Source organism: Lotus japonicus, chromosome 4 (genome assembly GCF_012489685.1).
Source record: "Lotus japonicus ecotype B-129 chromosome 4, LjGifu_v1.2".
Classification (NCBI taxonomy): Eukaryota; Viridiplantae; Streptophyta; class Magnoliopsida; order Fabales; family Fabaceae; genus Lotus; species Lotus japonicus.
In genome coordinates, this window is record NC_080044.1 from 50923259 (window position 1) to 50995347 (window position 72089).

The 72089-nt window shown below is 37.7% G+C and overlaps 4 protein-coding genes and 1 long non-coding RNA gene across 8 annotated transcripts; 1 reads left to right on the forward strand and 4 right to left on the reverse strand.

The window, feature by feature from the left end:
• Nucleotides 1-14897: 14897 nt before the first annotated feature.
• LOC130714252 (flavonoid 3'-monooxygenase CYP75B137-like) lies at nt 14898-16831 on the reverse strand. Its single transcript, XM_057564144.1, has 2 exons — nt 15793-16831; nt 14898-15616 (listed from the first exon to the last, which is right to left on the reverse strand). Exons 1-2 carry the CDS (start codon nt 16738-16740, stop codon nt 14996-14998), a joined length of 1569 nt encoding a protein of 522 aa, XP_057420127.1. The 5' UTR covers nt 16741-16831; the 3' UTR covers nt 14898-14995.
• Nucleotides 16832-21003: 4172 nt separating this feature from the next.
• On the reverse strand, nt 21004-22374 carry LOC130709916 (uncharacterized). 2 transcript variants are annotated; one of them, XM_057559045.1, is made up of 4 exons: nt 22218-22374; nt 21970-22108; nt 21346-21478; nt 21004-21260 (listed from the first exon to the last, which is right to left on the reverse strand). In XM_057559045.1, exons 1-4 carry the CDS (start codon nt 22238-22240, stop codon nt 21214-21216), a joined length of 342 nt encoding a protein of 113 aa, XP_057415028.1. In that variant the 5' UTR covers nt 22241-22374; the 3' UTR covers nt 21004-21213. The 2 variants fall into 2 exon arrangements, with proteins under 2 accessions (XP_057415028.1, XP_057415027.1); XM_057559044.1 differs by having other exon boundaries at nt 21970-22374.
• A 1585-nt stretch (nt 22375-23959) lies between these two features.
• LOC130714692 (uncharacterized) lies at nt 23960-26110 on the reverse strand. Its single transcript, XM_057564616.1, has 2 exons — nt 25960-26110; nt 23960-24715 (listed from the first exon to the last, which is right to left on the reverse strand). Exon 2 carries the CDS (start codon nt 24700-24702, stop codon nt 24196-24198), a length of 507 nt encoding a protein of 168 aa, XP_057420599.1. The 5' UTR covers nt 24703-24715; nt 25960-26110; the 3' UTR covers nt 23960-24195.
• A 17533-nt stretch (nt 26111-43643) lies between these two features.
• LOC130716188 (uncharacterized) lies at nt 43644-46906 on the forward strand. Of its 3 annotated transcripts, none has more exons than XR_009011886.1 (5): nt 43644-43812; nt 43877-44104; nt 44690-44966; nt 46230-46482; nt 46601-46906. It is a non-coding gene; the product is annotated as an uncharacterized LOC130716188 (long non-coding RNA). The 3 variants fall into 3 exon arrangements; XR_009011885.1 differs by having other exon boundaries at nt 43884-44104; XR_009011884.1 differs by lacking the exon at nt 43877-44104 and having other exon boundaries at nt 46601-46903.
• Nucleotides 46907-62957: 16051 nt separating this feature from the next.
• LOC130714996 (MYB-like transcription factor ODO1) lies at nt 62958-65079 on the reverse strand. Its single transcript, XM_057564983.1, has 2 exons — nt 64678-65079; nt 62958-63890 (listed from the first exon to the last, which is right to left on the reverse strand). The coding sequence occupies exons 1-2, from the start codon at nt 64938-64940 to the stop codon at nt 63335-63337; spliced, it is 819 nt and encodes a 272-aa protein (XP_057420966.1). The 5' UTR covers nt 64941-65079; the 3' UTR covers nt 62958-63334.
• Nucleotides 65080-72089: the final 7010 nt, after the last annotated feature.

A 72089-nucleotide genomic window follows, 5' to 3' on the forward strand; every position in this document is an offset into this window, starting at 1 on the left:
AATCAAAGCAACAAGGCATCATGAGCCAGCAAAGGAATGCTACATGTGCAAGCTAATTAAGCAAAGAAAAGCGATATCTGTCAGATCGTCCATCCATAGAAAGAAGAAGAAGAGATCAAGATACAGGAAAAGTCAAATCAACAAGATCGTCTTCAGAAGGAAAAGTCAATGCATCAAGGCTCATCTACATAAGAAGAATCAAAGCTTCAAGGACACTACATGCAAAAACAGTCCAAGCCATATGGTCGTCTAAAAAGACTGTACTTGAAATTCTGGCAACCGTTGGACAGATATTATACCAAGTTTCTAAGACATTGCATACGTCTTCTTGCACATAAAACATTTAAATTAACAAGTAGAGAAACAAAACAGAAAAGGTAAACACAAGAAGTTGGCAACCTAGTTCAGTGCAACATCACCTACGTCTGGAGCGTTTTCACCCGAGAAAGCAAATCCATTATTAGTGTATAGGTACAATGAGTGTATTATTATTATTATTTTTTTTTTTTTGGAAACGGAAATGATATTATTAATAATAAAGCAACCATGAGCCAAGATCCTCAAGGCTGAGACAAAATACAAGCACACTGCTACACAAAACATGGATAGCTAAACAAACGAAGCTATTGAGCTCTCCCCTGGCAGCTTCCCCGCAAAACGGCTAAGAACAGAAACCTAAGCATTAGCCTCAATAAAATCTTACTAGCAAACGAAGCTATTAAACCATCTTCTGGAAACTTCCCCACAAAACAGCTAAGAACAGAATCCTAAGCATGAGTCTCATTAAAACTTTGCTAAGAAAAACCCAGTGGGAAAAAACCTAGCAAAGAAAAAGAGTACCACATCCCTAGGATAGCCAATTTTGCCCCCCTTACAAATAAACAGAACATTAAGTCGCCAGTACCCTGAAAGCACTTGAAAATACTCCTCACGACACCCAGAAAATATGTTGAAACGCCACCAATAGCAACAACTGCAAATTTCACACAACTCCAGCCCCCAAACATCAGCCATTTCGTGACAGTAAATTTCCGGCAGCAATAAACGTAATTTTCGTAACAGCAACAGCAGCCCAAATTAACAATAATTTCTGCCAACAGCAACAGCAAATTCGTGACAACAGCAACAACAGCAAAAAATGGCAGCAACAACAACAACACCATATCAACAACAATTAAACCAAACGCACCATCAACAGTAAACCTACAGCACCAGCAAACATAACAACATCATGTGTTTGATAGCAACATCTGCAGCAGCACCAACGTTATCCCCACATGCCTGCATAAGAACCAAAAAACAAAACTACACAAACTTGATATTTTTTCCAATGCAGGATAGCCTTCTTTACTACCTCCCACCTTGTCAAACCTCCTAAACCACATACGTTCCAAGTAATTCACAGCACAGGCATCTCAACGGAGATGAGGATGGTTTTGTCGTATCTGAGCTTCTAAACTTCTAAGCATCAAAGCTTCTGAACCTCTTGGCTTCAAACCCAGTTGTTTACCAATCAACCACGTTCGCTGTGCACGTGTCGTGACGCCGTCTTCTCCCGGAACTGGTTCCAAGAAATCAACTGGCATCGGCTGAGTCGTGTTCTTACTACCTTTAGGGCGACCCCGTTGAGAGCTGCTTTTTCGTGAAGAATTTGTATCCCAGTCCAATCCAAAATAAAGCTCCCGAACTCAGCAAGTTCCTCGGGCGTCCTACTCAGTTGTGAAACCTCACCAATTGCTCCAAAGTCTCTTTCCTCAGCTCAACTCGTTCCAAACCTTAAGCAAAGTATCATTGCTTAGTCGCTAAGAAACAATACAACTAATAACACTATCAAAACCCGAAAAGAAGCTGCAACTTTTTGTTATGGGTAGTACAATCAAATCATATATGCCCTCCTCAACTGTATAGTCCATCCCTACACAGTCTCGGAATACCTCTTGTTCGGGTGTGAGATCGGTTCAGTCATGTGCCCCTCCGCCTAGAAGCCTTCCAGGAGCCGCTACTTGTCCGTGCCTCACTGCACCGGCAATCACTCCCCGCCCTCGTCGGCCCCGAGTGTCACAGGCCCACCAACTTCCGCTTGGTTCGTCCCCGAACCGCACCGTACTGGGAGAGGTCGGCTCAGATACCACAATTGTAACGCCCCGAATTTCGGGTGTCACTTTAGTAACCTATTAAAGTAAATATGCAATATTTTCCAAACGAATGTATAAATAAACACGAGTATATTTTTTTTTCTTCTTTTCAAATGTATTTCCAAAACATGTCATGCATACTCCCAACTACAAAACCTAACCAATAGAAACAACTCAACAAAAACTATTCTGCAATGTCATCATGAATCCGACATACTCCCTACGATCTCCACATCGGGGAACCGCAGGAAAGCAATGCATCGAAACCTACCCGAAACCTCAAATATAAATTCCTAAAACCTTTATACAAGCTTAAACCAATAACGGTAAGCTCTCTAACCTAAGGCTCTAGCCTTAAACCCGACTCTACTCGTCGAGTACTCCACTGTCCTGCAAGTCCTCATCTCTACTTGCACCAAGGTTAAGCTCCTTCGAAGATTCTCCATCGCCTAATAGCGTTAAACGCCCAAACAACAAGTAGCAAATAGAAAGGGTTAACTCCATACAACTACCACGTATAAAAGAGAAAAACATGTTATTCAAATTTAAGTGCATATCATGGCACATAAACTGGCAACTTATTTCAAGATAAATGACAACATATATCCAACAACATGAGATCAAATCATATATCAGCAAAAATCAACGATATGAATTTAACTCAGATATCAACAACTTAACAAGGTAACATTTATTCAGACATCAACTTAACAACACATAACAACAAATCAGACATCAATAATCCTCAACAATATAACATTAAATCAAATATCAACAATCCTCAACAATATAACAACAAATCAGATATCAATAATCCTCAACAATATAACATCAAATCATATATCGACAATCCTCAACAATATAACAACAAATCAGATATCAATAATCCTCAACAATATAACATCAAATCATATATCGACAACCCTCAACCAGGGGCGGAGGGACCGGGGTGGCTCACCGGTGCCTCCGCGCCCCCCATCTTTTCGATTTTCAGTAGGACACTAGGCATATTTTTCTTATGGCACCAGTCATTATATTTATATATTATCATGTAATTTTAATTAAATTAGCACTCAGTGGTAGGCGCACCAATGATTTTCCCTGCAGTCCCGAGTTCGAATCTTACTTATGCCATTAAATTTTCATTTTTTTTGGAAAAAAACGCTGTCATAATTTAAAAAAACTACTTATAGGAATCGAACCCCGAACACTTTGGATTCCTCTACTTGTCTTACCACTAAGCTAGGCACGGCTATAGAGTTACATTTGATGATATATCATATTCATACATATAAATAATATATAAAGAAAATATTTTTTCTCACTTTCAGTTTTAACAAACTTATGATTGGTTAGTATCGGTTTCCCGATGGAGAAAAAAAATGATTGGTTAGTATCTATTATAGTCAAACTAATTATATATTTTTCTACTTTTAAAAAATATCAATTTCTAATTGATTTACACATGTAGAGTCGTTTGGATTATTGTTCGATAAAATTATTTTTGATATAATGAAATTTGATTAATTTAAGGATAAAATATTGAATGTGTGTATATAAATTATACGTAAAAGTAATTTCAAAATATATTGTTTAGATAAAAGAAACCAAAATTAATTTTTTATTTGATCTTTGGCCACCCCGATGTTAAAATACTGGCTCCGCCCCTGGTTTGTCCCACGTGATTGTCCCGTCTTTTCGAGACGTTATAAAGTGGCGATGAGGTGGGTTTGTCCCGCGTGATTGTCCCGTCTTTTGAGACGCTAAAGTGGCGATGAGGAGGGTTTGTCCCAAGGGATTGTCTCGTCTGTCGATACGTTATAAAGTGGCGATGAGGTGGGTTGGTCCCACGTGATTGTCCCGTCTTGCGAGACGTTATTGTTTGATTGATATTGTTGAGGACAGGGGCGTAGCCAGGATTTTAACATCGGGGTGGCCAAAGATCAAATAAAAAATTAATTTTGGTTTCTTTTAACTAAACAATATATTTTGAAATTACTTTTACTTATAATTTATATACACACAGTCAATATTTTATCCTTAAATTAATCAAATTTCATTATATCAAAAATAATTTTATCGAACAATAATCCAAACGACTCTACATGTGTAAATCAATTAGAAATTGATATTTTTTAAAAGTAGAAAAATATATAATTAGTTTGACTATAATAGATACTAACCAATCATTTTTTTTCTCCATCGGGAAACCGATACTAACCAATCATAAGTTTGTTAAAACTGAAAGTGAGAAAAAATATTTTGTTTAGATATTATTTATATGTATGAATATGATATATCATCAAATGTAACTCTATAGCCGTGCCTAGCTTAGTGGTAAGACAAGTAGAGGAATCCAAAGTGTTCGGGGTTCGATTCCTATAAGTAGTTTTTTTTAATTATGACAGCGTTTTTTTCCAAAAAAATGAAAATTTAATGGCATAAGTAAGATTCGAACTCGGGACTGCAGGGAAAATCATTGGTGCGCCTACCACTGGGTGCTAATTTAATTAAAATTACATGATAATATATAAATATAATGACTGGTGCCATAAGAAAAATATGCCTAGTGTCCTACTGAAAATCGAAAAGATGGGGGGCGCGGAGGCACTGGTGAGCCACCCCGGTCCCTCCGCCCCTGGGACAAACCCACCTCATCGCCACTTTAGCGTCTCAAAAGACAGGACAATCGCGTGGGACAAATCCACCTCATTGCCACTTTATAACGCCTCGAAAGACGGAACAATCCCGTGGGACAAACCCACCTCATCGCCACATTAACGTCTCAAAAGACAGGACAATCGCGTGGGACAAATCCACCTCATTGCCACTTTATAACGCCTCGAAAGACGGGACAATCCCGTGGGACAAACCCACCTCATCGCCACTTCAACCAAACCAAAACATCTCATCCAACTCAGTAGTCACTCAAACAACAGTCTCAAATCCAACAATCAAATCAAGGTAACCACATGTTATTCATAAACTCAACGAACATAAATCAATTCAATGCATACCAACTCAGTTCAATGACACAAACCAGTAAACGACCGAAGCCTCTCAGAAAACGGAGACACACGTCTCAATAAGTTTACTCGGCCGAAGCCTTCAGAAAACATTTGGCACAAGCCTCAGAAACAGTCAACATAAGCAAGCATACAACATTGAAAGCATAATAATCATAATCCAATGCCAGTCAATATAAACATCTTCATCTCAAACGCATGCAGTGCGATAAAAGCAGGCAGGACTCAAAGACGCTCTAAAACTGAGTTACCCTTACCTTAGCCAATTTCTCCACCCAAGCTCAACATCCCAGTCCAATCCAAAATAAAGCTCCCGAACTCAGAAAGTTCCTCGGGCGTCCTACTCAGTTGTGAAACCTCACCAATTGCTCCAAAGTCTCTTTCCTCAGCTCAACTCGTTCCAAACCTTAAGCAAAGTATCATTGCTTAGTCGCTAAGAAACAATACAACTAATAACACTATCAAAACCCGAAAAGAAGCTGCAACATTTTGTTATGGGTAGTACAATCAAATCATATATGCCCTCCTCAACTGTATAGTCCATCCCTACACAGTCTCGGAATACCTCTTGTTCGGGTGTGAGATCGGTTCAGTCATGTGCCCCTCCGCCTAGAAGCCTGCTAGGAGCCGCTCCTTGTCCGTGCCTCACTGCACCGGCGATCACTCCCCGCCCTCGTCGGCCCCGAGTGTCACAGGCCCACCAACTTCCGCTTGGTTCGTCCCCGAACCGCACCGTACTGGGAGAGGTCGGCTCTGATACCACAATTGTAACGCCCCGAATTTCGGGTGTCACTTTAGTAACCTATTAAAGTAAATATGCAATATTTTCCAAAAGAATGTATAAATAAACACGAGTATATTTTTTTTTCTTCTTTTCAAATGTATTTCCAAAACATGTCATGCATACTCCCAACTACAAAACCTAACCAATAGAAACAACTCAACAAAAACTATTCTGCAATGCCATCATGAATCCGACATACTCCCTACGATCTCCACATCGGGGAACCGCAGGAAAGCAATGCATCGGAACTTACCCAAAACCTCAAATATAAATTCCTAAAACCTTTATACAAGCTTAAACCAATAACGGTAAGCTCTCTAACCCAAGGCTCTAGCCTTAAACCCGACTTTACTCGTCGATTACTCCACTGTCCTGCAAGTCCTCATCTCTACTTGCACCAAGGTTAAGCTCCTTCGAAGATTCTCCATCGCCTAATAGCGTTAAACGCCCAAACAACAAGTAGCAAATAGAAAGGGTTAACTCCATACAACTACCACGTATAAAAGAGAAAAACATGTTATTCAAATTTAAGTGCATATCATGGCACATAAACTAGCAACTTATTTCAAGATAAATGACAACATATATCCAACAACATGAGATCAAATCATATATCAGCAAAAATCAACGATATGAATTTAACTCAGATATCAACAACTTAACAATGTAACATTTATTCAGACATCAACTTAACAGCATATAACAACAAATCAGACATCAATAATCCTCAACAATATAACATCAAATCAGATATCAACAATCCTCAACAATATAACAACAAATCAGATATCAATAATCCTCAACAATATAACATCAAATCATATATCGACAAACCTCAACAATATAACAACAAATCAGATCTCAATAATCCTCAACAATATAACATCAAATCATATATCGACAATCCTCAACAATATCAATCAAACAATAACGTCTCGCAAGACGGGACAATCACGTGGGACCAACCCACCTCATCGCCACTTTAGCGTCTCAAAAGACGGGACAATCACGCGGGACAAACCCACCTCATCGCCACTTTATAACGTCTCGACAGACGGGACAATCCCGTGGGACAAACTCACCTCATCGCCACTTTAGCGTCTCAAAAGACGGGACAATCACGCGGGACAAACCCACCTCATCGCCACTTTATAACGTCTCGAAAAGACGGGACAATCCCGTGGGACAAACCAGGGGCGTAGCCAGGATTTTAACATCGGGGTGGCCAAAGATCAAATAAAAAATTAATTTTGGTTTCTTTTATCTAAACAATATATTTTGAAATTACTTTTACGTATAATTTATATACACACATTCAATATTTTATCCTTAAATTAATCAAATTTCATTATATCAAAAATAATTTTATCGAACAATAATCCAAACGACTCTACATGTGTAAATCAATTAGAAATTGATATTTTTTAAAAGTAGAAAAATATATAATTAGTTTGACTATAATAAATACTAACCAATCATTTTTTTTCTCCATCGGGAAACCGATACTAACTAATCATAAGTTTGTTAAAACTGAAAGTGAGAAAAAATATTTTGTTTAGATATTATTTATATGTATGAATATGATATATCATCAAATGTAACTCTATAGCCGTGCCTAGCTTAGTGGTAAGACAAGTAGAGGAATCCAAAGTGTTCGGGGTTCGATTCCTATAAGTAGTTTTTTTAATTTATGACAGCGTTTTTTTCCAAAAAAATGAAAATTTAATGGCATAAGTAAGATTCGAACTCGGGACTGCAGGGAAAATCATTGGTGTGCCTACCACTGGGTGCTAATTTAATTAAAATTACATGATAATATATAAATATAATGACTGGTGCCATAAGAAAAATATGCCTAGTGTCCTACTGAAAATCGAAAAGATGGGGGGCGCGGAGGCACCGGTGAGCCACCCCGGTCCCTCCGCCCCTGGGACAAACCCACCTCATCGCCACTTTAACGTCTCAAAAGACGGGACAATCGCGTGGGACAAATCCACCTCATTGCCACTTTATAACGCCTCGAAAGACGGAACAATCCCGTGGGACAAACCCACCTCATCGCCACTTTAACGTCTCAAAAGACGGGACAATCGCGTGGGACAAATCCACCTCATTGCCACTTTATAACGCCTCGAAAGACGGGACAATCCCGTGGGACAAACCTACCTCATCGCCACTTCAACCAAACCAAAACATCTCATCCAACTCAGTAGTCACTCAAACAACAGTCTCAAATCCAACAATCAAATCAAGGTAACCACATGTTATTCATAACCTCAACGAACATAAATCAATTCAATGCATACCAACTCAGTTCAATGACAGAAACCTGTAAACGGCCGAAGCCTCTCAGAAAACGGAGACACACGTCTCAATAAGTTTACTCGGCCGAAGCCTTCAGAAAACATTTGGCACAAGCCTCAGAAACAGTCAACATAAGCAAGCATACAACATTGCAAGCATAATAATCATAATCCAATGCCAGTCAATATAAACATCTTCATCTCAAACGCATGCAGTGCGATAAAAGCAGGCAGGACTCAAAGACGCTCTAAAACTGAGTTACCCTTACCTTAGCCAATTTCTCCACCCAAGCTCAACATCCCAGTCCAATCCAAAATAAAGCTCCCGAACTCAGCAAGTTCCTCGGGCGTCCTACTCAGTTGTGAAACCTCACCAATTGCTCCAAAGTCTCTTTCCTCAGCTCAACTCGTTCCAAACCTTAAGCAAAATATCATTGCTTAGTCGCTAAGAAACAATACAACTAATGACACTATCAAAACCCGAAAAGAAGCTGCAACTTGTTGTTATGGGTAGTACAATCAAATCATATATGCCCTCCTCAAATGTATAGTCCATCCCTACACAGTCTCGGAATACCTCTTGTTCGGGTGTGAGATCGGTTCAGTCATGTGCCCCTCCGCCTAGAAGCCTGCCAGTAGCCGCTCCTTGTCCGTGCCTCACTGCACCGACGATCACTCCCCGCCCTCGTCGGCCCCGAGTGTCACAGGTCCCATGGCTGCCAATTAAAATTTGAAGTCAGAATCATATCTTGAGTATTGAAAGAGTAACCAGTAACAACAGAATTTTGGGCAAAATCTTTGGCATAATTTTGTTGCTCTTTACTCAAGATTTGAATATCCTCATCAGTTTTTTCCTGAGTCATTAATGAATTTTTCCATTCCTCAATTTTCCTGAGTCTTTTAACTGTTTCCCCTCTTCCTCTCCTGCTTTCATGTCAGAGTTCAAACGTTGTAACTCCTCTGATGCTGAGAACGTAAGAGGCTCCTCCTCCCCCACACGCGTTTTTTCTGAATTTATCCCCTCCATCAATTGCATCTGGTCTTTTGTTCCTGGATTGATGGTTGTTAATCCTACGTTTAAAGTTTCCAGACTCGGTTGCCAAAAATCCGCCACCGACTCAGCCTGAATCTACGCCACCCCGAGAACATTCACGTGAGAATTCAAATTTTGAAACTCATGTGATGGTACTAGCATGACACGCGTGAAACTTGTAATAACCACCTTCTCTAACAGTTCCTGGTCTTTCATCCCTGAATTGATGGCAGACGTATCTGAAACAAATGATTTCCGGATCACATGCGAAAATTCTGGCTTGCCGTGGTCACTCGCCGGCGACCCAGCCAGCTTCACCACCTCCACGTGACCTTCCTCTGATACACCACCAGTCGCCCCTGCACGAAGACAGCCAAGGCCCTCTATTCTATCATCCTTGTACATTTCATCTTCCTCCTCTGAATCGACGTCAACGGCAGACTCATAATCTTTGTCATGACCAAATTCCGGGGCGGTAAGCACACCAACATTCACGGTGTCAACATCTAAACCACCATCTGCATCGTCTTCATCTGACACATAAATCTTTACCAGCGTTGACGGCATATCCTCGACGCTCCCATAATCATAAATCGCGTCTTCCTTCTCAACCAAAATAATACATGAAGTCCCGCCGACGTCGACAGACATAGTAAAACATTGCAATAACAGATGATTCATACGAACTAAAATTCTGGAAAAATCAACACGATGCCGCGACGAAGTTGCAATATCAGACGACAGATAGGTCCCCAACCTATTTCCCACTGCCGTAAAGAAGGAATCAGTCCACAATCCCAACGGAACTTGCCATAACCGAATCCAAACAAGGTGTGCAGCCCCAAAAGTATGCACTGTACACGGTCTAATATCAGATAGCTTTTGCTCCAAACAATAATGACACTCTATAATCGTGACCTGCATCTCATCGTTATTTTCAAATTCCAAAATCGCTTCATTTGCCCCTAATGGGATGAAGCAAAAATTAAACAAACCGATCTTACTGAATTCCTCCTGCAACTCATCTAACGGCATAGCTACAAGAGTATGTGCTTGAGCATATCTTTGAACCCACTCCTCATCCAAATCCAACGCCATGAAACTCAACTGACTACTTTCAGACTTGTGATTAACCTCCTTTGGCTTATCTGGGATGTCTTTTTTCTTCATATCTGGGATTGTGATTAACCTCCTTTGGCTTATCTGGGACGAATTCGCAATATCAGACGACAGAGAGGTCCCCAACCTATTTCCCACTGCCGTAAAGAAGGAATCAGTCCACAATCCCAACGGAACTTGCCATAACCGAATCCAAACAAGGTGTGCAGCCCCAAAAGTAAGCACTGTACACGGTCTAATATCAGATAGCTTTTGCTCCAAAAAATAATGACACTCTGTAATCGTGACCTGAAACTCATCTAACGGCATAGCTACAAGAGTATGTGCTTGAGCACATCTTTGAACCCACTCCTCATCCAAATCCAACACCATGAAACTCAACTGACTGCTTTCAGACTTGTGATTAACCTCCTTTGGCTTATCTGGGATGTCTTTTTTCTTCATAGCTGCAACCGGTCCATCCGGAGGATGTTGAGCTTTTGGACTACGATTTCTCCCCTTGATTTCATATTGATACCGGTCCGGAGACGGAACCTTGAAACTCCGAGAAGGTTGTTGATACTTTGCTTTTTGTACCATTAGAAAGTTCCCTTCCAAATGCAATCCATTAAACATCTTGATCGCCCTCCAAGCTTCATCATCATGCTGAAAGCGCACAAAACCGAAGCGAAAGCGCCGTTGGAGTTTGTTTTTCTGTTGAATAAAAACATCACACAATCTCCCCGCTTTGCCAAAAATTGAACGAAGTTTTGCCAACGTAATTCAATCACCCAAGCCATCCACAAACATAGAGAAGGATACTTGCTGCTCCTTGGAAACATGCTGCTGATTCGAAACTTGTCGTACACCTCTATTATGGACTGGTTTCCTTTGCTGCCTTTGCATTGAATTCGCAAAAAAAGCTCCTGGCCTTGAGGTGCGTTGAGATCCCCCATAACCAGCAAAGTTTTGATTCCAGTTCTGCGTATCCCAACGCTGCTGTGGGCGCCAGCTTCCTAAGACCTCCGCTGATCGTCGACATGGCAGAAACCACCGTGCCGGAGGCTCCCTTCCAGAGCCTCTCTCTCTAAACTCTCTTATTATTATTATTATTATTATTATTATTATTATTATTATTATTATTATTATTATTATATCTCAATTTACTCTAGGAGTAACTCATTAAAGCCACTCCGAATCTGAACCGTTTATTATTTTAAAATCTAATGGCTTATATTCATCTCTAACTCACCTCACGTGCTCTCAAAATACAGGGTTTGTAGCATCGCAGGAACATCGACAGATTTTTTTGTATTTGGATTTCATTTAATCGATTTGATTATTCCTTTGGCAGATCTCAATTGCGATGTTGACAATTGCAGTTTCGGTGGAAGAGAAGCGAGGTTCGCGTTGTACAATGAGATTAAGGCAAGATGGGTTGTGATAATTTGAGTTGTTGGGTACGATCCTTCAATTTAAGGCGAAATGAGAGAGAGAGCGAGAGAGGGAGAGAGTAGCAATCGTCGATGCCGAAGAGGAAGAGGAGAAAGCAGCAACATTGGTGTGGTTGGGAGCGAGGAACGACGGCGAGGCGGCGATGTATGAAGACGAGAGAATTGTTGTTGTTATTCGTCTTCGCTCGTCAGGTGCGCTTTCTCATTAAAATTTGTATATTCTAACATTCACAACTGAAACCATGATAAAAAAACCCCAATACAAAGAATTCAAATCAATATAATAATTAGATCAAATCCAAATTGTTGAAATTATAATTTTTATTGCTAACTATTAAATTTGAGTATCATTAATTGTGTACTCTAATATTGTTTAGGCAGAGACTATTTGCGCCTCCCTGTTTTGCTAAGTCCGCCATCTCCTTTTTTAAAAATTCCAACAATGCCCTTAGTAAAAAAAACATAAAAAGGTAATATTTAATTTTTACTTCCCACACACCATCTCCTTCTTCCTCCTCACCCTCCTCCTCACTCTCCTCTTAATCCTCCACTCCTCCACTCCTCCACCCCCAAGCTCTTTTGGGTGATCTCAAGTCAAGAATAGAAGCTTACCCATGTAAGTTTTTACCTTTTTCCGAGCTTTTTTTCAGCTTTTTTTAGCTTCCATCGCGATTTCGCGACTTTCTGACGTAACTGGATAGTCCCGCCCTTAAAACTGCGGGAATGAAACAAATTACACGCTCCCGTTAACATACGTGCGGACGTGTTAAATTTATACCCTCCGCTAACTTGTTAGCGGAAGTCAAAAAAACTTAGTCATTTCAATCGTCTTAAGTTCTGGTACTGCTACTATCTAAATAAAAGATTTGACAGGCGTACCGCACTTAAACATGCGGTAGGTATAAAAGATTTGACAGGCGTACCGCACTTAAACATGCGGTAGCCATAAAACCTGTCCGCGGTTTAGAGTGCGGGAAAGTCACGAAACCTCCTCCCATTGCAGAATCAAATCGAGGGACTGAAATTTAACACGAAATACAACCTAAGCCTCGAAAACTTGTAAGAAATAACTTACATTGTTGTTCTTCTTGTGGGTTATGGGTTGTTGTTGTATTTTGTGGGTTACTCCTTCTTGACTTGGTCTCCTTCTTCCTCTTCTACTTCAACTTCTTCTTCTTACTTCTTCTTCTTACTGGTTGTCCTCCTTTCTCTTCCTCTTCTTGACTTGGTTGTGGGTTTGAGAGACTTGATTTTGTGAGGGTTGAAACTTTTGAAATTGGGTGGGAGAGGAAGATGGTATACGGTTGAAAGAGGGGGGAGGGTTTGTAGAGATAAGGTAGTTTTTTTTTAAATTTAAATTACTGAAGGGTATTTTAGTCTTTTCGCGTGTTTGGGGATGGCGGACTTAGCAAAAAAGGGGGCGCAAATAGTCTCTGCCTATTGTTTATTCGAACAAAGTATTTTTTATTATATTTATAATATCATTTCAAAAAAAAATTAATAATTGTTTTAGGCTATTTGTTGAAGTTTCTCATTTGGTTTGATTTTCCTAGTCCTTTGTTTCTAGATTTTGTTTGCCGTAGATGCTTTAGTTTCTTGTCTTAGTCTTTTTTTTTTTTTTTCCTTTGACCACCAGTCTCCACGGGGGAAAGGGGCCCCACGTGACTAATCTGGCTTAAGATACGGTAGTGATATCCCTGACCACAAATGTATTATTTTTTACCTCAGAGGGGATCGAACCCGGGCCAAAAGCCTAGGCAAAATCCATTGAGGAAATGCACATTCACCACTTATGCCACCCTTATGGTTTTCTTGTCTTAGTCTGCTATGCTTTTATATTTTTGACTTCTGGTTGCTTTTCTTGTTCTTAAAGCTCACTTAGAAAAGCATGTTTTCAAGACTACCTTATTATCAATTTGATTCTCTTTTCTAAAAAAATTTATTTATTTATTTACAATATAATCATTTTTATACAATATTTAAAAAATATTTTAAATAAATTCATGCAACACATATACTATATCTACTAATTTTTTTTTTGATAAGCACTATATCTACTAAATGAAGTAATGGAAGCATGAATCACAATTTACAAGATTTTTTTTTGATAGGCCACAATTTACAAGATAAGGAGATAACATAAAGGTCTAAGTGTCCCTCCGATGAAATATCGTGATTTTTTTCATTTTTTTGTACATTATTATTTTTCTGAATTAGATTCTATAACTTTTTTCATTTATTAGATGATGTTAAGGATATATTTACCTGCTATAAATTGTTGTGCTTTTGGTTGGTTTTTCTTTCATCTAATTAAAATATTTTCACAATTTACTCCCCCCCCCCCCCCACACACACATATTAGTTGCGGTGCAATAAGATAACTCAAGTGGTAGGAGCTGGGGAACATATGGATTGGATAGGGGGAGGTCCAATATTCGATTCCTAGCGGGAGCAATTTATATTTCCGATGTATCAAAAAAAAAGTTGTGGCGCTATTATTAAAGTTGTCAATACAGGCCACCACCCTGATAGGTTGGAAAAAAACTAGTTGGGTAAGTTCGAATCGCGTTTAAACAAGTCATAAATTGTTGAACTCGACTCGACCCGTCGCGGGTAGGCAAGTTCGTGAGGTGGCTTGTTTGTTTTAGGACAAAAAGTAAAAATAAAAACTAAAAAATGGAAAAACTAAAGACGTCATCATGAAGAATACGGCGACACATTGAAAGAATGTTCCTTCTTATATTTTCACGAACCCTGAGAGATGATTGTCTTCCTTTTTCGGACGAGATACACGAACATTTTCGCTAGCCTTATTTGAGCAATTCGATCTTGAACATTTTCGCTGGTGAAGCCTCCTCAACGTTAGTGCCGCCATTACCTAGAGCTTAATTGCGATAACCTTCACTAGAAGGACTGTCAAAACTAAATGTAGGTTCTCTTTTGGGTGTTTTCTTGACTAGTGTCATGTATACTTTAGCATGCTATTTTGCAGCATGTTTCTCAATGTATCAACTAAATTGAAATAAATTTTTTTACTTAAAGATCTGATAGAAAATGAATAAAATGTTGGAAAAAAACTTTGATACACAAACTACAAACGATTATAATCTTCAGTGTAGAATACAGATTCCCTTGATTGGTGTATGAATATTACATTCAATTCTATTTATAAAGATCATGATTGGAAAGTCGAGGGGTGGGGATGGCAACCAGAGGTGTTTCCTTTTTTAGAACAATACCAAATTTTTCAGACACATCTAACTTTTCTCCTTCTGGTACTGTCCAATCAAACAAGTGCACTAGTGTTGCTAGAAAGTACAAAACGGACCTCTCTGCCATAGCAATTCCTGCACAAATTCTTCTTCCAGACCCAAAGGGAAAGTAATTAAAGTCATTCCCACTAAAATCCCATTTAGCATCCAAAAACCTTGTAGGATCAAATTCTAGAGGGTTCTCCCAAATGGAAGGGTCCCTATGAATAGCCCACACATTCACAAACACCCTAGAACCCTTTGGGATCGTGTAGCCTCCTGCAGAAGTGGTTTCACTTGGGCAGTGTGGAACTAAAAGTGGAAGCACAGGGTGCAACCGAAGAGTTTCCTTCATCACAGCCAACAAATAGGGAAGCTTATGAATATGAGACTCTTCTACCATGTTATCTCTCCCAACTACACCTTCTAATTCTTCTTGAACTCTCTTCATTACCTCTGGCTTCTGCATCATTTCCGCCATCGCAAACTCAACTGTGTTGGAGGATGTGTCACTTCCACCTACAAGCATGTCCTGTTTATGCTCATCCAACAATTTCCAACAGTGTTAGATACATTCAATCTCTTTCAATTTTTCTTTTCCCATTGGTAAAAGCTTTAAAATAGTGACACCAAAAGTTTCAGAATTTAAAAAGAAATTCACACCAAACAAAATTGGAAAGTGAAATCAATCAATGGAAACAAACGTACCATGAGAAGGGCCTTAACATGGGTGATGGAAAGTGGGGTCTTGGAATCACCCTCTTCCTTCAAATTCAACAAAAACTGCAGAAAATCCTTGCTTTCACTCCTCTTCCCCTCCGACTCCATCTTCACCCGTTCACCGATCATCTTCTCAAATATTCTATCAAAACGCGGCACCACCTTATGCATCTGTTTCTCCACTCCTTGCAAATCAAACCGGGCCAACCCGGGAAAGAAATCCGACAAGTTCGGTTTCCCGAGAAGAGCCGTCATATCCGCCACCGCCTCCCTGAACTCCGCCCCCAAGGTCTCCCTCTCCGCCCCTTCCACCGACCCTCCCCACATCATGTTCGTAATCACGTTCAGCACCGTCAGAAATACCTGCTCCCCCACGTTCACCGGCGACCCGGCCCGGCTCCGCAGGTACCCGACCGTCTTCCGAACCTCGTTGCGGCGGAGATCGTACACGGAGTCCAGCGTGGTGTTGCTGAGCATCTTGAGCACGCAAACTTTCCTCAGCATCCGCCACTCTGGTCCGTACGGGTTCCACACGATGTCGGCGCCGCCGTAGGTTGCCGCTCTCCCGGCGGCGGGGACATCACGGTTGGCGAAGACGGTGTCGTGGTCCTTGAGCACGTGACGCGCCATGGAAGGTGAGGTGACGACGATTCCAAGCTTGCTCCCAAGCCAGAGCTTGAAAATGGGGCCATGGGTACGGGCTAACCCGGCGAAGTAAGTGTGAAGTTCCGGGTCGAGGGAGAGAAGGTTTCCGAAGATGGGGAGGCCCGGTGGGCCTGGTGGCAGTGGTGGGGTCTGGGCTTTGGGTTTGAGGAAGAAGAGCCATGTGTACCAAGTGATGGCTGAAATGGCTAAGGTTGCTATGATCAGGTTTGTGGTGTCACTGTACCAATCCTTCAAGTTCAGGTTTTGAAGGAAAGTTGATAGCTGAATCATGGTGCAATAACTATTGGTGTTTAGATGTCAGAAAGGAAATAGTTGAAGGATAAGTCATAAGATGTGGAAATAAGGTAATATAAAGAATATCTGTCCAATGAAATATCATAAATTATCTCTTATCTAAATTAGTTTTCTTAACATCCATTTATTAAATGACCAAATATATATATTAGTGTTGGTGCTATTATTGTGTTGTCCAATGTCCAGATGGAAACAGTTGAACAACGAAAATTACAAGATGAGAAGAGATGAACAGAGTGACGTGAGAGCAAAGTAATGCAATGGAAAATAGCAAAAACGACAAATACAGGATTTGCAAGAACGGTGGAAGAGACTGGAACATGACAAAGGGAATCTTTCCAAACTCACAAGAAAACCAAGAAGATGAACATAAATTAAATCCTTAAATCCTAAAATAAATAAAAGGCAGTTAAGTATGTGTTTGATTTCTTGGTGGTATGTGTAGAATTTTTTTTAGGAGATGCATGCCAATTTAATGTGGTCCCAAAATTTCAATTGATTAGTCTGATGCTATCAGGTGTTGATATACCTAGGAACCAAAGAAATGAGATAAATTTAAAAACATTTAGTCTACAGTTCAATCCATATATAATGTATGAAAATATATATCCACTAAATGTGCTATTAAAGTATTAAGATGATTAGTCTCATTGCTTGATGCCGGCTATTGGACTACTTGGTAAAACAAGAAACATATCAATTTTTTGGACTAGAAGTGTATATATAAATATAAGCTCATGCTTTTGCAAATAACTAAAAATGTTCTAATTCCAATGGAAAATACCAAGTAAATAATTACTTCAATATCTAAAAGACGTTTGGCCAACCATTTTAATTAGTATTATTCCCGTTTGTTCGTGCGATGCACGAATAATTTTTTACGAATTCCACTGTTAATTAAAATTATTGAGTATTTGATATATGTGAATAATACAATGATGTATTTACTGAGACATACAATTTTAATTAGTCAAACACTTATATACCATTATTATCTTATTTTTATCTTTAAATATTTTATCTTTCTTATATATTTGAATTATATGAGTTTCAAATGTTAATTGTGTTTGTCTCCTCTATCGACTTGTAATTTGGCGCAATCTTTATTGTAAAAGATGAAAAATTGGCTGAAATGTAATAACATATTAGACTATGAGGGAGATATTTGAAACTAAAAGAAAATATTTATACACATATCCAAGAGTAATGATTTATTCATATCTCACTTTCTTTTCTATCTCATTTTTATACATTTCTCTATTTTCTCTTACTATATGTCTAAAGTGGATGTGAATAAGAAGTGTCAACAATACATTATTCCATGAGTTCAAACCACTAAAGGAGTAAAGAGCAATGATAACAGAAAATTTTCTTCACATCCATTATTTCTTTCATAAGTTTTTTCTTCTAAAATATTTAATAAAAATTATGAATCAAAGAAATTCAAGTATAACAAAATTTATTCTTCTATTAGTTTTAATATGAAAATATTTTCATACAAACCCCATACCTAATATGAAAATATTTTTTTAAAAACTCTATACTCCATGAGCGCTTTTTACTCTGTAACTTAAATGTAAATAAGACTTAAATATGTTTTCGATCCTTCTAGAATTAGGGTCTTTTATTTTCTATCAAAGTAGGTTATAAAGAAAGTAGACAGTAATATGGAGAAAGAAAAATATCACATAAATTAAATTGGTATTAGTATTCTTTTAAATGAGGGTGATTTAGAGAAACAGTTATGAATTTATTCTTATAAACTAATAAACTAATTCTATGAACCTTTTATAAAATTAAGTTAATATGATTTATAAAATGGAAGAGATTAATATAATCATTTTAGGATAAACCAAATAGCATTGGAAATGGTATATGTTAAAAACCTTTGATGTTGAGAAGAATGACATCTCATTTATAATTAAAATTGAATTTCAAATGATGGATAGTTAAGCAAGCGGATAGTTAATTTTTTACAACTAAAACATATATTGATAGAGAGAAAAACCATGAAAACACTCCCCTCATGGTAGAGACCAAAATAAACCAAAACATCAGACTCAAACAGTAGATACATAAGAAACCATTTGAGACCCAGCTTAGGATAGGAACATATTGCATATCCGAATCCTTTTCTAAACACATAAATAATTATGGAAAGAGGCCAAAAGGAATGATTCCAATTATAATTAGTCTAGACCACATCTTGCTAAATTAAACTGAAACTCCCAGGTGTTGATGTTGGGAAGGTGACAGTGATATCATGAGTTTAATATTCCACAAAAAATTTGCACTTCCAAGCGATCTTTATTTATACATTACTAAAAATGTTTCACATTTTTAAATAGTTAAGTTAATAGTCTTTTACTCAAGTGACAATAGAAAACCAGAAGATAAACATTATATCAACTTTGAAGAAAAGGAACACCCACCAAAGGTATAATGAGTTGTTTCCTAAATCTAGAACTTTGTTATTCATGGGCTTAAACTTCATATCTATCCTTTACTCTTTTTTTCTTCAATCCAACTTCTACCACCATTGTTATAGACCTATATAGCATTAAGAAATAAAAAGTGGTCATCCAATACATAGGTAACAGATATAAATGTTTCTGTACTTACTAAAATTGTAAGTAAGAATGAAAAAGAAAGAGAAATGAGAATTGTCATGAGAAAAGAAGAGAGAAATATAAAGTGTAAATATTATTGAGGTGTGAAAAATGTTAGATAATTATTTATCAGTTTTATTTTATTGTTTTAGTCTTTGTCATGTGTAAGTGGTCAGTTGTATGATTTAGCACATAGCCTAAACTTTAGGAGAAAGTTAGGATGTTTTATCTGTTTTAACTTTGTAACCTCCCTTTCCCTTTAAAAAAAAAAAAAACTTTGTAACCTCCCAGCCGTTATTAGCCTATTTAAAGGCTATAGTGAATAATACTAACAAAAAAACCATGTCACATAAATGCTAAACATCTCAGTAAAGACTACTTATATATTTTTTTTAAAATAAAAACACTTGAATCTGTTACTAACAATGACAATTGGAATTTGATATTGCATGCCCCCCTTAGATAACTTGATCCACATCTCCATTACAAATGTTCATCTTAACCTTGAATTACATAAAAGTCCTCCTCTAGGATGAGTAGAACGATTGAATGCATCCACCAATGAACATAATAGAAGTCACTAATTAGAAACAAACTTTCTGAGGATTGACATTGACTATAAAAAACTAAAACTACAACGTTCAGTTGCTCCGTGACAGCACTTTAAACTTTTGATGAATTCGCTATTTTCTCTTTATTGTCTTGCACAATAAAACATAAAACCATCAGAGAATTTCTCAGAAACAGATCAGAACTCATCTCTTCAAAATTAGAAATAAAGAGGCTATAGAATAAAAATAAAGGGGCCAAGAGAGAAAAAAACAATATCAAGCTTTAAATTCATGCTATTTTATTGGTAGACCATAACTAAACAATAATATAGAGACTATGTAATAGATGTAAGCAATCAATAGCTGTCCACGACTCAGAAAGAAAGAAGTGATAGGTTAGTATAAAATATAGAAATAGGAGTTATTTTTCCACTAACTTGCAATCTGTTTCAAAAACTACTCTCATAAAACACAACTCTTTTGACATCCCCCTTACCTATAGTAAAGAAAAAGTCTGCTATAGCTAAAACTACTCTCATGACTCAGTTGGTGAAGTAGATGATTGTTCAAATATTGTTGCTGTAGCTAAAACTACTTCACCAAGAGACGGTCATAGAGTGATTGCTCACTCTCCACAAAGGCTTCAAAATCTTCTACCTTCACCAAGGGAACAATCCATTTGAAACAAAGATAAATTCAAGGCTAGCTCATACAATGAAGAGTTAGAAGCCAGAAGATACAGAATAGAAGCATCCCCTACTCCAATCCCCTTTTTCTTTTCTCTTGATAAGTTCATGTGCCCATGTACCAATACTCCTCAAGAACAGAGAAATTGAAGTAGCACAAAATTGTAAGAACCTATGCTTGAAGCTAAAGAGAGTTTCAAAAGAAGATAAGCCCTCTTACACCCCTAGACATTTCTCTATAATGTCTAAAACATTTGTAATTATTTGAAGCAAATAGTAACAGACTTTTGCATCATAAGAAAATTGTATTACTAACATGTAAGTGAATCTGCCAATGCTATACCATGCCAATGTTAAACATTCCCTATATATTTCTATGTCCCAGCTTTGAAATTAAGTAATTTAACTAAAGCCTTTCAAATCATTGAATTGGTTTCCTTCAGGTTATATTCACAATCATTTTCTTCCAAAGATGTTGTGAGTATGAGTTTACATAAATACATGCACCAGTTATAAGAAATCTTCTGGGATAACATATATACATATAGAAGGAAATCAAGGGAGAGAAGGACTGAGAGAGGGCTTTGCAACTTTGAGCTCCCCTCAATCATCCTTAAGCGTCTGCATTGAAAAACAATACCTGCCAAGGACTTGCCATTGAAAAACATATATAGCTTTAGAACAAAACCAAAATTTTAGAAATAATAGTAAATCTTCAAAATACAGAAACCTAACCTGCAAGGACTTGCCATGTATCACAGACTTCCACATTTTTTGAACAGTTCTCTTCCTGCATTGAGTCATACCAATCCACACTAAATCTCCAAAGACCAACATGAAACTCAGTTTCTCTGCAATTCTGTCCCAGCTGTAAAAGACATACAAAGAAAAGGTTAGAACAATTAAACATATGGTTTGAGTTGTACTACTGTGACTTGAACTGCTAAGTTACTAACACACACCAGATAGAAATGCTAAATTACTAACTAACACACACAATGGAAATGGTGCTGGAGTGAGGGTTGTGTGAGAATTTATAGGCAAGGGGATCTGATAAAAAATTCAAAGGAGAATAGGTTGTGCAATCCACCTATAACCCTAGACCTAAAAACCTAATCCCAACTTCAAATCAGAGTGGAAATGACAGATGCATATCAGAATGGAAATAACAGATGCATGAGTAACTAATGAACCCAATCTAACCATAGGTAATGGTTGCAAAGCAAGTACCAAATCCCTCAATCTAATCAAAACTATCAGATAAAAAATTCAAATAAAGGACGAAATCAGGAAGAAACGTAAGAGATGTGCTAAGCTACAGTGAGTTCAAGATCAATGGAGAACTGTTCCGAAGCTTACCCACGAAATGGTTGAAGGGTTGACGTGAAAGCCATCACCGGAGAAGCCATGAGAAGAAGCCGCAGATCGTGGAAAGCAGATCTTCTGGTCAGGGTGACGTCGATCTTGGCTGGAACGCGTGATATATGTGACGTTGGTACTGCCGTAGAAGAGACAAATCAAAGAAAAGTTCTGCACGAATGGAGGCGGAAGAGAAACGGAAGATGATGAATGGTACGATGGAGTGGGTAGAAGGGGAGAGCAAACACGTGATTGCCAGCTTAGGGTTCATGAGAACAGAGATGAATGGAGAACGACGTCGTTCTGGCCCTATCGATCAAGGAAAAAAAAGTAAGTAAAAGCAGGACACGTGTCGATGTGTAATTGGCGGTTATTTAGCTACAGTTGTGGAAGATTAAGAAGTAGTAGATATCAAAGACATGAGAATGACAATTTTTACCTCTAAAAGACTGAAACACAATTCAATTTAACCCTTTTAGAGAGTAAACTACATATTTTCCACTTTTGCGGAACGGGTCCATCTAATGCGCACCTGCAAAAAACTGGTGTAATTTTAGACTACCAAGTTCCGTTAACGGCCGTTAGTTTAGATTTTTATATTAAAAATAATTAAAAAATGGTAATTTAAAGTAAATGCAGTATTGCCCATTTTTATCATATGATTTAATTCTTAAAAGTTAAAAAGGATTCCATTCCCGTTTAATCGTGTTTTTGAATTCAATCTCAGAACCCGTTTCCCATCTGGTTGTTCAATTGCTCAATTCCCCCTTTGATTTCGAGCCCTACGAGCAGTGGAATTTGTCCGTCAAGAACCTGTCATGTTTGGGAGTGGGAGAGATTGAGATTGCGGTGGTAGAGTTGTTCCTTCTCCTTTTCTGGGTGAGTCTCTCATCCTCCATCTTTCAATGAAGATTGTCAACAACCCATCTTATTTGTTTATTCGCAAATGAAATGATAGAGATACACAAATCATTCCTTTGCTTGAATGCACTAACTTTACGCTGAGCTTTTTGTCAACACTGGTTTGGTGGTTTATGAGGAATTGATTGTTGGTGGCTTGTGAAGCTTAGTATAGTATTTCTATTAATTCAATTTTGCTTACAAAAAAAAAAGCATCTCAAGAATAACAATCATATATAAGAAAGGAGAATTCTACACTTGTCCTCACCAGCGACGAAGATCAAGCTTTTATTTCCTAAAAATTATCCAATTTTAAAGCAAAAGTGAAGAAGGGAACATAAGAAAAAAGCACCAAGAGACCAGGCAAAAACAGAGCCCCAAATCAAAGAAAAAACAATGACAGCAAAGAGGGAAAAGGCATAGGCAGAGGAAACATCCAGAGTGTGAGATGAAACACGCATCAATGTCCCTCACGAGTAGAAAACTCGCCATCTCTCCAATCAGCAGTCCACAATCCCCCAAGCTAGTAGCATCATCAGCCATCCACGCACCCCACAGCAGCAACGGGCGTACAAAGAAGCCAAATAAACCATCCAATCACAAATTGACGGATTTTTTATGGGGTGGGTCTTCAATCAAGTAGTTCTGTCGTTCATGATTTTTCTGGATTTGTATTTGTTTATCCTATGGTGGTGGTGTTGGTTGGCTTACAAAGTTAGTGACATGGTGGTGGTGTTGGTCGGCGTCGAGTTGGTTTGCCGCCAAGGTATTGTAGGGCTGCAGTGAGAAACTGCGCGTGGTGATGGTAGGCGTCGGCGTCGAGTTGCACAGGCTTTTCTATCATTTTCTTTTTTTTTTTTACTTTTTTTTTCCATCTAAATTTAGTTGGGGTAAAACTGTTATTTACTTCAAAATGAATTAAATGGGAATTATTAATATGAAAAATAAGAACTAACAGAATGTAACGGCACTGGACAGAAATTGCTAGTATAAAATTACACTAGTTTTTTTCAGGTGTATATTAAAGGCTCCCTTGAGGAACTTATCAATTTTTCCATTTTTTAACGACGAAATTGAACATCTGCCAAAATTGAAAATAATAATTTCCATCTTTTAAAACCTAAAATGACCGATCATATATCTTTCAGGAACCAAAATAACTATGTAGTCAGAGAATGCCACTTACTCTGAATCTAAAAACATAGTTCAATGCCGAGATTTGAGAATGAAACATTAAACAAAACTGGCCGCAACCAACACAAAATATTTGTCAGTATGTAGTTTACTAGTTTATTTGCATATCGTTCAGTCAAATTTCCTTCTAAATTACTTGTCCCGTGAACGGCCAAACTTGCGCAAGCAACCGGCAAAATTGGTAACAAAAGCAGAACACTTCAACGGGTCCTTGATATGTTCCTTGTAACATGATAACGTAGCAAGTCTCTCAGCGATGCAAGGCTCAGGCTTTGGGTTTGGAAGCTTATATTCTCTGTCATGGAGATCCTTTGCCTTTTGGGTTACTTCCTGCAACATGTTCTCCTCCTGCTTCTGCAAACTTTCCAAAACCTTCTCACTTTCCCGAAGCACGGATCGAATGCCGTCTATCTCTGGATCAGCAGGTTGTACAGGCGGTTTTGCAGGTAGAAACAAAGGGGACTGCACTGGCCACCCAGGAGCAGCTGCATTCTCGGGCTTTCCAGTTACATTAGATTGAGGCTTTTCAGTCTCTTTTGCCACCTTACGTCGATTCCTTCTAATTTTCTTCTTTGGCACCGGATCATCAACAAGTTGATTAACAAGTTCATTGCTAATCTGAATTGTGAATTCACCCATAATATGTCAACTCCTGCACAATTTACCAGAATGATATCATCAAAATGATAATGTTACACAAAGATTGATGCAGGGCAGTTAAAAGAATTGTTTTAAATATTACATATCTAGTCATATAAAAAGGTTCACCTTGAAACCAAGTCTATATTGACACAACTCAAAAATTAAACAATGAAGCATATCATAAATAAGAGAAATAGAACAAAATTGGGATATCTAACATAAAGAAAAGCTAGAAATATGCAAAGAAATTATCAAATTCCACATAAAGCCCCTATCAAGATATAAGCTCAATTTTATGTATATTGTAGGTAGGATGATTAATGAAACATTAAGTGGCTAAGGATGGAAGAAAAAAGGATGTGATATCTGTCATGGTGATGTTGCCCCATGATGTCAACCTATTGGCAAAATTCTTAAATGAGCAAAATGTACATTTTGGAATCTGTCTAAAATTAAGGTGTTAGTGCATAAACCCCCTGAATCCCTGATTGATGCCCATAACCCCGTACTCTAACGTACAAATGGGGAAAAAATGTATGTGGGGGAAAAGATTCATCTTTCAACAATAATACTTCTAATGGTTGCCCGAACAGAACAGACTCTACACATCAAACTTAATCCTCACTAGACATGCATGAGCCCTTTATTCCCAACACCTAATTATGTATTATGCAGTCAGACTTCAGAATGACAGCAATGAGTACTAGACTACTAGCTGTCACAGTTACGAAAAAATCCCGGTCGCTTAACGCGCGCTTAAGCTTCATCATCTACCACAAAACACAGTGAACTATCCCACAAGTTTTCAAAAGAAGTTCTCCAAAAGAGAAAAAAATTATCTAAGTAAATCATGATATTGTCAACATTCAGTAGCAAGCTCTAGTGATATACAGTTACATGTGTAACATGAGTTATATCCAATTTTTCAAGGTCTACATAACAGGAGGATAATATTTCACATTAAATCCCATCTACATAGTGGTTTTCTTCCCCAAAACCAAGTGTCAAACACCAAATCTATTCTCTCTCACTGGACTGAAAATTCTTATAGTTAACCAATACAAGATGAAATTGATGTATACAGCCTCAACAACAACATGATTTCTCAGGCTGATACAGAATTAGAGCATGCATAATCAAAAGATGAATGAGTTAAACCTAGAAATTGGTCTCAAAATCCGAATACAATTGAAGTGATTTCAGAATAAAATTCAGGTTTGAACGCAATTGAACATGAATGAAGAACAAGCTTACCGAATCGCACGATACCGACGACGATTTTTGATTTCGCGATGTTATCGCACGGCACAGAGATGGAAACTCGGTACTGAAAGAAGAGACCTTAGAAGTAGAATTCAGAGTAGCTTTTGTTTTTCTTTTTGGTAACCAACATGGCTGGTTTTTTTTTTGGGCCAACATGGCTGAGTTCGAGTTGATATTATGGGCCTTAGACTTCTAACCTATTTGGGCTTCATCTGAGGGTCTTAAATTTCCCACTCCACCCATTAAATTTCTCATCCCAACTAACCCCAAAATATAATTCATTTTTTTGGAACACAAAAAAGTTGAATGTTGAATTTTAGTTCCGAGATTTATTTCTCGGAAGCTTGCGGGATCTATTTCCATAAAACTTCCGGAAATAAAATCCAGAAACACAAAAATAGGCTTATTTACACCGTTGGAAGTCATATTGCGTAACACTTCGGGTTTTAAATTCCTGGAACCTTCCATGATTTAAATCTTGGAACCTTCCGGGAAATAACGGAAAATAAATCCTAGAAGGTTCCTGGATTTAAATTCTGAAATGCTACTCAATATGAGTTATGGATTATAAATCCCAGAATGTATTAAAAGCGGGGGCATTATAGACAATCCCCACTTTAAAGTGGGGGTGGGAAATTGGTTGATCAGGTGAGAAATTTAATGCCCCTTCATCTAATCATCTTGTATGATTTGCTTTGCCAAGTCTTCTCATTTTTTATGGACTGAACACTTGGAAAATAAAGCTCATATTCTATTTTATATTTTCAAACATGTAATATACTATAACTTTAAATCTAACCAGACTAAAAGCTATTTGCAAATACACTGTTTGGAGATCGTGGTATCCTTATTAGATGAGAGGTTCAGGTTTAATTTGGGTTCGGTTCCTCTTAGGTGATAAAGTATCTCATCACACTATTTATTCAGTTGTTTTTATTAACTTTTCAAATTAAGTATTTCCTATAAATAATATGATGATTTAGAGCATATCCAATGTAAGGTTCTTAGTTCTTATTTTTGAGTTAAAAATTAAGAACTGAATTCTTAACCACTAGAGGGATGACGTGAAGTTCTTAGTTCTTAAAAATAAAAACTAGGTTCTTATATAAAGTTTTACTTCTTGAGTTCTTAGGTTCATTTACTGTACACAACTTTTTCCTTGTGCAAAGTTGCACAACCCTAATTTTACCTGTTATTACAGGTTACTCATCAGGTCACTCTTTTTAATTCTAAAAATATATATTTATTTCCTCCCTTCTCCACCACCTTCCTCCCCTCACGACCCATCCCTTCACCGCCACCGGATCTTCTACTCCCTTCCCTCGCCACCGGATTTATTTCATGCTTGAAATCCACTTCTTCCCCTTTCTTTCCCCTTATTTTCACACAAACAGACAGAGAGGATTCAACGCTGAAACAACAACAACCAAAGCTTGGAATCAATCTGAACAGAGCAGATCTGAGAGAGAAAACAACCTGATTTGAGAGAGAAGGTTGCGACTTCGCTGGCGATGGAGGAAAGGGGCGATGACAGGGTGCGGTGGTAACACGATGGCCACGGGGAACTCGGCAGCAGAGATGGTCGTCGGAACCTTGAACAGCGGAAGAGATGGCCACGCGCTGGCTTCGGCAAAGAGGGCTACTGTGGCGGTGAGAAGAAGGATCTTTTGTACTGAGAGGAAACAAAAAGAACTTGAATCAAACAATTCCCCTCCAAAATTCCCCTCATTCAACAATTCAATTCTCAGTTACCTTTTACCACTCTGTCTCGGTGATCCATTCCAATTATTCTCTCTGCAACGCTCCTTTTGGATCTGGTTCAGATTTGGTGGTTTGAAGGAAGGTTTCTGGTGAGTTTGAAGGAAGCAAGGTTTCTGGTGAGTTTGAAGAAAGGAAGGTCTGAAAGAAGGATTCGATGAATCTGGAGAAAATATGGTGGTGGTGCCGGCGGCGGACGGTGGAGGTTGACGGAGGAAGGTGGTGGAGAGGAGGAGACAATAAATAAATAATTTTAAATGAAAAAATATATAAATGACCTGTAAACCTATCATGGTAGGTAAAAGTGAGAGTTGTGTAACCTTACACAAGAATTTTCTTGTGTACACTAAATGAAACCTGAGTTCTTAGCATAGAAAATTAATTTTTTCTCTCTCATTCATTTAATTTAAGTATTGAATTAACATTTAAATTTAAATCAAAATTATATGAAAATAAAAAATATTAATATAATGGTATTGTGGGACTGGATGAATAGTGCTAAGAACTCATGGTTGGAGCAAGATCGGCAAAGAGTTGTTTAAGCACATGTGGCCGTACGGGCCACATGAATAGTACTAAAAACTAAGAACTAACATTGGAGATACTCTTATTTCTCTTTAAAGTGAGTCTCTCGAGGAGCCAAATCCTTTCATCTATATATCTAGGACTTTTTTGTCATTCCCTAACTTCTGGAACAGAATTAGAAAGTGCATCTACGTCATCTCCCTAGAGATATGCCCCATTGTTTGTTTAGTTAGTTTTGGAGAAAGTCTCTAGTGTCATCTCCTCTCTTCTAAATGTTCCTTCGAGGAGGGTTGTCATTTTTTTATTAGGAACTAGCGGAATTACCCGTGCAATGCACGGGTTACTTTACTATATAGTAATATTTAAAATTTGTATAATATTATATTTATGAAATTTTGTATAACTTTATATTATATATATATATATAAAATGTTTGTCAGAATATATATATATATATATATATATAGATAGAGAGAGAGTTGATTATTGAATAAATTTTATATAGGCTTAATTGCATTTTTGCCCCCTTATCTTTCACTGTTGTGCGAAAGCACTCCCCTATGTTTAAAAGGAGCATATTTCCTCCCTTATGTTTTAAAATGTGCAAAAGTGCCCCTTCCGTTAGTTTGCCGTCTGAAACCTAACGGTGCTGCTGATGTGGCTTTCATTAATTGACGTGTCTCTGACACATGCCAAGTAGAATGCCACTTAGTCCATTTTAATCGAAAAAAAAGGGAATCACGTGATCAATACGTGCATCCTTTCCCCTTAATCAGAGTCTCCATCTTCATCTTTTTTCCCCAAATTTGACCTAACTTCATTGCAGAAGAGAGAACAGAGAAATTGGTCGAACGAGAACGAAGGAACACGAAGAAGATCGAAGGAGAACGAAGGCCATGGCAAGAGTGAGCGATTCTCATGAATCTTCGACAAGCACTTGCAGTGATGGCACTGTTCGAAGAACCTACTACTGTAACTGTGGGGTTTTCTCTCCTTTGAGGACTTCGTGGACACTAGATAACATGGGTCGAAGATTCTACGGCTGTAGCCAATACCAGGTAATGGTTGAAACAAACCTTCCATTGAAATGAAATATGGGTACTTTAAATTGCATGATCTAAAATCTAACCTTTGTATCTATGTATCTGGGCAAAATTTCAGGGTAGGAAAAGGAAATGTGGATTCTTCAAATGGCATGATCCTCCTGTGAATACACGCCAGAATGTGATGATTTCTGGGTTGCTGAAGCAGATTGAAGTCTTCAAGAAGAAAGAGATCTTTTTAGTTAGGTGTTTAGGGATGTGTGTTGTAGTGATTGTACTGTTGATCATTGTGATTGCTATCATGGTTATCAAAGCTTGATTGGGGGAAGTGTGGGTAAGAGTTATGCTGGTAGTTTTAGGAGTTTGGATTGTCTTGTATGTTAAGGCTAGCTTGGCAGTCATTTGTAACCTGGGAACTAGTGATTGAATGCAATGAAAAAAGATTGATTTCTCTATATTGTAGTTCAGTTTATAGAATGTGAATTTGTTGCCATTTCTGAATCAGTAAATATTCCATTGATTGAATAAGCTATTTATACAAGTTCTAACTGCACTAACAGCAAACCTAACAAATTAACATGTAATGGGTCACTTTACTGATTAATGGAAGGTAGAACCCCAACTTTATAAGCTTTCCCATAAACATCAGTAACCTGGGAACTAGTGATTGAATGCAATGAAAAAAGATTGATTTCTCTATATTGTAGTTCAGTTTATAGAATGTGAATTGTTGCCATTTCTGAATCAGTAAATATTCCATTGATTGAATAAGCTATTTATACAAGTTCTAACTGCACTAACAGCAAACCTAACAAATTAACATGTAATGGGTCACTTTACTGATTAATGGAAGGTAGAACCCCAACTTTATAAGCTTTCCCATAAACATCAGTATCTTCCAATGCCTATTTGTAAACATATAGCATAACAGACCAGTATCATGATGTGTAAATGAGAAAGAAAATTAAATTGACACAAAATGACATAAAGCATAACAGACCATTGTTATTGGTTCCATAAACATCAAAATGACATAGTCAAGTTACAAACAACTTGGAAGCATTAACATTGTCAACATAACACAAACACAAAATGACATAGTCAAGTTACATCAACTTGGAACCATTCACATTGTCAACATTACACAAACACAAAATAACATAGTCAAGTTACACCCAACTTGAAAGCATTAACATTGTCAACATAAGACAAACACAAAATAACATTATCCTAGAACAAGCTTCTGCTTCTTATCAGGCCTTCCAGATTGCTGAGATCCACTTGCAACCCTTGGAGCATTACGTGTGATTGAGCTTGCTGTCTGTGAGCATTGTGTTAGAATTGGACCTTGAACTGGTTGTGTAGCTTGAGATTCCTGTGTAACTTAAGGTTGCTTTCCTTGTCTCCTTGTTCTTGGAGGTCTCCATCCAGTCCCATCTTGTGCAGCTCCAGTACCACCATTCCCCTCTTGTGCAGCTCTAGTAGTAGCATTAGCTCTTCTACCTCTCCTTCTAGTAGCAACCCTTGGTTCCTTTGCCGCTCCAGTCCCATCTTGTGCAACTCCACTCCCACTTGCTCTCTGTTCAGGGTGAAGCATCTGTGTATTATCCTGAAAAAAGAAAACAATCATTGAAGATTTCTACAAATTACAGTATTCATGGGCCAAGTGTAACACCCCAATTCTAAACGGCATATGTATTGCAAATATCAGAGTGATAAAAATTTTAACACTCATGAGGCATTACATAATCACTTAAAACATTAACATAATGATCTTGTAACAGATACATAGCACATAAACTTTGAGATGAACTCATAAATAAACTTAAATGCTCTTGTGACAGTTAATTAGTCTTTGAACTAGTTCACTTTGACAAATAGTTATGCAGCGAATCTAATGTCTTTAAAACTTAAAGAAAACATAGTATCTTGCCCACAACTTAAAACAGAAACAACTTCTCAAATAACAACTTAATTCAAATTATAACAGAAGGAAAACAAGCGTCCATTCCCCCCCCCCCCGAGTGCTACGTATCAGAGCAAGGACTCCAACTCGAAATAAAGGCTATAGACTACTCCTCCTGATTACCTGCACGTTACCAACAAGGGTAACATTCAAACAGAAGGGGTGAGATATCGAGGATCATAAATATAAGAATGGCAATAAATATGCTAGATCAATGCCACACCACTTCTTTTTATATTCATATAGCTCAGTTACTAAAACAGTCACAAATAACGTCATCGACTCGGATACAATTCGAACACAACAATGACTATGCATATGTATGTGGTACCAACAGGGCTTCAGCCCTCATCACTAATTGCCAATTATTGGAGGCACAAGGCATAAGCCTTCATCACAAATCGCCAATACAGGCCATCACAGAGTATGCAGATGCTATGCGACTCAAAAGGACGTATACATCTCATAATCATCACTTCAACATGTGGCATTGCGCCTATATCACTACATCACTAACATCGCTTAAAACAACACAATTCAGCACACATGCATTTTTATCAACTATACAATTACCCTGACATCTTAGGCAATTTTGGTACCAGATCAATGAAATAACTCACTTAAGCATGCAATCATGGAAGAAGCTATCACATATGGTAAATAAATTATGGATTTCATGCTAAAGGTGTTCAGCCACATGCATCATCCTCATAGCTAAGACATGGCACATAAAGACATTAACTTTCATACAACATGTAAGCTAAATCTAATTATATTTCCAAAACAATCAGAATTTTCGTAATCTGGAAAAACAGCAGGAACACCAGCCACTAAAAGCGGTTCCTGAATTCGTTACTGAACCAAAAATCATGTATTTTATATGCCTAGAAAGCTAACTTAAAGTCCTACAATTTCTTAGTTGATGACATCTTCATTTGAGCACTCTAACTGGGCGAAAACAGGTCTCGAAGTGTACTGTCCAGCCCAGGAAATTTTGGACAGCAGCACAGCATCATCAAATCCGTGCATAAATCATATAGCAGTTCAGGAATTACGCTCACAGCAGAAACATATTTCAGTAGAGATAACCTACAGGATTCGTTACTTGTTCAAAAATTGCAAATGACCTCAATTTGAAAGGCTAACAGAAAACTCTACCACTTTCTAGTTCATCAAAGAATTTTCTGGGCACATTAACAAGGTGAAAAATCACGTTGAAGTTCATTGGCAGAGATAGCAGATACATAGCGCAGAAAAACATGGTTTACTAAACTGAACTTACAGACCTCGTCTCTCAACCAAAAATTATGTACCATATCATTCCAGAAAGCTCTTTCAAAGTCCTACACTTTCTCAGTTCAACGCAATATTATTCGTGCACTCTAAACAGGCTCTAAAAGGCTTCGAAAGTCACGGTTCATACCAGGAAAATGACCAGTCCATTTTATGTTCCAAAATAAGTGATTAAAGTTGTTTCTCATCAAACAAGACACAAAACCTAACAAGCATGCTACCTAACAGTCCTTATGTGCGTGATCATAAAGAAAATCAAAAGGGAACCTCAACCCAAAACTCCTAGCATACTATGGTTCTGCCCTCACCCCGTTCAATCACACAAAAGAAAATCCCAAATTCAATGGATTTCAAATCGGATTTCCAGAACATCATTAACAGAAACAATTCTATATCTCCCAAATCCCTAATATCATTCACCATAATTCCATTAGAAACTCAAAATCCCACCCTTACCTTTGGATTGAGTGCAGCTCCCCATTCCCGATCGAATTCTCCGAAGCCGATCCGCTCTCCCTCTCTTCCTGCTACTTCACGCACAGCCTTCTTCTTCTTTTTTTTTCTCCTTCTTTCACGCGTCCTCTTCTTTCTTATTTTTTTTTTCTTTAGCTGCTTCCCCATACTTATTAAACCATCTAAACCTAATTCCTCAAGGGCTAAACTAAAAATCCTAAAATCTCTCCTAGTTCTTGTCTCTATTTTTAATCCTAACTTTCACCCCCTAGCTCTCTTCCATTTCATAAAACACACCCAGCATCACACAAAAAATATTTTATTTCATTAAAGTATTATTATATCACCTATTAAACCACCATACAATATAATCTTAATTAAAATAAAATACCAACATTATTTTAATTAAAAACGGGGTGTTACAACTCTCCCCCACTTTAGAATTTTCGCCCTCGAAAATTTCCTTAAACGAACAATTCGGGGTAGGACTCCCTCATCTGACTCTCAAGCTCCAATGAAATAAAGAATGCATCACACCCATAATAATAATGGCAATCAAAGATGTACCATTAATAAAGCACGTACTTCGAATTAGTCTATCCTCAGCAGTAGTCTCAGCACCAGATAAAGCAAACACCTTCCCCCTTGCAGGATCCTTCTTCGGTTTGTCACAATTAGTACTTATGTGACCTTGCTCTCCACATCTGTAGCATGCCATAGTTTTACCTTCTAGGCACTCAAAGGATTTGTGGCCCAGCTTGCCACACTTAAATCATGTTGCTTATGAATTGGGACATTCAGGAGAACGATTTCCTTCAACACCACACTTGTAGCACCTAACCGGATTAGGAGCTCCTCCCCCACTCGGCTTCTTGTCATGACCAGCTTCTTGTTTACCCTTATCAGCAGGATTCCCATACGGTTTCCCTCTGAATTGCCCCTTTTCTTTCTTCTCTTTCAAAGACTTGTAGTGAGCAGCACTTTCCCTGATATCCTCATCATATATCCTACTCCTGTTAACCAGGTCAGAAAATCGGATAATCTGTTGATATCCCACAACCTTCTTGATCTCAGGTCTCAAACCATTCACAAACTTGTTACACTTAGATCTCTCAGCTTCGGCAGTATTGTAGTGGCGACAAAACTTAATCAATTCCTCAAACTTTGTAGCATACTCCGCCACGGTTCCATTACCCTGCTTCAGTTCAAGAAACTCAATTTCCTTCTTTCCACGCACATCTTCTGGATAGTATTTCTCCAGAAATGCACCCTTGAAAAGATCTCAAGTAATGTCCATCCCATCACCTTCAAACCTCTGAACAATGTTGTCCCACCAATCTTCAGCTTCTTTCTCAAGCATATGGGTGCCAAACTGCACCTTCTGCGCGTCAGTACAATTCATGACTCGAAAGATCTTCTCAATTGCTTTCAGCCATGCCTGTGCTTTGTCACGGTCGTATGCTCCTTCAAAGGTTGGCGAATTGTTCCTCTGAAACTTTCCCAAAGCACGGAATTCATCCTAATTATGGTTCCCAAGGTTCGCTTGCTAACCTTGCCCAATGGCGCCAGCCAACATTGCCAATGCCTCAACGATAGCTTCATCATTCCTTCCGGCAACCATTTTCCTGAATCTCCAAACAGCCAACAACTCTTATCAAACAACAGCTCGATAGTGCTACTTACACATATCGAGTATCAGTAAGTATTAGAATATATATTATACTAAAAACTTGGTCACTGACCAACCATTGCTCTGATACCACTAATGTAACACCCCAATTCTAAACGACATATGTATTGCAAATATCAGAGTGATAAAAAATTTAACACTCATGAGGCATTACATAATCACTTAAAACATTAACATAATGCTCTTGTAACAGATACATAGCACATAAACTTTGAGATGAACTCATAAATAAACTTAAATGCTCTTGTGACAGTTAATTAGTCTTTGAACTAGTTCACTTTGACAAATAGTTATGCAGCGAATCTAATGTCTTTAAAACTTAAAGAAAACATAGTATCTTGCCCACAACTTAAAACAGAAACAACTTCTCAAATAACAACTTAATTCAAATTATAACAGAAGGAAAACAAGCGTCCATTCCCCCCCCCCCCCGAGTGCTACGTATCAGAGCAAGGACTCCAACTCGAAATAAAGGCTATAGACTACTCCTCCTGATTACCTGCACGTTACCAACAAGGGTAACATTCAAACAGAAGGGGTGAGATATCGAGGATCATAAATATAAGAATGGCAATAAATATGCTAGATCAATGCCACACCACTTCTTTTTATATTCATATAGCTCAGTTACTAAAACAGTCACAAATAACGTCATCGACTCGGATACAATTCGAACACAACAATGACTATGCATATGTATGTGGTACCAACAGGGCTTCAGCCCTCATCACTAATTGCCAATTATTGGAGGCACAAGGCATAAGCCATAATTCCATTAGAAACTCATAAATCCCACCCTTACCTTTGGATTGAGTGCAGCTCCCCATTCCCGATCGAATTCTCCGAAGCCGATCCGCTCTCCCTCTCTTCCTGCTACTTCACGCACAGCCTTCTTCTTCTTTTTTTTCTCCTTCTTTCACGCGTCCTCTTCTTTCTTATTTTTTTTTTCTTTAGCTGCTTCCCCATCCTTATTAAACCATCTAAACCTAATTCCTCAAGGGCTAAACTAAAAATCCTAAAATCTCTCCTAGTCCTTGTCTATATTTTTAATCCTAACTTTCACCCCCTAGCTCTCTTCCATTTCATAAAACACACCCAGCATCACACAAAAAATATTTTATTTCATTAAAGTATTATTATATCACCTATTAAACCACCATACAATATAATTTTAATTAAAATAAAATACCAACATTATTTTAATTAAAAACGGGGTGTTACACCAAGCATATATTATTGTTCATTCTTTCACCTTGTTCCCTCCCACTGGTATCTCCCTGTCAGCTGCTTGCTTCCCAGTACAAGTCCTTTTGTTATGCCCTGGTTGACCACATCTCCTACACTGAATTGTGTTCTAGTACCTCCTCAGCCTGTTTGGGTCTTTGGGCTCATCATTTGTCTTTCTCCTTTGCTTTTTGGGCCTCCCAGGTGCCCTTCTCATGTAAGGTGGATCAAGTGGTGGTGCAAGACTAACAGGCCACAACTTGGGCCCATTAGATGGTCGGATAATGTGCTCATAAGTCATCAAGAAGTTTTGTTTGCTATAATGAACAGTGTAAACATAAGCACATCTGAAATATAATAACTAAAACATAAGCCAAAACATGAACTTATATAAGGTAGGTCAAGTAATACCTATAACATGGGTGAACGTATTCTTCAGGAGCAACATGGTTGTACCACATACATGCTATTGAATGGCAGCAAGGAATTCCACTGAGATCCCATCTCCTGCAAGCACAAGTCTTCCTCTCCAAATCCACTGCATACATGTCGTTATTACCCCTTCTAACATGAAACAAGCCATAAGCACGATCTCCATTCCAAGTAGCAATCCATTTGTCAGCCTTCTTCTTGTTCACCTCTAGCTTCTCTTGGATCATAGGGCAGACTGCACCCCTATACTTTGTCATCAGCTCTCTTTGCTTCACAATTCTAGTAGTGATATAATACTTGAGGCCTTCAATTAGAGTGATGATTGGCTTATCCCTCCATTCTAATATTTCCCTATTGAAGGCCTCACACATATTATTCACTTGTAGATCACACACTGTATCTGTGCTGAAAGCTGATCTACTCCACATCTTGGCTGGAACCTTCATCATATCCTTCCATGCTTCCTCATTTAATGTCTTCAAATGTTCCATAGCCCTTTTGAATTCTAGCTCTGTACTTGCTTTGGCTGCTGCCCATAGTGCACCTTTCATCTCTTGACCAGGGTACTTTTTCCTCCAATTCCCATATAAATGTTTCACACAAATCCTATGCTCTACATCTGAACCCAACTCTTGTAGAGTGGGTACCAATCCCTGTAAATCAGAACAATTAAACACAAAGACAAGTAAACAATAATGCTACATCTGATCAATTAAACACAGCCTAAACACAAAGACAAGTAAACAATAAGGTACCTTTTGTTGATCAGAAATAAAGGCCCAAGTCATCCACTAGCAGTTGGACAAACCAGGCCCATGAGTCTCTTGTCTCTGCCTCTACAATTGCAAAAGCAATGGGGATCATTTGATTATTACCATCCTTGCCAACAGCCGCCAATAACTGCCCACCATATAAGCCCTTCAAAAAGCAACCATCCAGGCCTATTAATGGTCTACAGCATGTTGCAAATGCTTTCTTGCAGGCATCAAAGCATATGTACATCCTCTCAAACACTGGATTATCTGCTCCCAAAGTGCTCTTAATTTTTACCGTACTACCTGGATTGCTCCTTAAGAATTCTTCACCAAAACTCCTAAGATGTCTATACTGCTCAAGCACTGCCCCCTGTAACATCTCTATAGCTTTTACTTTAGCTCTGTAGGCTTGAAATCTGGACAAGAAAACCCCCACCTGATCTTAGCCTCCTCAACTAAAGCACCCACCTTTAAGGAAGGTGTGTGTCTTAGCATAGACACAAACTTCTTAGCTATCCACTTGGTCTTAGCCTGCCTGTTCTTGCTTGTCCTCACACAAGTATGATCATCATATAATGTCACAATCTGAAAGTATGTGTTCTGCTTGTATTTGGAAGCCCTAAGATAAAATATACACTCCTCAGTACATTTGACTACAATCCTTCTTGGATCATTTTTGGCCAAATAAACATCCTTCCTATTCTGCAAGGCATAGTCCTTCACTGCATTTTTCAGAAGAGCAGCAGAGGTAAAGATCTGACCTACCTCAAATTTGACTTCACCACCATCTTCACTTTTCTTGTACTTAGGAAACTTGGGCCTCTCCTCCTCAGAATCTGAACCACTCCCAGGTGGAGTATCTAAGTCTGAAGAATCCCCATCTTCATCTTCAAAATTGTCAATTAAATTTTTGTTTTTTTAAGCAAGTAAAGCAGTTACTGTTTCATACTCTCCAGTTGGCAGCACAGAAGTCCACTCCCATCTCTCATCATAATCAGAGTCATCAAGGCTCACATCATCAGAATCTTCATCATCAGTCAATGCTTCATAATCCTCATCCAAGCTGTCAGCATCTGATGTGTCATTACCATCAATTGCAGCATCAATCTCTGCATCAGTAAGCCGCACACCCCTCCCAAACCCAGGCAGCACCCTCTCCTCACTAACAACTGGTGGCAGCACACCCTCCTCAATTATAACCTCAGCCTCTCTTGCTTCAGTACTCAGTACCTCAGTCCCCCTTGATTGACTCTCAAAGGCAGCCTCTGCCTCCCTTGCAATACTCACAAAGGCAGACTCTGTGTCAATATCAATGTCCTCCACAGAAATCTGACTCACCCCTTCCTGATTCCCTTCCTGCAACTTAACAGCTTCTTCACAGTGCTCAACATAAAATTCAACTTCAGAGAACCCTTGCAAATCTTTCAGCAAGGTGTGAACATCTTTATCATCCCTAAATGGTCTGCGGCCATCAAACAATCCTAAAGCAGGAGCCCTAAACCACAAACACTTGTACGATGGATACCCAAGTTCTTGAACTGACTTCTGTATATCCAATGAACTTAACTCATCAGAATCAAACCTTGGCAGAATCACACACTCTCCTTCAACATACTCACATGTAGGTTCAAACACAAAATGTCGTTTATGCCAAATAATCACTTTCAATAAGTTATTTGCAGTAGGCCTACAAACAACACATGAATTAACAATGTCAGAAATTGACACAATACGAAAAATTGAGAGGAAGAAATCCTAAACACATATATACTAGGCTAGCCTATATACTAAACACATAGAGATGAAGATGGGCACATAATTGGGAATTTTGGGGCAGAAATTTACAGGGTTCCTAATAAGAAATTTTAGGGCTTCTTCGATGCGTACCTAAATTGGAAATTAGGGCTTCGAATCGTGGCTGTGGTTTGTTCAGGTTGAACGACAGCTTCCTTTCCCTGGCATGTGCTCTGTTCAACGACAACTTCATGTTCCTCGCATGTGCTTGGTTCAACAACGACAGGCTCCTTTTCCTTGCTTTGAGACTTGTTGCGTCGTGGTTGTCCTCCTCTACCTCGACGCCTGGGACCACCCGCCATTGAAGGGAATCTTCAGAGAGAACCGTGCGATTGAGATCGATGGCTTTCAGCGATTGAAGATGAAGTTGGAGGGGGAATGTTATCGGGTTTCTAATTTGGGTGAATGAACTTTGTTTTCAGATCGATGCTCCTCATATTTTCTTTTATTTTTTTATCTGAGTTAATCATTTAAAAATAGGGGTTGTGTTTGAGAGGGGGTGCGAATAGAAAGCCACATCAGCAACACCGTTAGGTTTCAGACGGCAAACTAACGGAAGGGGCACTTTTGCACATTTTAAAACATAAGGGAGGAAATATGCTCCTTTTAAACATAGGGGAGTGCTTTCGCACAACAGTGAAAGATAAGGGGGCAAAAGTGCAATTAAACCTTTTATATATTAATGTTTTCTAAACAATTAAGAGATGTTAATGTCAATTGAGAAAAATCTTTTAGATGACAATTTTACATAAGATCATATTTCATATTCATTTTGCTTTCTATTCTAGAACTCTCAAGCATATTTTTCCTTCATATGTTTGCAATTGGCCTAATTCATCACTCCTTTATTAAAATAAGACATCTTATGTCTTCCCTTGAACTGGCCTCACTACCTGCCCATCCTCAATATATTTTGCAACATTTGACTGAGTGTCTCGTATACTCATTTCCTTGCTTCCCAAATGATTGAGAAAAATACCAAAGCAAAGTTAAATTAGAGAAGATAGAAGAAAAGAACTCCACATAAAGTAGAAGAAAATTAGCAAATCATGCACAATTTTAAGGAAATTATCGTTGACAAAGTCATGCATGGCCGGTTAAAAAAATAAGAAAATGGGAAATAGAAATCATGAAAAAGAAGATAACACACGATATATCATGGAAAAGTGAAGAAAAGAAGTGCATACATGCCTGCGCAAATGATGAATGTCTCTGGAGAAGTAGAATCCTCGGAGGAAAAAAAACCAGGGGAAGATTAGATGAAATCATGGAGAAAAGATAGCACAATTTTTTTTGGTACATCGGAAAGATAAATTGCACCCGCAAGGAATCGATCCCTGGACCTCTCCCAACCCAACCCATATGTCCCTCAGCTCCTACCACTTGAGCTATCCTACGGGGACAAAGATAACACAATTAATTATAGTAGGGAAAAGAGAAGAGGAGAATAACTTTAAATGATAGAATACATTATCTCATGGGTAAAGAGATTAAAAGTAGTGTACAATGCACCAAGTGAAATTGAAAAAAATATAAGGATTGAGTGTTATTTTTCCATAGAAAAGGAGAAGAGGAGGAGAAAAAAGTGTGTGTGGTAGAAAATGACGTGAAAGTCTCTATCTATATAGTGAATTTGTGTTGTAAACGTGTATAGAATTGAAGATTCATGATTGTTGAGATTTCTCTAGTTCCAAATTATATGTTTTGAATTGAAATTGAAATTTCGGAATTTTTGTGAAATTTGAGAGCCAACCACTATGATTCATTATGTTAAAACCTTAGAAAAGTTAGAAATCACTTTGTTTGATTGCTAATTATTAAGAAATAAATTAGTATAATTTGAATCATAGTAGTTTGTCAAAACTACAATAGCCCAGTAACTCGAGATGTCAGCCATATATATAAAAGATTCTACACCTTTCGCGAAATTAATGTCCAAAAGTTATCCAGTACTAATGTAGTGACCTACTGCATAAATATGTGCCAATATTCTTGATTAATTAACCGGAGGTAACCATTATTTCATATTGCTTGACGTTGAATTAATTGCTAATTCTAACCCCTATAGAATGATATAATAATATACGTAAGAGAAGAAGAAAAAAAGATTAGGGAAAAAGAAAAAATTAAACCCAACATAAGATGATTGGTAATGATATGGTTAAATCTAGTGATTCACACATGATAGCGTAGAATAAGAAAAAAATAAAGTAAAGTCGAAGAACATAACATAGCAACACACTTCCAGTAAATTTTGAGAGGCATGAACTGTGTCTTATCTGCACGTGGAAAAAAAAAACAAATAACAACACATTAGTAAATTAGCAAAGTGAATATGGATATACAATAGAAATTTTCAAATAGGCATATTATACGATTGCAAAAGAAGAAAAACATTGACAATGAATATAACAAAACAACCCTAACTGTATCATTGCATGTGGTATATGATTAGAAATAACAAACATTTGAACCAAAGATATTTTTAAAGAAGATTGATGAAACAAAATAAGATATTGAACTGCGCAGTATAAACAAAAAAGAAATTAAAATCTTAATTGTCAAGATGTAGGAATAAAAAGAACAAACCATTGATCATTGGATGTTGATGAGGCAAAAAATGAGTGAGTAATATAATTTTCTTCTTCATGTTATGAGAGAAAAGAATGTTGAAAACGTGAATATGAGAAAATGAATATATTGCAAAACATAAAAAAGAGAAAACTGACAAAATAATCACATGAGAATAATCCTAATTGATTGCGAACATAATATTTATATGACAAATTTGTGGAATATTCCATTTCTTGGAGAAAAATTTCCAGAATATGCTCTAGATTTTTGGAGAGAAATAGAATCATAAGGATCGCTAATGGAAAAAACCTTTGGAATTTGTTTAGTAATGAAATGTTTAGTAATGATGTGTGTCTAAAATATAAATTATTTGTTTGATTTGTAGAAGTTTTAGCAAAAAAAAAGCAAAATTTTTAAAAAATTGATTTTTTTCATTTTTGAATTTGGAAAGGTAATTAATTATATTCATTAACTTTAGGTATTAATTAGAGTCATTAATAACTATTATAAGGGATAAAATGTTTAATATAGATTAAAATTTTGGAAAAATAAATCAAACTTAATAAAAACATATGCTTATTTTATGATTTACCAAAAAAATCATGATGCTGGAAAAAAATATTTATTTGATTTGAAAACATTCATTTTCTCATCTTACTCATTCTACAACCAATTATTAATTAGATTTTCAACAATTATTATAATTAAGAAAGTTCAAATTTCAAATGTAAAATTAATATGATATTTCCTTCCAATATATTTTTAAAAACGTGTTAAAGACATAAATTATAGGTTAGAAAATAATGATATTTTAAATTAAAAGTTTCAATATTTATTATCAACACTGTTGTTGGAGTTGCACATACAAAGGATTCCAATTTTTGGAGTGTATCATATTTTTGAATTTGTAATAAAAAATTAATGTTAGATTTATTTTTAAAATAATTTCAAGTTATTTTTATATTTAAAATTAAAAAAAAGAAAAAGATTCGTAATAATACTTGAATTGTTACAAACTTTCATAAATATAACATTTAAAAATATACATTCAAGTGTATCATATGGAATAAGGAATTATTAATAATAAATGAAATTAAATAGGGTGAGAGATGAAATATGTTGTAACAAAAAAAGTGGGATGTCTTTTTTTTTCTTGGAGGGAAAATGAATTATTTAGGAAGGGACATGTGACATAGACTTCTAGAAGGAAACATTATTTTCATATATATATAGATATAGATATCATCAGTCTATAGTTTTTCTTTTTATTGTTTTATTTTAATTTTAAAATAAAACATACACAAAAAATCTTTACTTACACCAGGTTTGAGTGTAGTTAATCATTTGTTTATGACGTTTGTCTTGTGCACTAGATTTCTTTTTTATAAGCCAAATTTTGTATTAAAATGAGTATAAGGGGTACTCAACCCAAATACAAGAGACAAAAAGACAAGGAACAAAACAAACTAAACAAAAGCACAGAATAAAAAACAAGAGTGCTCCAACTACAATCCTAAAGCCACAAGTCAAGCCACCAAAACAGCACACCAACACAAGAAGCAGCACCTTACAAACCACCAAGAACCAACGCCAAACAGCTATGCAAAGCCAACCAGCCATTGCCCCCATCAGCACCCCACACCCAGGACCAACACTACTAGAAAAAAGACTTTTCACATCAGGGTTTTCACATCGGTTAATCAATTACCTGATGTAAAAGATAACGCGGTGGCAATATTGAAATTATAGTGAACTTTTATGATAGTTTTCACATCAATTGGAAATATGTCTGATGTGAAAAGTAATTAGGAAACACTTTTTACAACGGTTGTTAGAATAAGCGATGTGAAAGCTAAATGCGGTGGCATTTTTGAAATTTTAATGAAATACTTTTTACATCGGTTATAATATAAGCGATGTAAAAAGTCCATCTTTTCTTTAGTTTTCATATCGGTTATAATATAACCGATCGGTTATAATATAACCGATGTGAAAAGTCTCTGTTTTTTAGTTTTCACATCTGTTTTATTATAACTGTTGTGAAAGATCACTCTTTTTTTAATTTTTACACGGGATACAAAGAATAGTATTCTTTCAAAGCTTTCTTCCTCTTTCACCGTTGAAAACCTAAGTCGCCTACGCTCTTGCTCCTCTTTCGCTGTTGCTCGCCGTCGCTCGCCGTCGTTTGTGCGTTGTGCAGGTCCTGTTTCGCCGTTGTTCGCCGTCGCTAGCTCACCGTTCACCTCACTCTCATTCTCTCTCAGTCTCGCCGTTGTTCCGCAGTCGCTCGTCGTCGCTCGTGCAGCTCTGTGGTCCACTTTGATTCCTTGCGTTAAGGTGCGTTGCTTTCTTGTTCTTTGTTTCATGGATTGGAGCATATTGTTTGATATGGGTTTTGAAGTTTGCAGTGTTCATGTGAGGTGAACGGTGACCTGGTTACAGATGAAACGGTAGGAGTGTAGGATGGTAATGTCGGAGATGTTAAGAATGTGGGTGGGGGTGACATAGACATGCACTTGCTGACACCAAAAAGTTGACCCTTTTGGGCTGTGATGAGATGAGAAGAACATGTTCTATTCCCCTTCTATTTCATTACATGGAAAACATGGAATCATTCACCATAGATTTTGTGAGTCTTTGAAAACTCTGAAACACTCTGCTAAGTGCTTCCTACCCCTTTCATTGACTCTGATGAGATATCAATTATTGGAAAAAGAAGAATACATCACTCACTTCATTTTCTGATTGACACAATTGGCACCCAGATCAGTGATTGAACCAGCTCAAAGAAGCAGTCAAGGCGTGTTATTTTTTCTAATTTATAAACTTTTTTTGCTGGCTTTGAAGGTGACCCAGTTGGGAATTCAAGATAAACTTGTGATTTAATGCATGTCCATTTGAGTATTGGATTGGTTTTTGTTGTAGCTGTGTAAGATTCCTTTGTTGGTGTGTTGAATTTGTCATGGATCATGGTGTTTCCTTTTGTGAATTACTTGTTGGATTTCAATCATTTTATTCTGATAGACCAAGCTTTTTAATTCTCAATATCCTCATTCATTTTCTTATGCCAGGTTTTCTAATCAAAACATTTCATCTCTTTTCGTAGTTTCCTTAGTTTGGGACTATACTATTTCAGATTTTGTATGTTGTTTTATTTAGGGACAGAGTGTGACTGGGAGGACTCAAGCTTTTTTGTTTGCATCAAATTTTGCAGAATACTCGAGCGTTATGCATTGATTTGATTCCTTCTATTCATGATTGAAACTCAACTGAAGTGATCCACTCTTAGTTTGAGCTCTGAGGTTTAACTGAAGCCGACCAATATCTAAACTTAACGGGTTCCTTTATTCGGCTGAGTATGGCGGAGAGCCAAGATCAACTAGAGATCAAGTTTCGATTGAGTGACGGGTCGGATATTGGCCCCAAAAGTTTTGCTGCTGCTACTAGAATTGCAGCACTGAAAGAAAGTATTCTTGCTCAATGGCCGAAAGGTTAGCTTTTGCTGTCTTTCTTTAATTTTTTGCATATCTTTTTGCTCTTCCTATGAATACTAAGATATCTCAATGTGAGGAAGTGTTATGTTTTCCCGTTTATCATGACTCGTGAACGTTGTGCTGCAAATTATGAAAGATTGGTGGTTGGGTGGAGTGAATCACATGGAGGTAAAGGACCATTATGTGGATGTATTGACATATAGAAGGGATATATTGAGATAGAAGAAGTCATGATTGACTTGATTTGAGTATATGGTTGCAGATCATGCTTGTGATAATGCACTAGGGATGTAGTTCATTCTTGTGATCAGAATTGAGAGCAATGAATGAACAGTATGCTGGCTATATCAAAGACAGACAGAATTTTCATTTAATGTAATCTTGTGACTTTTAAGTGTGTCAGAGATATAATGTCCTGCAGATTCTTGTGCATAAGTGTTGAGACTTGAGCATGTCTTTGTGTTGTACCATAGTTTAGTTAGCTCCCTTCTTTCATAGAGAAATTGAGTAGGCTTTGCATTAATAGAAAGACATTTTCATCATAAAAAGGCACTCTTTAGGGATTCACAAATTGTATAAAAAGTCTAAGCTGACAAGATCTGGAATGTAGCAAGTGAAGCAAAGTAGAGAAGATGTGTTTGTGTTAATATTATAGGATCCAATTGAATTGATTAGGTCATATTTTGAACCAATGGTAGTTGTTGGTTCAAGTGGTACATGCTTGATTCCCCTTGAGCAAGGTGTCGGGTTCAAGTCTTATGTATGAAAAAACTCTGCTTAGAGAGCCTCACAAGGATGTAGATGTTCATGGCTCGAGCAGAATTGACTCCTGTGGAGAATACATGTGTTAGATCAGATATCTCTCTTAAAAAGTAGTTAGCTAAACTTATATTTCTTCTCTTTTATACCATGCTGTCTGCCTGTTCCTCCTTGAGAGGTTCAAGATTGATGCCTTCTAAGTGTTGGTGCACTTACCACATGACATTACTTTCTCAAATCCATAAATGAATTTTGAAAAATTAAGGTAGTTTACTGGTTTTTATTCCTTATTAGTTTCTCTAGAGTATTATTTGCAGCTAAGTGTCCATGTCATATGCCTTTCATGGACCTTATCATATGTGTTCACATACTAATATATTTACAGCCATGCATTTAAATGTTTGTGTAATTTGGTTCAATATATTATGAGGTCTCACTCTAAACATTTTGCCATACATTTTAGCAATATATGAGATGTAAGATTGTGTTTCTGTTTTGAAGACAAGGAGTATGGCCCAAAAACTGTAAAAGATGTGAAGTTAATTAATGCCGGAAAAATATTGGAGAACAGAACAGTGGGGGAATGCCAGAGTCCATTGTGAAATCCCCCTGGTGGAGCTATGGCGCTATATTATTATGTCCTTTTACACTAAAATGTATAACTTACTTCGATGATAGTTTTTTATATAGAGCTATGGCGGTTTATCAATTGGCTGAGGGTAATAAAAAAAAGACTCAATGGCTTCATCCCAAAGTAAGTGTAGTGTAGATTATGGTTGCGTCTTGATGTTGCTGTTTATACTACTTAACACTGGCTGTAATATGTACTGTTTTGATATATATTCAGTGTATAAAAATCTATTCATTTGTAGGCAAGGTTGCAGCCTAATTTATGCTTATGGTGCTGGTGGCTTTCCTGCTTGGGGCATTAATTTGCTGAACTGTTGCTGTTTTGCCGAATTGTTGCTGTGTTGCTGTTTAACTATTTTGTCATAATTTCATGAGTTGTTGCTGTTTAACTACATTTAAAGAACTAGAATTGCTGAATTGTTCTAGTTCTTTTTAGGCTATTATGGTTTTTTTTATTTCCTGGGACCTTGGATGTTTAACTCACTTGAGAGAGTGTGTTCTCAAGATCTCTTTTTATTTTAATAAATTTTCATTAAAAAAAATATGTATATTCAGGTCAAATTCGTGTAAAAAAAATAAAATGGTTGAGCATTTACATCGGTTTTTAGTCTAACCGATGTGAAAAGTATATCTTTCACATCGGTTTTTTGTGTAACCGATGTGAAAAGTATACATTTCACATCGGTTTTTTGTCTAACTGATGTGAAAAGTATACCTTTCACATCGGTTGGCTGACTGAACCGATGTGAAATGTACAATTTTCACATCGGTTGGCTTACTCAACCGATGTGAAATGTTTACTTTTCACATCGGTTGGCTGGCTGAACCAATGTGAAAGGTATACATTTCACATCGGTTGACTGACTGACCCGATGTGAAAAGTGTACATTTCACATCAGTTGGTTGACTTAACCGATGTGAAAGGTATACAGACCCTTTGGTCAGGCCCAGATTTGGGAAGGTATATACTAGAAAGCCCAAACAGGTGCAAGCTGTACCTGATGAGCTAACCTTCTAGAAGGTATCTTTTCAAAATAACCACCAGGTGAGGTGGCAGCACCCATGTGGGTGAGGGGGGGACCATAGGCATTTGAGTATATAGGTTGGTTATGGAGAGAGAATTGGTTAGGTAGAAATTATTCTGGAATTAGGAGAGATTGAGCACTCTCGAATTGCTCAAGGTTATCTTGTATTTTTCCTTATTTGTAATTCCCCTAAACACTGCTTCTGGGTTTATCCAGAGGATTCAGTGCTATAATTCATATCATCTTCTTCATTCAGTGCTCTATTTTTCTGGTACCTAACATTGGTATCAGAGCTCCCGATCCAAAGGGAGCTTTGTATGGTGCTTACCCGCAGCGCTATGGAATCGAGAGTCGACAATCTGGAGCGTTCCATTACGGAGATGAAGGAAGAAGCTCACGAACAGTTCGAGGAGCTCCGACGACTCTTCATGAGTCGCGAGCGCCGTCGCACCAGGGGACGTTCCAACACCCCGCGCCACCGGCGAGTTTCACGCGACCACAATTCTGTTTCTCTGGCTCGTTCAGACGACGGGTCGCGAACCGGGTCACGAACCGGGTCACGAGCTGTGACTCGTAGTCGTGAACCTCACGAGCACGTTCATCATCGGAGCCATCTTCGAGCCGTCACAGGTCGACGTGTGGATATCCCGATGTTCAATGGTAACGACGCTTACGGATGGATTACCAAGGTGGAGAGGTTTTTCCGACTCAGTCGAGTCGAAGAAACCGAGAAGGTTGAGATGGTGATGATCGCCATGGAGGACCGCGCGCTCAGCTGGTTCCAATGGTGGGAGGAGCAAGCTCCAGTGCGAGCTTGGGAACCGTTCAAACAGGCCTTGATTCGCAGGTTTCAACCTGAACTGGTTCAGAATCCTTTCGGGCCTTTGCTCAGTGCTAAGCAGAAGGGAAGTGTTATGGAATACAGGGAGCATTTTGAACTCTTAGCTGCGCCTATGCGAAATGCTGACAGGGAAGTGCTAAAGGGAGTGTTTCTGAATGGGTTGCATGAGGAGATTAAGGCTGAGATGAAGCTGTATCCATCAGAGGATTTGGCAGATCTCATGGATAGAGCTCTTTTACTGGAAGAGAAAAACTCAGCCATGAGAGGAGGCAAATCCAAGGAGGAAGACAAACGAGGATGGAAGGAGAAGGGAGGATTTGGAGGAAGATTTTCTACTAATTCGGGAGAGACCAGAGGAAGGTCTATTTACCCTAATGTGAGTTACCAATCTAAGGGAGCAGGGGGAACTCAGGGGAATGAAGGGAAACCTCAGCATCTTAAGGAAGGGACTGAGAACACCAATAATGAAGGAAAAATCCCTGAAAGGAAATGGAATGGGGGACAAAGACTTACTCAAACAGAACTGCAGGAAAGGAGCAGAAGGGGTTTATGTTTCAAATGTGGAGAAAAATGGGGAAGGGAGCATATTTGTGCCAAGAAGAATTTTCAACTGATATTGATAGAAGGTGAGGATGAAGAGGAAGAAGAAGAAGTGTTTGAAGAGGCTGAGGATGGAGAATTTGTCTTGGAAGGGAAGGTACTCCAACTCTCTCTGAACAGTAAGGAGGGCCTAACTTCCAACAGGTCCTTCAAGGTGAAAGGGAAGATAGGAGAAAGGGAGATCCTAATTCTAGTAGATTGTGGAGCCACCAGCAACTTTATTTCACAGGAACTAGTAGCAGAACTGGAAATACCAGTGGTTGCTACTTCAGAATATGTTGTGGAAGTTGGAAATGGGGCTAGGGAAAGAAATTCTGGGGTATGTAAGAATTTGAAGTTGGAGGTGCAAGGAATCCCCATCATTCAGCACTTCTTTATTCTGGGTTTAGGAGGAACAGAATTGGTGCTGGGGATGGATTGGTTGGCTAGCTTGGGTAATATTGAGGCCAACTTCCAGGATCTGATCATCAAATGGGAACTAAATGGACAAAAGATGTGTATGCAAGGGGAACCATCTTTCTGTAAGGTGGCAGCCACATGGAAATCTATAAAAAAGACAAAGCATGATGAGGGAGAAGAATATTTTCTCTCATATGAATGTTCAGAAGAGGAGCCTACAGCCAATGTCACTATACCTGAACTCTGGATCAAGCTTCTTACTGAATTCCCAGAGGTATTCCAGGAGCCAAAAGAGCTACCCCCCAAGAGGGCCACTGATCATGCTATTCTGCTACAGGAAGGAGCACCAATCCCTAACATCAGGCCCTACAGGTACCCTTTTTACCAGAAAAATGAGATAGAAAAGTTAGTAAAAGAAATGTTAGCTGCTGGAATAATTAGACATAGCACTAGTCCTTTTAGTAGCCCTGCTATTTTAGTGAAAAAGAAGGATGGTGGCTGGAGGTTTTGTGTGGACTATAGAGCACTTAACAAGGTGACTATTCCTGATAAATTCCCAATTCCAATCATAGATGAACTGCTGGATGAAATTGGAACAGCTGAGATTTTTTCTAAGCTAGACCTCAAATCTGGATACCATCAGATCAGGATGAGGGAAGAGGACATCCCTAAAACAGCATTCAGAACACATGAGGGTCACTATGAGTATTTAGTCCTACCTTTTGGTTTAACCAATGCACCATCTACCTTCCAAGCATTAATGAACCAGGTTTTGAGGCCATATTTGAGGAAGTTTGTGCTGGTATTTTTTGATGATATACTGATTTACAGCAATAATGTAGACCTACATAAGGAGCACTTGAGGGAGGTGTTACAAGTTTTAAGGGACAATCACCTAGTGGCCAATCAGAAGAAGTGTTCCTTTGGACAATCTGAACTCATCTACCTGGGGCATGTGATATCCAAAGAGGGTGTGGCTGCTGACCCTAGCAAGATAAAAGATATGCTGAATTGGCCTCTTCCCAAGAATGTGAAGGGATTGAGAGGATTTTTGGGATTGACAGGCTATTATAGAAGGTTTGTCAGAAACTATAGCAAGTTGGCTCAACCCCTAAACCAATTGCTCAAGAAAAACAATTTTAGTTGGAGTGCTGGAGCAACTCAAGCATTTGACAAACTAAAGGAGATCATGACAACTGTACCTGTTCTAGCTGTGCCTGACTTTCAGAAAACATTTGTGTTGGAAACTGATGCATCGGGGAAAGGGCTAGGAGCTGTACTTATGCAAGGGGGGAGGCCAGTAGCTTACATGAGCAAAACCCTCTCAGAAAGAGCACAAGCTAAATCAGTGTATGAGAGGGAATTGATGGCAGTGGTGTTGGCTGTACAGAAATGGAGGCACTACCTCTTAGGCTGCAAATTCATAGTCCACACTGATCAAAAGAGTTTAAGGTTCTTGGCTGAACAAAGGCTCATGGGAGAGGAGCAACAAAAGTGGGTTTCCAAACTCATGGGATTTGATTTTGAAATTAAATACAAGCCAGGTATTGAAAACAAAGCAGCAGATGCTCTCTCTAGGAAACTACAATTTTCTGCCATTTCCTCAGTTCAATGTGAAGATTGGGAAGATTTAGAAACTGAGATTCTAGCTGATGACAAGTATCAGAAAATCATTCAAGAGATCACCACTCAAGGACCAGTTCCAGCTGGTTACCACATGAGGAGGGGCAGGCTTCTGTACAAAAACAGAATTGTTCTACCTAAGACTTCCGGGAAGATTCCTATCATACTACAAGAATTTCATGACTCAGCTGTTGGGGGACATGCTGGAATTTTCAGGACCTACAAGAGAATTTCTGCTCTATTCTTTTGGGAAGGAATGAAGCTGGATATCCAAACCTATGTCCAAAAATGTGAAATATGTCAGAGAAACAAATATGAGACACTTAATCCAGCTGGTTATCTTCAACCACTTCCCATTCCCTCACAAGTTTGGTCTGATATCTCAATGGATTTCATTGGAGGTTTGCCAAAAACTATGGGAAAGGACACCATTTTGATTGTTGTGGACAGGTTTACCAAATATGCACATTTCCTAGCTCTATCTCATCCCTATAATGCTAAAGAAGTTGCAGAACTCTTCATCAAGGAAATTGTTAAGTTGCATGGGTTTCCTACATCTATAGTCTCAGATAGAGACAGGGTGTTTCTGAGTTCTTTTTGGTCTGAATTGTTCAAGCTTGCTGGGACCAAATTGAAGTTCAGTTCTGCTTACCATCCTCAAACTGATGGGCAGACTGAAGTGGTGAATAGGTGTGTTGAGACCTATTTAAGGTGTGTGACTGGGGCTAAACCCAAGCAGTGGCCAAAATGGTTAAGTTGGGCAGAATTTTGGTATAACACCAACTACCATTCTGCCATCAAAACCACTCCGTTTCAAGCTCTGTATGGAAGAGAACCACCAGTGATCATTAAGGGAACTGATTCATTAGCTTCAGTAAATGAAGTGGAAAAGATGACAGCAGAGAGGAATCTATTTCTGGACACATTAAAGGAGAACTTGGAGAAAGCCCAAAATAGAATGAAACAGCAAGCTAACAAGCACAGAAGAGACATACAACTGAAGGTGGGAGACATGGTTTATCTCAAAATCCAACCTTATAAGCTTAAGAGTTTAGCTAGAAGGAAGAATCAAAAGCTTAGTCCAAGGTTCTATGGCCCTTATCCTGTGATTGAGAAGATCAATGCAGTAGCTTATAAACTCCAACTGCCAGAGGGTAGTCAAGTACACCCTGTTTTTCATGTTTCTTTACTCAAGAAGGCACCTAATGAAGGAGTCAACAGTCAGCCACTTCCAGTTTACATGACAGAAGAGTGGGAACTTAAGGTGGAACCTGAGAGCATTATTGATTCCAGGGCAGGGGATAAAGGTACTGTGGAGGTTCTGGTCAAATGGAAGAACATGCCGGAGTTTGAGAACTCTTGGGAAGACTACACTGAACTGTTGGAACAATTTCCTGAACATCACCTTGAGGACAAGGTGATTCTTCAAGGGGGGAGAGATGATACAGACCCTTTGGTCAGGCCCAGATTTGGGAAGGTATATACTAGAAAGCCCAAACAGGTGCAAGCTGTACCTGATGAGCTAACCTTCTAGAAGGTATCTTTTCAAAATAACCACCAGGTGAGGTGGCAGCACCCATGTGGGTGAGGGGGGGACCATAGGCATTTGAGTATATAGGTTGGTTATGGAGAGAGAATTGGTTAGGCAGAAATTATTCTGGAATTAGGAGAGATTGAGCACTCTCGAATTGCTCAAGGTTATCTTGTATTTTTCCTTATTTGTAATTCCCCTAAACACTGCTTCTGGGTTTATCCAGAGGATTCAGTGCTATAATTCATATCATCTTCTTCATTCAGTGCTCTATTTTTCTGGTACCTAACATTTCACATCGGTTATAAACCCGATGTGAAAAGGTTAGGAGATACCACATCAACATTGTTTACATCGGATAAAAACCGATGTTAAAACTCAAAAATACCCGATGTGAAAACTAGTTTTTCTAGTAGTGCAAGCTACACATATTGAATACACAAGAAAGGATTGGAGAACCATTCAAAAAACAAATTGCTAAACCCCTTCAAATTCGCCTTATTCCAAAGCCAGGACCTCCACCGTATCAATTCTATTGCTGCAGAAATACGAGTGACTTCGTTTCTAAACACCAGCTCGGAAATACCACTAGATTTCCTTTTAGCAGTTGTTTCAGAAAACTTTAAGAGTTTAATGGATATGCATTGTCTGATATTCAATTAATGTTTGACACATAGGAAAGAGAGTTAGATTCATTTTTAATTTTAATTAAACTAAAAACATATTTACTTATTTGGCGGAATTCAATTGAATATCAGTGTAATTTTACACTGACGGTGTATATCCATTAAATTCAAATTTTAATGTTTTTTAAATTAAAAAATTTAACACCCCCCATTATTTGAGGCATTCTTTTTCACCTACTGACATCACAAGTAACACGTTTATAAATCAAGCTAAACACACTAAGTAAAGTGCTGCACATGATTATTTGATGGTATAATTAAATATTTTAAGTGGAAAACTAAAGCAACATAGAAAGGGTAATGATTAAATTCTTAAACTTGGAGATCCATAGCATCATCTTAGATGTTATGTGCACATCTTAAAAAGATGGGCACTTTATATTAAAAATTGGGCACTTTATGTTAAAAAATCGCAGCCTGAAGTTGGTTAATTAAGTCTAATGGCAATAATTAAATGCAAAACACTATCATCTCTCCTTTAAACATCAGCTTATACTTCGGACGCACAAGAACTATATAACCTAATATAATTAAGACTCTGAAGGTTAGCTTAAGTTATAAGAGTTAGAGACATAAATGATTGAGATGGTGAAGTGTGAAGGGTCCAAGATTCGAACCTTGATGATGACTAATTTACTAACATTTTTAACAACTAACATTTGTCTATCAAATAAAAATATGACCTAATATAATGTTTTAGTTGGTCTAACCTTGACGGATCAAGAGCCTTCAAATTGTGGGGGTAATGTTTTGCTTAGGCTTAATCCTCAAATTAGTCTCTGTCTTTGTCTCGCCGTATGAACTAGGTCCCTCACCGGAAAAATTTGTGCAAAAGGTCCTCTTATATGTAAAACGTCTGGAGCAGATCCTCGCCGGAGCCCGGTGGCATGCTGACTATATTAATGAGGCATATGTGAAATTAAAAAAAAAATTAAAAATTACACATCAGAAACTAAATTAAATTATATATAAAAAAAATCTGCTTCATCTTCTCATAACCTGTTTCTTCTTGTACAGATTCATAAAACAAGTTTAAATTTGGAAACACTAGGAAAATGGCACTTGCAAGTACGATGATCATCGAAAAACCAAACAGTAGCTACATCTCAATTATTTGGGAAATGTGACCGAACATATGGATCACTAATTCATCAACAACAAATAAGTTAAAACCTAACTTAACATTTCAGATCAGTCTCTCTGGCCAAATAGTCACAATATTCTGCAGCTTTCACATTATCTTCATCTACTTGCTGAGAACAAATTTTTCCAGAAATTTCTGCAGAACCCCTAATCAATCTCAAACGATGAGCAAGGTCTAAACTAAAAACCCAAATCACCCCCCATTAACTCGTTTCTCCTCCTTTATCTTCTTCCCCTTCATCATCAATCTTCATTCTCTTATACACAAAACCCATTGAACACACAAGACGAAACCCACAAAAGGTTTGATTTTTCTTAAAGATTCACAAAACCCATAATACACATGAATCTCTTAACCTGTTTGAGGTTCAATTCTCATAAGCTTGGTGGGTGATACACCGCCACAGATTGAAAGTCAGCCACCAATGGCGGTGGTGCCGAAACTGGAAGATTTCTTCGAGAGCCACCAAGGCGAAGTACAAGGTTCTTCTTCTTCACTCTCTCTATTCGACCACGTGCCTCCACCTCCTGGGTTCTTCAACGATGAGTAGGATCTGAACTCGGTTGTTGCTGCGGAGTTTCAAGCCGAGTTGGCCACCACGAATCAGGGCTGACGGAGGCGCGATCTGGGTTGAGGAGGCACGATTTAGGTTAATGGAGGCACGATCTAGGTTAAAAAGCAACACTCCTCTATGGTCCTCTCTGTTTCTGTTGAGGGTGGGGGTGGGGAGTTGTGGGTTTGGGTTGGGGTTGGGATTGGGGTTTCTTCTTAGGGTGGGTTTGTTTGCTCCGGTGAGTGATGAAGCTCCAGTGGGTTTGTATGAGGGTGGGTTACAGGTCTAAGAGATCAAAGAAGAAGAAGAAGCACAAGTCAAGGAACAAGAATTCTGGACTTACATTTTTCTGGGTTAGAATGATGAAGATGATGAACATGGACCAATGGATGATGGTGATAATGAAAGTGTTTTGGGTTTGTTAATTAGGTTAGGGTTAATTTTGTTAATTTGTTTTATTTTTCTTAATTTAATTTAATTTTTTTATGTGTTAATTTTTTTATTTTTTTAAATCCACGTAAGCATCCACATATGACTCATTAATACGGTCAGCAGGCCAAATCATCACTCGCGGGAGCTCAGGGCTCCGGTGAAGACCTGCTCCAGACGTTTTACATATAAGAGGACCTTTTGCACAAATTTTTTCGGTGAGGGACCTAGTTCAGACGGCGAGACAAAAACAAGGACTAATTTGAGGATTAAGCCTTTTTTTACACGAAACAAAGCTTGAGTGAATTCAGTTTCGATCACCACAGTAAAGTACGGTATACTTCATTACAACAAAAAAAAGTAGGGTATAATTCTGAGACCATAAGTCTCACTTAACAAATCACCCATTTATATGTAGTTTTTGGAATATCCACATGTGTAAACATAATTATTTTTGGGAAAATTAATACATAAAGGATTTTATGGGGTAATTAATGTATATTTATATTGATGACACATTGTAAAACTTTATAGTAGTAATTGTTAGGAATATCCAAAAATTTACTACCGATCGAAACACGATTCATCCGACAAAATTGTCACCCGAGAAATCAAATCTGAACAATCCGTAGTCACTAATCAGTTAGTGGTGGGTCTGGTATTTTGATATTTTTCACCCGACAGAACCGACTATTTTGGCCCAAGCCCTACCGATTGACACCTCTTCCCTCAAACCCATCTAAATGGTTCACAATTTCACATTACCCTCACTACTAACTTTGTTGCATGACTTGTCTCCTCCCTTAAACCTCCACTTCTCTTTAACAATCATAAATCTAAATGAGTCCTTCATTCAGATGAGTGGGATCTATCCAAGTACAGTTTCATCTTATGTCACTGTCATGCACTATCAAGGTAGAACCAATTTCGTAGTGTCATCTTCTTCTTTTTTATGAAATTTTTCTATATTAACAACCCGTATGAATCCACCCGACAAAACCGTGACCTGTGGAAACTGAACCCGAACAACCCGTAGCCACTGGTTTGGTGTTTTGATGTTTTTCCCCGGACAAAGCCGAATATTTTGGCCCGAGTCCGACCGATGGATAGCCCATACCCCTAATAAATTATAAATGGATACGTCCTATATGTACACAATACGATGTACATATAAATCTTTCTCCTATATTGGAAGGGAGAATTACATTTAAATTGTTCTGTTTGTAACGTTGATTTAGTAAATTAAGGACTTCTGAGACAAATCTGGTCAAACCACTTAAATAGTCTTGATTGAGGAGAAATGTCGGGGTAGAAGATGGAAGCTCCTATACGAGCGCAAGGGGAGGATGCTCTGGTGCCAACAGCTGTTGGTATGCCTGAGAGGGGCCCTGCAAAGACACTCTGATGCCTAAGTTAGTAGTTTCGGGAGGAGATTCACGATCGGTCTCCCACCACAACAACCCTTCACTTTTACCTCTCGGCTCACAATCCTTGTGGACCAGAGTTAGGGGACTACTGTTCCGGGAGGAGATTCACGATCAGTCTCCAACCGAAAAACCCTTCACTTTTACCTTTTGCCCCATAATCCTTGTGGACCAGAGTTAGGGGATTACTATTTCGGGGAACACTGTCGTCAAGCATGTTGGGACAAGCGCGACAATACTCATGGCCAATTGAGCAACAACATCAACGCCCGATTGGCCAATGCCCCCCTAGTGGCTAAGATTCTCATCATTTCACCTTTGACCCATCACAAGCCTTGCGACCTAGCAACAAGTGTAAGTGTAGAGCTCAAAGCTTTGGCCTCACTAACGAGGAACCCATAACCCTTAGATCTTTGCAGACAACTGGAAGAGCAGGAAGATTGTCCAGCTTACCAACGGTGGTCAATTGACACCAGAGCTTGGATAAGTGCTTATATCCTCTCACCAGAGTTTAGCCATTTCTCCTCAATCAACACCCTTTGAGAAATTTGATCAAATTAAGCTGATCATCGACATTGAAGCAATTGGGAGGCATATACTCAACCACAAAAGCTAGCTCAAGAGTTAAGGTTTGCACTACCTTTATAAAGGCTATCTAAGCTCTATCTTTAGCCAATGTGGGACTTCTAACACACCCCCTCACGTCTAGGACTGAACAACCTGGAACGTGGGATCAACAACAACGGGTGCCCCGAATATGGGAAGTCTCCACAGCAAACAACAGATGGATCTAAGATATGCTCTAATAACATATTAGAAATTGGGAGACTTATACTTAACCACAAAAGCTAGCTCAAGAGTTGAGGGTGAGAATAAGATGTGTTAGAATATAATAGAATATAAGATTAGAATATTATTTATTTATTTATTTATCAATGTAATTACGAATGTAATCAGGTTTAGATTTGCTTAGCTTTTATTATTAGTCAAATATGTAATTGTATAAATAGAGTGTTGGCTCATCAATAATATTCACGGAATACAATTTCTTCATGGTATCAGAAGCTAGTTTCGATCCTATGACATAGTTTTTATTTTTATTGTTATTTTATTTCTTTTGGCCGCCGCCGCCGCACCTTCTCTTGAACGTGCCGCCGTCGCCCTCTATCCTAAGAGCGCAACCGCAACTGCCGCCGCTAAAGCCGCCCTCTATTCTTAGAGCGTCGCCTCCGCCGCTGCTCTCACGTGCGATCCTCGCCGTGCTTGAGCCGTTCTCACGTGCAATCCTTGCCATGATTGAGCCGCCGCCGCCTTTTTTATTTTATTTAATTTCAGTTTCTCCCTCACCTTCTTCTTCTCTTTCTTCTTCTTCATTTAAAAAAAACCCCAAATACAGAAACAAGAGCCGCCACTGCTGCCCACCACTTGTGCAGCCGCTGCTGCCGCTCTTCCTACCACTGCTGCCTCTGAGCCTCAAGGCAGCCGCCGGTAATAGCACAGCCGCGCTCCACAGCGCCGCCGCACGCCGCTTGCACTCTTGTGCATCCTCCTTCCCCATCGCACGCCGTCCTCCTCATTGCAGCAAACTTCTCCAACAGATCTTGCTCCGATGCCATCGCCCAGCCACCACACCGCCCAGGATCCCGCGCCCGCCGCGCGCACCAGCCCGTGTTGCCCAGCCGCCGTGCCACTCTTCTCTCAGCCGCCCTCACGCGTCCAGGTTCTGCACCAGCCTACCAACCCACCCAACAACCCGACCCGTTACTCTCCAAACCCTAACCCAGGTTGAGCCCACCCAAAACAAAACAAAAAAACCCTAGTTTTTTTTTCTCCCGGCCCAGTCCAGCCCGCCCAAAAAAAGACATTTTTTCTTTCCCGCCTGGGCCAGCCTACAACCCAGCGAACCGCCTCCAGCCGGTTCTTCTGCAGACCGGTTGAACCAAGCCAGAATCCCTATAAAAAAAAACCAGGTTTCATTTTTTTTCTTTGTTCTGCTCCATCCTATTGCGGATCACACTCCGATTCAGGCTCTCCGACGCAAACTGTTGTTCCTTACGCCAACAATGGTTCCTCCTCTTCAAGTCATCCAGAGTTTTCTCCGGCCACTCTCGCGTTTGAAGAGTATTTTATTTTCACGACAGACCTACCTCGAGTTGGATTTGGATCCTCTCCATCCAGCTTCTCTCCATCCTCTCTCCATCAAAATCTGAGCCATTGATTTGGAAATTTAAAGGCTTGGATCAATTTAAGAAGAGAGAGAAAAAATGAATTGTATTTAAAGATTTGGATCAATTTAAGAAGAGAGAGAAAACATGAACTAATCCTCACCTTTAAAATTCAAAATCAATGGCTCAGATTTGGATGGAGAGGGGATGGAGAGAAGCTGGATGGAGAGGATCCAATCCCCCTCGAGTTCCTTTTTGGTGATTTTCGTTCCAGTCTCAGTATCAGTGAATCTCCAGCTTCGACTGCGGGGTGTGTTAGAATATAATGGAATATTAGATTATAATATTATTTATTTATTTATTTATTTATCAATGTAATTACGAATGTAATCAGAGGTTTAAATTTGTTTAGCTTTTATTATTAGTCAACTATGTAATTGTATAAATAGGGTGTTAGCTCATCAATAATATTCACGGAATACAATTATATATCACAGTTATGCATCACTTAAATTGGTTTCTGAACTGATTAGCCGTTTTGATACGTGTATGAAACGGTTAATCGAAGAATAATAAACACTCATTCTGCCATTTTCCAAATTCTCAATTCCAGTGCAAACACAACATTCACATATGTATTTCTTTTGTTCAGCTATATGAGTAAGCTTCTGCAGAAGCAGTAAACGCAATAACCAAGATATGTTAATCTATTAAATATGATTTTCGTAAAAATGATTTTGACTTCTTCCAATACAATTCTAAAAACACCAAAAAATTAACACAAAATCAAACTGTAATATAATTTCTTCAATTACGAAATGATTTGGTGCTGCACTTGTTGTTTAACTTGGTGAGTAGCCTTGATTTTGCAATATCTCTCAACTTGTACCGCAAGAAATTCCAAAGGGTCATAAAGCTCTATTATCAACATACAATCCAGCTATCCATTCAAAAAAAAAAAAAAACATACAATATCTAGCTATAATAGCCAATTAGCTATTCTTTGAGATAAAGGACAAGAAACAGATGCTATGCTAACAACTCAAGAGTATACTCATACTTGTAGTGCACAACACTTCAGAAGAAGAACAGAAAGACAAAACAATTCAGTACTGTTTGTTTGAATACAACTGAAAAATACAATAGTGTTTAGGCTATAGAATAAGTTCACTAATCGTGTCGTTTTCTTTTTGAGTATTATTATGAACACCACTAAGTACTTCCTAATGGGGTCATATTTGGTCCAGTGATATATAATGATTCAGAAAGTTCATTGAATTGCAATTCGTTGCTTAGCAAGTGCAGACGCTCTGCTTTAAGTTTACTTTTTAGTTTTTTTTAGTTTATGTTAATTCCCACATTGATGATAAAGTGAATAAACATGAGTTAAATGATAATAAGTGTCCTTCATTATATGTCAAGGGTTAAAAAAATATGAAAATAAAGTTTATATTATAGTTTGCTTGCTAAGTTCGCTTGCAAAAAGTGCCACTTCTAAGTCTATTCTACATGTGATTTTTTTTCTAGGTAATATTTTTCTTTACTAAAAAATTCAAGGTCTTCCATAGACACAATGATTACTTTGTGTAAGGTTGCACTACCCATTTATGACCTTCATATCACATATTCCCTCCCGGTTAATTTTTTTTTTAAATTATTTATTATACTTTGGCCCAAATGTGTTGTTAGTTATACTATGACCTAGAATATGGCACAACAGCTCCATATTCTCCTTAACTTCCCAACATTCTCCATCATCCCTTGCGCACTGCCTCTTGAACAATACGCTCCCCCTTGTTCCCATCGTCATTGGGAACCCCGTTTTCTACATCGATCACGAAGGTCACGTGCGACTACTGATCGAGCTTCGACCTGGCTGGATTCTTCCAGTTTGTCAGGTTGCGCGGAGGAGGAGGGGGGCTGATGTGGGTTGCTATGAAGGCGAGGAGGGATTGGGTTCTAGTTGAAGCTAGTGGATGGAATGGGTGTTGCGGTTGGTAGGAGGAAGAAATACGTGAGATTGTTGTGCACAAGGGCGTATAGGATCCGACCTTGTCTATTGATCCGTCGTGGCCTAAGTCCATTAAACCCAAACCTCATCACGTTTCTCCAGTCTAGGGACAAGTTCGATTTTAAAAACGAAACTCGGTCAATATTTAGGATCGGGGGAAAGGCAAGTCCAACCTGTCCTAACCTGTCCCACAAACACCTATTACCTCCAGCAACCAGACATATATTTATGGTGAGATATTATAGTAAAAATGCATTTCATTATGTAGTTAGTTCTGAAATTTGTGTAATGAAAAATTTAATACAAACGATCTAATCACAATTTCTTTTATAATTCATTAATAGGAATATAAACTAGTGTTTTATAGAATTAGAAGTATTTATAATTCTTTGGTGAGATTTGAAACTGACATTTAGTCCTTTGGGCCAATCTGGACTCGTCCTTTTGTGGCCCGATCTTTGTTAAACCCGCACCTCATTCAGGTCTAGGGACAAATTCGGGTTTAAGAACTTACCCAATCAATATTTAGGACCAGGTGAAAACAAGCTCAATCTATCATAACTCCTCCCACAAACACCTCTAGTCGTGCAGGATATTCACTTTGTGCTAGATTCTCCCATGCTTGAGACCACCTTGTATTTTGGGTCGACTTCTTCATCACCGTCCCTGACCAATTAATTACCTCTGATTCGAGTCCACGTGGAGGACGATTGTGGTGGGGTTAGGGCTCAACATGATCAGAAGGTGTTGGGGATTGAGGAACATTTTGCTCATAAGGGTGTTGTTGATGTTGGTGTCGGGCGAAAGCTGGAAGAGGGATTTATTGTGATTTTTTCTCCTTCGTCCCATCTTCGTCTGACCCCTCCCCCTACCACGACGCTGGGTGTGCTGATCAGCTCGGCCCTGATCTCTAGTGAATACATAACTGACGGAGTGTGTCGTGTGGTAGATTGGCTGCTCATGCTCCATCATTGCGGTGACTGGTGGAGGTTAGAGGTGGCCGATGGTTTGGTTGAAGGGGTGGGTTGAAGATTTCGCCATAAAAATGATAGTTAGATGATGGTGTGCTGGTTGTGAGGGTGGGGTGAGGATCCTAATATAATTTACTATAGATTTAGACCAAAATAGAATTGGCGGTAATCAGGTCGTTGATTACTTAGCTAAAAACACCATGTCTTTCTCTAAAGAGAAGTTTCGTGGGTAACGTTTTGGGCTAAATAGGTGATTTTAGAGGGACCTCCAACATATTTAAGTCAATAGGTGATTTTAGAAACAAACCTGCACTAACATGACAATTTACATGGAACAATTTTATTGATAAAGCAGTGAAGATGACACCAAATGAGTACAATAGATCATATGATCAACATCTATAAGACTATAACCACTAAAGCACCAATCGTGCTTCATTTATGATGTTAAAGTTTGTGGTCAGGGACGGATTCAAGTGGAGAGGCACGAGGGCAAATGCCCTTACTTGAATTTGGTAAAATACATTAGAAAAAAATTTGAGTTGTAAATGTTTGTGGTTTTTTATGATTTTTTTTTGATAAAAATTGCCCTTACTTAATTTGAATAGTAAAAGTATGTGATTTTTATTGACTCATTTGATAAAAATTGCCCTCACTTATGTCCCACATTGCTTAAAGTTGAAACTTTTGTACTTAGAGTATTTTTTTATTTGGTGTTTCTTGAATCTTGACTAATGCCCATTAGATATTAGTATTACACCATTCTTTCACTCATTGTATATCTGATGGTATATTTGTTCATAGAGTTAGCTTTGATACTACCTGTAGCAACCGCAACAGTTGGAAGAGCTTTCTCCGCTATGAATATCATCAAGAATCGAATGCGAAATCGTATGGGAGATGAATGGCTAAATGATTGTTTAGTTACTTATATAGAGAAAGATGTATTTGCTAGTGTAGAGAATGAAAAAATTATGCAGAGTTTTCATTTAAAATATGAAAACTCATAGGGAACAATTATGATGTGCTTTAAAACTTCTAATAGTATATGTTAATTTTTTTTTACGTATTTATATATATATACTGCCCTCACTAAATTAAATTCCTTAATCCGTCACTGTTTGTGGTTATTAATAATCTCCACCTCTCTGTTCTCTGACTACTCTTTGTTATAGAAACAGAGAATGCAAATTGAACTTATAATCACATAATACTATACCATTATATTCAATGTAAACATCTTTTTACAATAGTTTCAGAACCCACTAGTACCTGCTCTGACATTTCTCAATTGTTTTGTCTCTAGCGTACACATAAAATTACAGTATTTTAGAAAAGAAAAAAAAGAGCATGTAATGTGGCACTTTGATGATTTTGATCTGGTTTGCTATCACTTTTGTGATTTGGTTGGCGAGGAACCTCATAAGGGTAAAGGTTCACCTTCCACCTTCCAAGAACATTCTGTAGAATACTAACTAAGATAAAGTTCAACACCAAGAACATAAATTTGAGTCCATGGTATTTAGTCACATATACAGATTTTTGAATTTTCTCTTCACCAGATTTGATGCACGCTAATGCTCCTCTTCTTTCATCTCTATAGTTTGCAATGGACAAGACTCTACCTCATCGAAAGAGTTAAACCCAAAATCATGAATACCAAAGTCCTCACAGTCAAATAGCCAAGCACAATTATCCTCCCAAGATGACACCAAACCCATGTCAATTTTAGTATTGTCATCAGGTGCTATAGGTGCAGAGTCCCACAATGCTTCCACCAGAGGAGTTTCATCCAACCACAAGCTATTTATTAGTGAGTCATCACTACAAATGCTATCTAGCAAAAGGGATTCTTCTCCAGAAGAATTTTCATCTGGGGATGAGCTAGAATTCTGATCCTCAGAGTTGTTGAGAACCCCTTCAGTACTTTCCTTGACCTCATGAGGTTGTGGTGGCAATGGCTCGGCAGGGGATAGTGAACTGTCCTTGAGTTCAGCTTGTTTATTGAGAGATTCATGTGTAACTGGATCAATCCCCATCTTGAGAAGTTTTTTCTTGATGTGGGTGTTCCAGTGATTTTTAATCTCATTGTCTGTTCTTCCTGGTAACTTTGAAGCAATCTTGGACCACCTGAGACAGCAAAAAGCATGCAACTGCTGACAATTTATTTTTCTTCTTAAAAAATGAATATCAACTTCAGCTCCAAATTAGTAACATTTTTTTATCAAACATTGATGTTTTTTCTTAAGTTATTATCAAACATTAATTACACAGACCAACTAACATATGATTTCCAAATTTGTATGCCATTTAGTATGCAGCAAGTAGGTAGGGATGGAACTAGGCGTTCTGAAATAGGATGTTCCACCCCAAAAGAAAATTTTTCTTTACATAAAGTAGTATGTAAATGTGGTATTCAACCTCCTAAATTTTTTTCTGGTTCCGTTCCGTCCCTGCATATGCATATAGGAACACTTCATTTATAGCTTCCAAAGAAAATGAGAATTAGATAGATGCTATATTAGTGTCTTTTTTTGTCTAATATAAATACTCAACATGAAAAACAATCATCTTTGAACTGAAAACATCTACATTTTAATAGAACTACCTTTCCGATCGTGATTTTTTCCATACATTACTATTTTAAAATGCATAAATATGTTAACATATTCTAATTAGAAAACCAGCCAAGTATTCAATTACTTGAGCCTTAAGTAAACATTGTATAAAAACAAGGTTTTTTATTGAAATCTGATGTACCCAACCTGTGACGTATCAATTAAAAATCATTATGTAAATTCATAACAGTTCCACATTTCTTCTTTAATTGACATATCAAGATTTTATTGGTGGGACAAGAATTTGAGGCACCGGCGCATATACAAGGCAATGCATGAGCAAATAACAAATAATCAACCTGTTGCCAAGACGGGCATGAAGATCAATCACAAGCTGCTCCTCAGCTTCTGTGAGGAGCCCTCTCTTGAGGTCTGGGCGAAGATAATTAGTCCAACGAAGCCTGCAACTCTTGCCGCAACGCTTAAGGCCAGCAAGCTTTGGCACAGCACGCCAACAACACTGGCCATTGGTGAGAATGAAGTTGATGAGCTTCTTGTCTTCCTCTGCTGTCCATGGACCTTTCTTCACCCCAAGTTTGTCACAGCAAGGTTGCCTGCCCATAGCACTAATTCAACAACAGCAACACCAATACAAAACTAATGCAAAAGTCTCACCAACACTACCTTGCAATGACTCAAAAGTCCCACACCCACCTTTATATAAAGCTCTCTCCTTTTCTAGCCTAATAAATTAATTATATATCTTGATGTAACACATGTACTGTGATCTCTATTTTAGGTTATAAAAGCAAACGATAGAAGTGATATGGACACCACATAATTCACTTAAGGATATGATGTTTTATTCATTTATGTTGTTTGCTCTTATAATTCAATAGGGATATATACCGAAATTTTAAGCAACGCATGACCCGACATATATCTTCCATGACGAGTCGAGAGCATTTACATTTTGCTAGGGCTAACTTTTTTAGTGAGGGTTTTTTTTTATTTCTTACACAAAACTTGAATTGTAGGAATCAATTATGTACGGCTCAGACCAATAACTTGTTAGTAAATTAATTATATTCTATATAGGAAATGAAAATATGCATTTTAGAAAACAAAGCTCTCAGGAGGCAGGGAGAAACAGGGGAAGGTTGGGGGCTCCACCATGGGTTGTGAAAGGTATGTGGCAACTAATGGGGGTTATTCTGGTGTTTCTAGCTGCACAAAATGGGTGATGCTAAAAGATGGGTGACTCAAGAGGAGGGATATGTGTTAGCATCCTATAAAGTATATATAAGAATAATGCGTAAAATGATTATGTTTCTAACATTTTCCATTACACATCCACTGCCCTGATTTCTCTCTTACTCAACCATTTCGTCATCACCACGTTTATGTGTCCTTTAGCTATTGCTGATTCAAAGGCTCTACGAAAACTGATCCACAGCTTATGAATTTTCTTCTAGGTTACTGTTTGGGGCAAGGCAACTAGCCATCCTTCATTTTGTGCATATTTGTATGTATGATGGAAAGCTAGTGTGCAGATAAAATTGATAAAATCATGATAAATTTCTCTTAGCTTTAACTATTATATTCTACCGTGATTTTGATTTCACCAAGTGTTATAACCTATCCAAATGACTACTAGGCTCATCATCATTCTGGCCGGCACAGATGATGCAATGGACTTTCTTTACCTTTTACAATTATATTCCACTGTGATTTTAGTCTCCCTGTGTGTTATGGTCTGTCCAAATGACCACTAGGCTCATCATCATCCTAGCTAGCTCAGATGATTCACAACCAAGTGAACGATGTGTTGGTTGACTAGAACTACGACTAAGATAAACTCTTAACTCATCCAATCATCGGTAAAGTTAATAGAGTTAATGATTCAAAGACTGCTCAAGTAAAATTATCATCTCGGAAGTTAATTACAATGACTAAACAAAGGTTAAATATTTCCATTGTTATTCATATGTCATTCATATTGAACTTTATGAATAAGGTTTTGTCATTCCATAACATAGTGTTATTTTGAGACTTTGATATATTAGCTTTGATCTACAACTCACTTAAGCGTCTTAGTGTCTTTTGTAAGTACAACACATGTCGTGGATTCACACCATGTTGCCACACTCTCTGCCTTCACCATCGCACTTCAAATAGAAGTATCCATGTCTCATTTTCTAGAGAACATCATAATTTTTTACCATGTATTCATAGACATACATGTCATGTTTGGTTCTACACTTGAGAGTCTCTGAGTCTCATAATCACTTATGTAGGAAAGTTATTCTGGATTGTGGGGTCACCACCACTCCAAACATATTATTGATCTTATCCAGTTTACATTGCTCATCATATGAAGAAATAGACAACGATCTCTAGAGATTCCAAAGCCACAACTTTGTTTTTTCTCCCTTTACAAATTATAACTCCCAGTTCATTTGTGTCCATGAAACTGGCTATCATTACAAATTACAAACGTATGCATATAACCATATGTAGAAGCAGTTCAATAAGCCACGACTTCATCACATTTGGAATGATGACTTTAAGGGCTCAAAAATAAATGGTTAACATTAACTTTACTAGTCAGAGCTGCCGCGAAGATTGATCATGATATAGATATTTAAAAGGGAATGATATTGACGTCATATTGAGAAAGCTTTGATGTGTTTAGGTAATATTAAGTCGTAGAGCTCTGCTGATTGAACCATATTGTATTTCAAAAATTCATTCTCTTAAAAGCTTAAATTACATAATATCTCTATCTGCCTAATCAGGTCTAGATCGTTCCGTTGTGAGATCCAGCTTTGTCCATAAAGATAGATTGGTTAAGCATTCAAGTATGCTTCTTTATGTATATAATAATAATAATATAATATGGCAGGTCCAGAGAGTTTTCTAATCTTTACTTAACCAGTAAAGAGAAACATTAAACTATTAACCAATAAAAACTTGTGAAAGTTATCAAGAAAAGAAGGCCAACATAGGTAGTGATGTACATCACCTTCCACATACATCTAAGCAACCGGAATCCCTAATTATATGTTTATAAATTCTTCTACAATAAATAAGTCAAAATTAGTTTTGAGGAAAGATCTTATATCTTTTAGATATTATAATTAATTTTAAAAAAGTGAAGCTATACAAACATATTATTAATATATACAAGTTGTGAGCACTGTATCGAAAACCAGAGTGTTAACATCAAATATACATAAAAAAAGAAAACTTGTTTGACACAAAGATTTGTCGACAATTAGTGTACACTAAATGTAGACATGAATTTCTTTGATATAAAACCTTGTAATCAAACAATTTGACCATGAGACTCATAACATCTTACCAACCAAGATCTTGGGTCTTTGATTTGACTTAATTATAATACCACTTACTCCATCCGTTCCTTATTAACTGTCCACTTTGAAGAAAAAATTGTGTTTCTATATATCTGTCCACTTAGAGTTTCAAGAGAACATTAATTGATGTTTTTTCAAGAAATGCCCTTCCAGAAACAATAAATGAAGAAAGATAAAATACAATCTAAATGGTGATATAGGAAAACAAATAATATTTTTATGAAAATCAACACAATTAATTGTTTTTCTTAATTTGTGTGAACCTTCTCTTCCTGGACAGATAAATAGAAACGGAGGGAGTAGTTAATTTGTGGGAACGCATGGACCCTTCTCCCACCATCGATCTAAGCTTCATTGTCACACTTCATTCTTCTAATCTACTTAATTATGCATAAAAAGGAAAATGTATTCTTAACTAATTGTTATCACAAACCTCTTATAAAATCATAATATTGGAGTGAACTAGTACAAAGCGTATACGTGTATATGTAAGGTTTTGATTAGATACTGTAATAAGTTTAACACTAGCGCTTTTACCCCGTGTGTTGCACGTCGAATATGAATCTCATTATTTAGACACGTATTAATGAATTAAGATATGAAAAAAAAATAAGCATTCATCCAAATAAAATGAATCACAATGAGTATCACACAACTTGCAAAATTTGACAAAAACTTCATATATATTTAATCTAAGTATTTTTTAAATTATGAAAATATACATGAAATTTTTTCCTTATACCAACATTTAATGCATTACAATTTGACAATTAAAAATGTAAGGAAAATTAATAACTATTTTTCAAAAACTCAAAAGGCTACATAAGGGTTTATACCTATAAGGAATGACGTATCAACGTCCTTATACATTATATCACAAAGTGGAACGAAAGAGTACGGAGTTAAGTTGATAGCCTTGTTAGGAACCAATCGTACAGATGTATGAATATCAAAGTTGATCTTGAATGGATGCGAGGTTGGACGAAAATCACGACCGCTTTCACCAACACCAAAGAATGAAATCTGATATACGCATCCTTCTGTTAGCAAAGACTTAAATCGATAGATCAAAGTCTTCCTAACTGTTGCATGAATCTTACAGCCCTGAAATTTAAAAAGTAAAAGCGATTTATGAATGCATTCCAAAAATTACATTAAAACCGAGTGATTAAAAAAAAGTGCTATACCTTGTCATCCATAAGAATCATGTCCATTGAAAAGGGTAGCTTTGAGCCATGTAAGCTCGGACTTAGCCATAAACGATTGACTTTCGCAATAATTGTCCAGGTCTCTTTGGAGGCATCGATTTTAGCGAGATCTTCGATTCTTGAAGCCATCAGAAGAAATGTTAATTTCAAATATATCAAGTGCTGGAAAATTGATGGAATGATGGAGGAGATATGTTACATAAGGGGTATATATAGTTGAAATTAGGGTTAATTCTGACTAAAGGTGAAAATAATATTTCATTCCCAAATAGAATATATATTTTTAATTCAAAAACAGTTTTATTTGGCACGGGTGAAAATCAAAGTGTATTAATTAGTTTTTATTTTACAGCAAAAATTTATTGATAGAAAAGGTCTTGGGAACAACCCTCCGAAGTAGGAAAACAAAAGCCAAAGAGAGACAATGGCAGCTACTAGCTCAAAAAAGAAAGAAAGAACACAAAGTAACATAATAAACAAAGTGTATTAATTAGTATAGGTACATAGTTCGTACAATTTGGTACATACAACCTTATGATTTTGGTAAAATGTCAATAATTTAAGAAACGCATGAAATTTGGCTAAAAATTATCTATAGACATATGATTTGTCATATTTGATGTTTGATTGTTCCCAAAGTCATATGACTTGTGATATATGCTAAACATTATACACCTGCATTAATTGTTTAAAACGTCAATTTGAAGCAAATTATATAAGGAATTTGAAGGAAATAAATAGTTAATTTTGAATAGTAATTTTCTTAAATAGATAACTAATTAATTTAATAAGTAATTAATTATTTAAAACGTTTTTTTTCATTTTAAAAGAGGAAATTATTTCAAAGTATATTTGCACATATTCACGTCATTAATTAATTTGTATAAGGAAATTGAAGGAATTAATGAATTAATTTCAAATATTAATTTCCTAAAATAAATAATCAATGTATTAAAATTTACTTAATTATTTTACATGGTGTTTTTTTAAAAAGCTATCTATAGCAATAATTGAATGGAAAAACGAAATAATTCCTCCATTTAAATATAATTAATTGTTTTAAATGGGGTTTTAAAAAGAAAACGAATACAACTTTTATTCCAATTTAGAATTTATTAGATTTTTATGAGTTGACTACAAATTACTATAATTAAGTTGTTTATGTAAGGAAATTGAAGGAAATTAAAAATTAATTTCGAATAGTAATTTCCTTAAATAGATAGCTTTTGAAATTAATAAGTAATTAATTTTTAAAACGTTTTTTTTTCATTTTAAAAAAGGAAATTATTTCAAAACATATTTGCACAGATTCACGTCATTAATTATTTATATAAGAAAATTGAAGGAATTAATGAATTAATTTCAAATATTAATTTCCTAAAATAAATAATCAAAGAATTAAAATTTACTTAATTATTTAACATGGGGTTTAAAAAAAACGATTATAGCAATAATTGACAGGAAAAACGAAATAATTCCTACATTAAAATGTAATTAATTGTTTTAAATGAGGCTTTTAAAAAGAAAACGAATACAACTTTTATTCCAATTTAGCATTTATTAGATATTTTATGAGTTGAATACAAATTAATATAGTTAAGTTGTTTATTTAAGGAAATTGAAGGAAATTAAAAATTAATTTCGAAACACAAAATAAATACTATTAACTTTATTTATAATTTTTTCATTTAGTGGGGGACAAACAAAAAAAATTATAGGGAAATCACTTAGGATAATTAATTTGTGTGAGTCTCTTTGGCTGTGACACTTGTCAGCCAGAGGGGGGTGAGATGAAATTGATTATTGAAATGTCATGTGTAAAATTGTTTTGGATAACGATTTTCTTTTTAATAGTATATAGATTACATTTTTTTAGTACCGATAGTTTTACAAATGTGTAATTTTGGTTATTATAGTTTTAATGGCTAACTTTAAGTTGCTATACTTTGAAAATTGAATTTTTTTATAAAAACTGGACTGGGCGGGACATAAAGGATGATTATGCCTGCCCAAAATGAACAATAACTGACCGAAGACAGCCATGGCAGGAACAATGACACAACGACCTTCTTTGCCCTTCCCTAGGTGGACCCACGAGCCAGCTGGAAGATTCCTTTGGATTTGTCTTATATGTACAGGGATTTGGGCCCTGATTGTCAGGCCTAAATATAGGAAAAGTCCATGTCATGACTTCACCCTCTATAAAAGGGAAGGTCATCAGCTTGTACGAAACAACTTTTTCAGCATTAATGAGAATATTCCTTTTATGATATTTTTGCCATTTTTAGTGCTCTGCTAGGGTTTACTTTCTGTCATTCTCTTACGTAAGCTTGCCCTAGTACAGAACATTGGCGCCGTCTGTGGCTCTGACCTAGATCTTCCAGTGACGTAGAAGGTAGAAGTTAAGAGCCATGAAGACTCGTTCATGCGGCGTGGGCTGCCGTGATCATCGCCGGCGCGGTGGTGGTCGTCACGGCGGCCGCGGCAGCAGACAGGACAACAATCGTCCTATACTGGACGAGCAAGAGCAGGAGGCTTCCTCGGAGGGGGTCCACTCAGTGGCGCCGTCGCCAGCGTCGCTGGTCAATGCAGCTCCGGGAAGACCTTCAAATCTGATCGCTAAATCAGATCCAGGCGTTAGGCGGCGATCAACGCCGCCTGACTATGTGAACTTAGAAGACCTTAAAACCAATGCTCCACGGAGAATGCAGGAGGCAGTGACGGGTATCACGCCTGCGGCTTTGCAACAAATGTTAGATACTTTGCAGAAGGTGCAGTCCCAAAACGAGCAGTTACAAGCCCAAGTTGAGTATCTTACTCAGAGGCAAGATTTTAAGCAAGGACAACGTCTGGAGGCGGAGGACGTAGTCGAATTTCAGCCTTTCGTTCCAGCCATCACCAAGGTGGACATACCAAAGCACCTGCAAACCATGGCATTAGACGCCTTCTCAGGCGACTCTGATCCTATGGAACACCTGAGGTATTTTAACACCAAAATGGTGATCGGTGGGGCAACGGACGCGGTGAAGTGCAGATTATTGCCTTCAACGTTCAAAGGCATGGCGATGCAGTGGTTCATCCGACAACCGCCCTTCTCCATTGATAATTTTACTGATCTGTCTACCAAGTTTCTGACTCAATTCTCCGCCAATAAAACCACAAAAGCAACAATGTTTGATCTTATCA

Coding starts and splice junctions, on each gene's coding strand:
- LOC130714252 (XM_057564144.1), bottom strand. CDS start 16,740: ATGATTCAGCTATCAACTTTCCTTCAAAACCTGAACTTGAAGGATTGG. Junction 15,617..15,792: donor ATGTTAAGGCCCTTCTCATG/GTACGTTTGTTT, acceptor GAGCATAAACAG/GACATGCTTGTAGGTGGAAG.
- LOC130709916 (XM_057559044.1), bottom strand. CDS start 22,019: ATGGCTTCTCCGGTGATGGCTTTCACGTCAACCCTTCAACCATTTCGT. Junction 21,479..21,969: donor ACCCTTCAACCATTTCGTGG/GTAAGCTTCGGA, acceptor TGTCTTTTACAG/CTGGGACAGAATTGCAGAGA. Junction 21,261..21,345: donor TACATGGCAAGTCCTTGCAG/GTTAGGTTTCTG, acceptor TTCAATGGCAAG/TCCTTGGCAGGTATTGTTTT.
- LOC130714692 (XM_057564616.1), bottom strand. CDS start 24,702: ATGGGTGAATTCACAATTCAGATTAGCAATGAACTTGTTAATCAACTT.
- LOC130714996 (XM_057564983.1), bottom strand. CDS start 64,940: ATGGGCAGGCAACCTTGCTGTGACAAACTTGGGGTGAAGAAAGGTCCA. Junction 63,891..64,677: donor CATGCCCGTCTTGGCAACAG/GTTGATTATTTG, acceptor TTGCTGTCTCAG/GTGGTCCAAGATTGCTTCAA.